At 56.1% G+C, this 69,267-nt stretch overlaps 3 protein-coding genes across 3 annotated transcripts; all 3 read left to right on the top strand.

Annotated features, from left to right (window-relative positions):
• Nucleotides 1–2,759: 2,759 nt before the first annotated feature.
• Nucleotides 2,760–11,947, top strand: GFI1B (growth factor independent 1B transcriptional repressor; the record flags this gene model as incomplete). Its single annotated transcript, XM_081281707.1, has 7 exons — nt 2,760–2,810; nt 8,600–8,714; nt 9,065–9,202; nt 9,639–9,904; nt 9,990–10,127; nt 11,073–11,337; nt 11,769–11,947. Exons 2-7 carry the CDS (start codon nt 8,618–8,620, stop codon nt 11,945–11,947), a joined length of 1,083 nt encoding a protein of 360 aa, XP_081137833.1. The 5' UTR covers nt 2,760–2,810; nt 8,600–8,617.
• Nucleotides 11,948–33,433: 21,486 nt separating this feature from the next.
• GTF3C5 (general transcription factor IIIC subunit 5) lies at nt 33,434–49,644 on the top strand. Its single transcript, XM_081279390.1, has 11 exons — nt 33,434–35,249; nt 37,342–37,558; nt 38,833–39,031; nt 42,762–42,957; nt 43,886–43,990; nt 45,049–45,163; nt 45,537–45,617; nt 45,801–45,898; nt 46,911–46,993; nt 47,694–47,836; nt 48,563–49,644. The coding sequence occupies exons 1-11, from the start codon at nt 35,097–35,099 to the stop codon at nt 48,727–48,729; spliced, it is 1,557 nt and encodes a 518-aa protein (XP_081135516.1). The 5' UTR covers nt 33,434–35,096; the 3' UTR covers nt 48,730–49,644.
• Nucleotides 49,645–58,154: 8,510 nt separating this feature from the next.
• CEL (carboxyl ester lipase) lies at nt 58,155–67,222 on the top strand (the record flags this gene model as incomplete). Its single annotated transcript, XM_081269544.1, is given in 13 exon segments — nt 58,155–58,220; nt 60,133–60,283; nt 60,367–60,489; nt 60,707–60,904; nt 61,417–61,547; nt 61,670–61,777; nt 61,924–62,041; nt 63,183–63,369; nt 63,534–63,737; nt 64,184–64,381; nt 64,662–64,905; nt 65,137–65,720; nt 65,722–67,222. Coding segments are annotated over 13 exon segments (3,813 nt in total).
• Between the last annotated feature and the right edge of the window lie 2,045 nt (nt 67,223–69,267).

The following is a 69,267-nucleotide window of genomic DNA, read 5'->3' as shown; positions in this document are numbered from 1 at the left end:
ACTGTCACCAGCACCGAGGTTTGGCTGTGAGCCAGGAAAATGCAGTCCCTGCCCTCCTAGTGCTTAAGTTCCTGGGGAAGTCGGACCAAATAAATAAATAGGCAGATAAGTAAGCAACATATATTCAGATAATCATGACCCTTAGGAAGAAAATGGGCAGGGTGATAGAACAGAAAGAGAAATCTGACTTCAGCTGATGGTCAAGGAGGTCTCTTTGCAGAGGCGACATTTCAGCTGAGACGTGAGTGACAGGAAAGAGCCTGCTACCGTGACACGGGAGAGTCCATCCAGACAGAGGGAACGACAGATGCAAGTGATCTGAAACAGAAATAAATGAGATTCCAGATAGTACCATCCGAGCTACAGGATCCAGCCATGCCTGAAGCTGAGAACTTTCAGTGACACTAAATAACTGCTTTGTAATTATTAAATAAATATAAATTGAATTTCTGTAAACCAGAAAAAGTGCTGTCATTTGAAAGTGAACTGACACTGTGGAAACATCGAGTGCTAATCTCCGAAACCTAATCTCTGAGGTTTTTGTCTGTAGGTAAAGGGAAGGTTTGAAAGCAGGGAGGAATCTTGCTCGCTCTCTCCTCTCCAGGCTCCGTGTCTCCAATGCCCCATCCCTCCCTCCCACTCCTTGGGTCTCCATGCTCCACCACAGTGAGCCTGGCTGCTGCCAGCTCCCTGGGGTCCTGGCCTCCAGCGCTAGCACAGGCTGTTCCTCTTTTCAGTTGCTCTTCCCTACTTCTCCAAACTAACCGAACCTCAGCATCACTTGGAATATCCCTTCCTCCACTGACCCTCCACTTCTGAATCTGTTCCCAAAGCCCCAGGATCCCTCTGCATGCTCTCTTTACCTCTCAGTGCTTGCCCCCACCCCAAATGGTCAAAGTCAGGTTTCTCTGTCCCACCTCTGGGCCAGGAAGGAGCTGATAGGGCTTCTCTTTGTTGTTATTTGAAACCTGCTATGATCTGAATTTGTCCTTCCCAAACCCTTGTTGGAACTGCAGGCCCATTGCAATGGGGACATGGGGTGGGGACTTAGGAGGCCCCTGGGCCCCAAGGCTCTACCCTCATGGATGAGTTGGTGCCTCATCGAAGGGATGGAGGCAGAGGGATCAAACATTTTGTCCTTCTGCCTTTTCTGCCACGTGCAGGGTCTTCTTAGGCCTCTGCCACACAGAGGGATGGCACGAGGCACCATTGTGAAGCAGAGAGCACAGATCTGCCAGCACTTTGATTTGTGGCTTCCCAGCCTCCAGAACGGTCAGAAATAAATTTCCTAGTCAGTGACTTTTTGTGACAGCAGCAGGGAAGTGGCAAACAGTTCCAGGTGACTGCCAGTAACGTGCATCATCCAAGGGTCCCCATGATGATTCCCTGAATCTCTTTCTGCTAGGAGGTGCAGGGGCTGCGCACACTGTCTCCTGTCTGGCCTGTAGTTGGGGCTGGGACCCCAGCATCACACCCTGGTGTGCGTAGGGCCCCCGGGCTGCCAGGCTGGGCTGGGCAGCAGCAAGGCCTCGCCCCTGTCATTCCACCCCGAACCTTGGACTCGCAGTTGAAGTCAGGCTTCCTGTCCACAAACTTGTTTTCTTTAGGAGTGAAATGTAATCCCTCTCCCGCCAGACTGCAAGGACATGCAAATGAGCTAACAGTGCTGTTTTGTGCGATCCTCCGCTTATGCAAAACCTCCTGAAATAAATCGGTTGCCTGAAAGCAGGAGGAGGTGGAGGACAAGAAGGAAGGAGGAGGGGGACCAGCGCATGGGGCTCTGCGCCAACGGAAAGAAATGTCCCAGAGGGCTGCCAAGCTTTCCCCTGTTGATGGCACCCCGGAGGCCCTCACTGGCTTCTCGGACTCCTCGACTGCCACTAGATGGCAGCACACGCCAGCTCTGGGTCCCAGGGCTCAATCTGTATGTGGCCCCCCAGACTCACTCCATACTGGGCTGCTCCTTCCCCCGTGCTGGGCCACCACTGGGGAAATGTGCATCTCCCTCTTCTCAAATACGCCTTGAGCAAGGAGGAGAGAGGCCTGGCCAGCTCGGCATGGTCCCCATGCTCCCAACCCTGGGTTCCACAGAGAGGGCCCACTTCCCCCATCAGCTCAAGGGCAGGATGCTGAATTTGGGAAGGGAAGGAAGAAAGGGAGGGACGGAGACAAGAAGGAGGCAGGGAGGTGGCAGGGAGGTGGCTGGAGGAGAAGGGAGGGAAGGAAGGTAGGAGGGAAAGAAGAGAGATGGAGAGAAAGAGGGGAGAGGAGAGGTAGAAAAAGAAATGAAGGAAGAGGGAACGGAGATAAGATGGAGGGAAGAAAGAGAAAAGGAAAGAAAGAAGAAAAAGTCAAGAAAGTTATGATTTCTGTGTACAAAGTTGGGTATTGCAAGTAAATGCTTCGATTTCACTTTGATTTTAAAACTCCAATACTTTAGCCATTCTTTCTTTTTCACCCAGATGTTATTCGAAGTCTCCGGAGAGAATTTCATCAGCGAGCGGAGGGTGAGAGATGAGAAAGCAGCGACTGGGTCCTGGAAGTTTTGATAAGCAAATACGGCCGGGCTCGCGCGCTCTCTCCATTGGCTGCTGCTTAGCCGCCAGATTTTGACACAAATAATCAGATTGAAAATCAGGGAGGGGAACAGAAGAGGAAAAAAAACACAGAGACACGCTGAGAGAAAAGGAGAAGTGTCTATTTGTGCAGAGAGTCGCGAGGCTGACTGAGTGGAGTCCGGTCCGCAGGGACGGACGGCTTGGAGGTTCCCGCGGACCCTGCGCAGCGCTCGGGAGGGGACCGCTCCCGCGGTGAGTGCTGAGGGACGGCTGGGCGCTCGGCCTTTAAATTTGCATTTCTCACTGAGAGAGCCTTTCAAAGCAGGGCACCTAGTTCCTCTGGCCCAGTCAGGAGGCACAGGCGGACTAGCAGCCTTCTAGGGATGTCTCCAGCGGGGTCCGGGGGACACCGCGGTAAGGACCGCCTGGGCTGAGATGCCCGAGCTCCTGCGTCTCGGTGAACTTCGCGTCCCCGACTTGCACCAAGCCACACCAAGCCACACCCACCCGAGTTCTCCCAGGGACATGGGCAGTGCGTGCACACACCACCCTCGGCACTGGGTTCCCGGGACACTCGAGAGCCAGGCGCCCTCCCCTCTGGAGTCCACGGCGGGGTGCGCACAAGCCGCTCCAGCCTCCCGGACAACAGGAGCGCAGGCGGGAGGTGCTGTCTCGGGTCCCTCTTCGCTGTAATTGTCCCTGGACTTTTCTACCTATTTTGGGGGGGCGAAGGCCGCGTCTGAGTCCTGTGGGCTCCTGGGGAGAGCCTCTCACTCGGAAGCAGGCTGGTTAAGGAGGCACTGGGGATGTGCCATTGGTACGTGGTGGAGTGCTTTTTTTTTTTTTTTTTTTTTTTTTTTTTTTCTGGAAAGAACATCTACAACGTTATATCTTTGGGGCAAATTAAATGACATTCCCACCCTGTGGGCCTGGTGGCTACTGGAAGCTGGCTGGGCTCCACCTGCCGGCTCTTGCCTAGTAGGCCACGGTAGAATTCTCCCAAGCAACGTCTTGGACACGGAGATAGGTGACTCTCCTAGCCCTTTCTTGCTCTCAGACTCAGGGTCCACGTGCTGGTGGCCCTGCAGAGAGATCTTGGAGGAAGTCAGAGAGCCATACCTGAGTTAGGTGTGACTGGCAAAAGCACCGAAATCAGTGTGGATGGTTTCTCAAGGCTCCGTGGAGAGCAGGGTGGGCTGGCCAGGGTCCGTGGGAAGGCTCTGGGACCAGGAAACCAGTCTGGACTCTCCACCTGGTCCAGCACCTACACCCTTGGCAGAAACAGCAGAAAACCTGCCCCCTGGTGTGGAGAGGGGCTTTGTGCTCCTTCATTCCAGAAATCCCACCCAGTGGGAGCTGCTCTGGTGCTAATACAGAGATGTGCCGGAAGGGCTTCTTTGGCTCGCCTTTTTAAATTGTGATAAAACATATTCACAAAATTTACCATTTTGTATTTTTTTTTCCTGGTGCTGAAAATGGAACCTAGGGTCTCACACAAGCTGGGTAAGCATTCTACCCCTGAGCTACACCCCCCCCCCCAACCTCTTGCCACCCCTTTTTTTGAGATGGATATTTCTGTGTTGCCCAGGATGGCCTGAAACTCCTGGGCTCAAGAGATTGTCCTGCCTCAGTCTCCTGAGGAGCTGGGATCACTGGTGGTCCTGCTGTGCCCAGCTCATTTTAGGCATTTTTAGGGGTACTGTTCTGTGGCATGAAATCTATTTACATTGTTGGGCAGCCATGCTGCACCTGTTACACCTTCTAAACCTGGAGCTCTGTACCTATGAGCAATGTCCATCTTTCCCAGCCCCTGGAAACCTCCCATCTGAATGAGTCTCTGAATTTGCCTGTCCCAGGTACTTACATAGGGGATCAAGGTCCACCCTGTCGTTGCAAGTGGCAGATTCTTTCCTTTCTAAGGCTTAATAATGTCTCCCCGTGGAGGGCCACTCATGGGGACCAACTGCACCGCTGGGCCACTGGGGACAATGCTGCTGTGACCGTGGGTGTGCAAAGATCTCTCTGAAATCCTGTTTTCAGGGCTTGTGGACACAGACCCAGAAGCTGGTTCCCTCACTTTAGACACTGAGTTCTCTGCAGGGCCCCCAGCACGGCCCGGCTCCTCTCCCCACCACTCCCAGCTGCAAGGGTTTCAGTCTGTTGGTCCCCTCATGTCTTTAAACATAAAGGAAGTCCCAAGGGTCCTCCATAGCTGACCCTGAGAATCGGCTCAATCTTACCCAACCTTCCCCAAAAGGGAACCAGAGTGTCTTAGCCAAGGTGGGCCAGTCCCTCGCAGAAGGTCAACGAATCCTACATGGGATTTTAGAGCAAAAGGGAAGTTTAGAAATCTTAGCCCAACCGTCTCTTTTGAGAGATAGGAAAACCAAACCCAGGTTGGTGGCCGCCGCGGTCACAAGCTCAAGGTCACAAAATCAGACTCATCCCCACAAGTGTTACCTCCATCCAGGAAGACCAAAGCCCGGTGATCCTGATTCCACCTAGAAGATGGGTGCAGGAGGCTGTCAGGGTGCAGGTAGGGCCCTGGCTGCTGGAATCTCACCAGGGTCAGGGACCCTCCATCAGGATGGGAGGTTAATGGGGCCTCCTTCCGGAGGCTGATACCATCAACACCTCTGTTTTATGAAGAAACCGGAGCTTCTTTCACAATCTCTGCTCCTAGCTCTTTCTCAGAATCAAAACCGAGTGGTTGTTAATTAACTGCACTATAGGTGATTGGTTCCTGTTTTTTTTTTTTTTTAACTCAGCTAACAGGGGCCAAAAGGAAGTGTGCTGGGTGCATTTGGTTCCCACTGAGGACTTCAGAGCTTGGCCGTGGAATTGGCTGATTTCCTGTCACTTTGCCAGGCTGAGGGGTGAGGAGGACATGGGGGATCAAGGAGATCCTTGGAGTAGGCTCGAGAATCACCTGCCTACCGTGGGGAACCCCAGAAACTGGATCCCCTCCCCCTCCACCACTGTGTAGGGCACAATCTCCGTGACCCCAGAGCCTGCCACTGCTGTCCAGGATGTTAGTCCGTTGACCCGGCTGCTTCTCTGGCTTCCCATAGGGAATCTGTCCCTCACTGCCCTACCTGTGACCCTGCAGGACTGATGTGGGGCTTGGGGGATTTACAAAAGACCTGAAGACCAGAGGAGTGTGATTCAATGCCTTCTCGCTCTTCGTGCTGTAGGCTGTGAGGATCTCAGATGGGACTGGGTAGCAGGACAGGAGCCCTCCGCCTGGCTCTGCCGTAACCTTAGACAAGCCACCGACATCTCAGCCTAAGTCCCCACCTGCAACCTAGGGCACGGCCCAGCAGCCCAGCGCTGGCACAGACAGTAGGAGCAAATGCCCCCACCTCTGGCCTGTCCCTCAGGAACATGGAGGCCCCAGGCCAGCAGACAGAGTCCTTGCTCTGCCCTGGGGTCCTGGGCAGCCTCTGAGCTAAGGCTCTTCCTCGGTGACATCAGTATGGGACATGGTTCCCTAAAGGTGCTCAGGTGGCTGAACAGACCCTGGCTGCCAATTTACCCTGGCATTGTCTCAGAGGCTTCAGCAGGCACCTTGGCTGTAGCTGATCTTCTTATAAAAGAGCCTGTGTCAAAAACAAGCAGGTCATCTTTTGACAGACTGTGGCTTTCGGCGGCCCCCATAGGACCAAGGTGGAGGGAACCCAGGCCTGGCCCAGCTCACGGGGGTCCCTCCCACTCTGCCCAGGGTCTGGCCTCCCCAGGATGTTTCCAGAGGTGAAGAGTTCAGAGGGGGAAGGAAGGGGGTGTGGGGAGCCCTGGCGGGGGAGGGAAGAGGCAGGAGGAGGAAGACATGTCCCTGGAAGATAAGGTGGCTGTGGGCTGCCTGGCCTGGGGCAGTCCCCGCAGAGCCTTTGTTCAAAGAGCTGAGAATCTGACAGGGAGGGGATCCCACCCCTCCTTGTAGAGCTCAGAGAGAGGAGGCCTGGAACATGTCCCCCGTTCCCTGGGGATTTCTGTGGCCACTGGTCCAGGACTGGGCTGTCCTGCAGGTGTTGCACCTGCTCTGCCCCAGGTGCTGGGGACGCAGCAGGATGCAGGCCTCCTTCCTGGCCTCCGAAGCTGCTCCTCACCTGGGCAGAGGTGCCACCACCCATAGCTCAGCTGAGGCACACACTGAGCACCTAGGGATTAAACCCAGGGGCACTTAGCCACTAAGCTCTTCCCCAGCCCTTTTTATTTTGAGACAGGGCCTCCATAAGTTGCTGAGGCTGGCTTTGAATTGGCCATCCTCCTGCCTCAGCCGCTTGAGCCTCTGGGATTATAGGCGTGTACCACTGTGCCCAGCTCATGAGCTTCTTTGTGACATGTGAAGTTCCCTCCTGCTCCCAGCAGTCCCCTGGCATTGGGGAATGATTTCTGTTTAGCAGATCTGGATACCAAGGCTCAGGGACAACATCCAGTAAGGAGGGACTGGGCCTGGACTATTCACTCCCTGCTGCTGCCAAGCCCAAACGCTCAATGTTGTCCTCGGACCCTGGGCCAGAGGACAAGCAGGCCGAGGCTCTCTTCTGCGGACTCTGGTCTTCCCTTCCGGGGGCCTTGCCTCAGTCAGAGCTCCCGCTGCCTTCTCTGACCCCCCCCCCCCTTGCAGGGCAAGGCCTTATCGCCCAGCCCCCACAGCTGCTTGGAGCGGCCCAAATCCTTTCCCGCCTTCACCTTGGCTGGGTGCTATCACCCTGCAACCCTGTGTGGAAGCTGCGGGGTGGGGGAGGGACTCCACCCAGGCCTTGCCTCTTCTGAGCTCTAAGCTCAGGCCTGTGTGCAGCCTCGGGAGGAGGAGGGCGGAGGACCTGGAAGATGCTCTCTGTTTCCCCAGGGCCCTCAGGAGAGCCTCATGAGCAGGCGGCCAGGGAGGCAAGCTGTTGGGGATGAGGCGGGGAAGGAGACCCTCGCTGTGCAGGGGAAGCCAGGGGGAGGGGGTGGTCAGGATGGTCCAGCTTCACACACCCTTGGACCTGGGAATAAGGGCAGTAACTTGACAGATCTGGTCCTCAATTTGTCCCCCAAACCCTGGTTAGGGGCGCAGCGATGATGCTGGGCTGGGCTGCCACTCAACCATGAGAGTTGGTGGACATTTGTGTCTTCCTGTATGGATGATATTGTGTGGTTTGGGGGTCCTCTTGGGCCCAAACCTTATCTACTCCCGGGAGAGAGAAGGGTCCTTCCTCTCTGGGAACCAGACATACTTGTCAGCTCCACAAATCTGGATGTCATATCTTAAAGAAAAGAAAATTGGCCCAGAGAGGTTCAGTTTCTGCCCTAATTTGCCCAGTAGTGAGCCGAGATACTCAAGAGCTTCTCTTCCCCAAACCAGAACACTTTTTGTCCTATGGCATCTAATGGTGGATTCCACTGGGAATCAATGCAGCTTTCTAGAAGTGGGTCCACAGTGTGCTACGGACAGAGGCCCCTGCCCCTGCCCTTCTCTCTCTGATCTTGTGTAACCTGGGGCTTGCTAGTGGCAGGCAGCAGGCTGACTCGGGATTTTGGGGGTATGAGTGTATTCCTTTGCTACTGAGGGATGGCAGCCTTTGTAGCTGCTGTGCAAGTATGTGCCACAAGCAGGGTGGCTTAAAGACAACGGAAATGAGTGCCCTCACAGTTCTGGGGTCTAGAAGTTCAGACTCCAGCGTCAGCAGGGTCACACCCTTCCAGCAGCTCTGAGGACTCTGCTGCACGCCTCAGTGGTCCTTGGCTTAGAGAGACATGATTGGGACCCCGCCACCACTGTCGCATCCTTCTCCCTGTGTGTCTGAGTCCAGGTTTCCCTCTGCAAGGATACTGGTCATAGTGGACTCGAGGTCCGCCCTAACTCTGGATGACCTCATCTTGATTTGATTCCATCTACAAAAAGGCTGTTCCCCACACGATCACCGGTCCAGTAGACGTGAGCTTTGTGAGAGATACAACTCAACCCAGCACGGGGGCTGTTTTCATCCCAGGAGGAGTTCAAAATCCAGAGGAGCGCTGTCCTCTCCTTCTTTTAACCGCCCCTCCCCTTGCAGGTGGGGGCACCTCTGAAAATGCCGCGCTCCTTCTTGGTAAAGAGCAAGAAGGCCCACACCTACCACCAGCCCCGTGCGCAGGAGGACCCTGCCTGGCTTCCTGCCATCGCCCCGGGTGAGTCCCAGTCCAGCTGGCTGGCTGCAGTCAGGCCCTCCCCCAGAAGCCCCTCTTCCAGTCCGGCAGCAGCAGCTCGGCAAGGTCTCCCCTGGGGTGACGGGGCATGGGCATTGGAACCCGGGCTGCTGCAGATGGGTGGGTCCCACTTGGAGGTGCAATGGAGGGCTGCTCTAGAGGCAAGGCTGACCTGGGGGTCCTCGGCACTCTGTCCACATCCTGCCCACCAGGAAGAGCCCTACACGTGAGCAGCCAGAAGCAATGGCAGATGGTCTGTCCAGGTCCCCTCCTCCTGGGAAGGGCTTCTTAGGAGCTGCAGCTGGTGACTCTGAAGTCTTGTCTCCCCACAGTGACCAGGGGCCAGGTCCTGAGCAACAGCCCTGAGGTCAGCACACTGCCCCCAGATCAGTACCTTGACTGGAACAGTGTCAAACGGGAGCCAAGGCTGGAGCCTGGGCAGAGCTTGACCAGGATGGCCTCAGTGCCAGGTACCCAGCCCGGGACCCCAGCCACTCCCCAGTGGAGCTGAGGGAGGGAGGCTGGATGGGCTCTAGGATCAGTGTCCCCTGGGATCATGGTCAGGAGGACCAACAGTGCCCACTGACACCTGGATGCCATAAGGGCTCTCTGGCTTCTACCTGGACGCTCCTTACAGGGAGCTCAGTCCAGATGAGGGCTTCTGGGAGGTGGGCCAGCAGCACCTAGCAGGTGCGGGTGGCGGGTGAGGGGCGTCCTGGGTTGAGGAGGGGTATTTCTTGCCTAGAAAGTCTGAGGAACCATAATAGGGACCCAGACAGCCCTGGCAGTGAACATGCAGCTCACACCGGGAATCCCTCTGCACTAGGTGTCACTAGGTGGTGGTGGGTGCTGGAGAGCGGGAGCCCCCGTTAGTGACTCACCAGACATGTGTCCTTGTCTCCTCAGAGGGCCCTGTAGTGATGGCCAGGCCCCGGGATGGGGACTCGCCCCTCTCCGACTCCCCCCCCTTCTACAAGCCCAGCTTCTCCTGGGACGCTCTGGCTTCGTCCTATGGCTGCCAGCAGGGCCCCTCCACCATGCAGTCGGCCTTCCTGGAGCGCTCCGTCAGGCTGTACGGCAGCCCCCTGGTGCCCAGCGTGGAGCCGCCGCTGGACTTCAGCCTGCGCTACTCCCCAGGCATGGACGCCTACCACTGCGTCAAGTGCAGCAAGGTGAGCGCGGCCGCGGCCGCTGGGCGGGGCTGGCCGCGGGCTGCAGGCCGCCGCCCTCCCGGGGTCTCACGCTCTGCCCCCCCAGGTGTTCTCCACCCCTCACGGGCTGGAGGTGCACGTCCGCCGCTCCCACAGCGGGACGCGGCCTTTCGCCTGTGACGTCTGCGGCAAGACCTTCGGCCACGCCGTGAGCCTGGAGCAGCACACGCACGTCCACTCCCAGGTGAGTCCGCCAAGACTGGACCCCCCACCCAAGACGCTTCCCTCGGGAGCCTGGGGACTGCGGCTAGGTCTCTCCTCTGGTCCCGGAGGTGATGCAGACTGGGGGCCCTGACTGAATGCCCCTCCGGTCTGCCCTCCCCCCACAACGCTCCTGGGTCTCCACTCCACCCAGCTGATGGGAGGGAGCTCTTGACCCTGGTGGGATCTGGGGACAGCAATGGCTGTGATGCTCAGAAACGTTTCTGTCTCTGGGTGGCCCGAGCAGGTGTCATTGGCTGTGAGGACTTTGCTAGGCTTTGCCAGGATGGACGAGTCCCCATCCTGGCAGTTCTCAGAGTCTGAGTTAGGGTCAAAAGCTCACTCCCCCCAACCCCCACTAAGAGAAATCCAGCTTAGGTTCTTCACTCCAGGAGGGCACCGGAAGCGACCCTGTGAACAGAGGTGGGGGGCAGGGAGGGACCAGGGAGCTCCCAATTGTGAGCCCCGCCGCCTGCTGGGTCTGGGTACCGGCCTGTTCTCAGCCTCCGCCTCCCAGCAGTGCTTGATCCGTAACTGTCAGAGGCCCAGTGTACAGACCAGGAAACAGGCTCGGGGGAGGGGGGGTGTTAAGTGACCCCTAGAATCACATGACTGCTCAGAGGCCAGAATCGCGCCTCAGTAACTCACTCTTGACTAACCCACTGCTCAGCCTCTCAGCCCTGCCTCAAGGGCCTCAATCAGGGTCAGGGTCATGGAATGTGCGCTCCCGAAAAGGCTGACCATTCAGCCGTCCATCAGTCGGCCAGCAAACACTTGCTTTAGTAGGACTCTGAGAGCAGGAGGGACCTCACACAGGCCTCTCAGGCCCACCCCTGGTCCTGCCTGGGCAGCAGGATGGGGCCTCCTGGGTTCTGCTCCTCCAGGCCCTGCCCTTGAGGCCACCCCAACGGAGTGTCCTCTTCCTTAGGGGATCCCAACTGGGTCCAGTCCTGCGCCCAGCCTGGCTGTCCTGGGCGGCGAGGCCCCACCTGCACCTGACCCCCCGGGGCCTCGTTTCCTCCGGCAGGAGCGCAGCTTTGAGTGCCGGATGTGTGGCAAGGCCTTCAAGCGCTCGTCCACCCTGTCCACCCACCTGCTCATCCACTCGGACACGCGGCCCTACCCCTGCCAGTTCTGTGGCAAGCGCTTCCACCAGAAGTCGGACATGAAGAAGCACACCTACATCCACACCGGTGAGTGGCAGGCCGCCTCCTGGGGAGCCGCGCCCGCCGGCTGTCAGCCAGGGCAGGTCGGGTGACCGGGAGGCGCAGGCTGGTGGAGGGCCAGATGCCCGTGGCACTCACGCGCACCGAGGAGGGGATACAACAGGGGCAGGGACAGCACGGTGCCAGCACTGGTGGCCTCTGGGCAGGTGACTTGCTGAGGCACTCACTGGTGAGCGCCTCTGTGCCTGGCCTGGGCCAGCTGTGGGGATGTAGCAAGGGAAACCTGGCCCCTGGCCTCTCCTGTGGACAGTGCAGGCCTTTCTGGCTCGTCACTCTGTAAGGTGGACATGGGTGGACAGAGAGCGGGCACAGCAAAGCTTGGGAGGGCAAATGTGGGAGGGGAGGAGACACAGGCCTGGCTGCCGCTGACCCTGGCCCACCTGATCCCGGCCTCCCAGGGGAGAAGCCTCACAAGTGCCAGGTGTGCGGGAAGGCCTTCAGCCAGAGCTCCAACCTCATCACGCACAGCCGCAAGCACACAGGCTTCAAGCCCTTCAGCTGTGAGCTCTGCGCCAAGGGCTTCCAGCGCAAGGTGGACCTGCGGCGGCACCGGGAGACCCAGCACAACCTCAAGTGAGGCCATGCCTGCTCTGGCTCGTGGGCAGCCTACCTGGACGTCCCATCACCTACAGGCCAGCTTCATGCCTCCAGGTTCCCAGGCTCCTGGAGGTGGCACTGACAGGAGGCTTCAAATTTGTTTGGAGACTCATGAAATTGCTGTGTGACCTTGGGCAAGTGACTTTCCCTTTCTGGACCAATGTTCCTCCTTCCACAAAGTGTGAGGGCTGGTCTGGGTCTTTTGGGGCTGAAGTTGTCCACAGATGTGCTCACCTTGAAAGAACACAGGAAGCTGGAACACCCCAGGGGACAGGAATGCCAAGAACACACCAGAGCTGGGACCCACAGTGAAAGCCTTCTCCTGCCTGCTGCCCACTTGGATGCGGCCATCTTGAATTTCCAGGGACCTCTTTCTCCTGCCCCCGTAGGCCAGGTGTGCTGGTTGCCCCGGCCACCACCAGCCCTCGACTGGCCACTAGGATTCAGCCGAGGGGCTGGAGAGGACAGCAGTCACTGCTCCTCTCAATTGCTGTAAATAAAAATCAAGAAGGTTTGTTTCCACGCGCTGCACGAGGTTCTGGGGAGGGACGGTGGGGAGTTGGGGGAGCAGAGAAGGCTGTGGAGGGACTCGGGGACAGGAGGGGCGGCGTGCACAGCCCAGCAGGTGAGGGCCGCAGGAGCATGGGGGCTGCTGCCCTGGCACAGGAGGGCCAGCCGCACAGTGATGCTGTGACAAAGTGTACCACCCTGTCCCCCAGCACCCAGCCCTTCTCACAGCCCCAGGGCCGGACACCAAGCCCCTGTCAGCTCCCCGGTCTTTCAAGATTCCTCCTCCTCAGCTGCCTCCTCCCTCTTTCTTCCCTCCTTCCTGCCTCCCTCCTGCCTCCCTCTCCCCCTCCCTCTCTCTCTGCTTCTTTCTTCCTGTTGAACCCAGGGCACTTAGCCACTGAGCCCCAGCCCCAGCCCTTTTTGTTTTTGAGACAGGGTCTCCCTAAGTTGCTTAGGGCCTCATTAAGTTGCTAGGCTGGCCTCAAATTTGGTGATCCTCCTGCTTCAGCCTCCTGAGCTGCTGGGATTGCAGGCATCCACCGCCACGCCTGGCTCCAGCTTCCAAGGGCAGCGCTCTCCTCTCCTCTGCCATGCTTCTCCTCCTCCTGCCTTTGCCCTTCTTGCCTCCTCTGAGGAGGACGTGGAATAACATCGGCCCCTGAATAACCCAGGACGATGGTCCCACCTCAAGACCCTTAATGCCATCGCAGTGGTGGGCTGGATGATGGCTCCCAAGTTGACATCTGTGTCCCAGTCCCTGCCCCAGCCAGGGTCACCTCAAGTGGCCAAAGGGGAGTGACAGGTGTGCCTCAGGTGAGCCTGGTGTGGCCCCTGGGCAGTGGTGTGAGTCCAGGTGGGGCCCTGAACCTCTCTGGGCTCAGCTTCCTCTGCAGAGTGGGACACGTGACAGTCCTTTTCTGGAAGGTGCTGTTGGAAGGATGCCCTGGGGCCCACATATAAAGACCAGGGCAGGCCTAGCCAGGTGTGAGCTACCAGGTCACGAATGTCCCTGCTTGAAGTCCTGGCCATGAAACAAGGCCCCTTGCTTACAGCTCAGGAGCCCCTGACCACAGAGAGCAGCTGTCTGTGGATAGTGTCCCCTCGTCTCCGGGCCGGGCCCAGCCTCAGGTTTGGCAGTGGACAAGTCGGTGAAACCCTGGCAGGTACTGAACGGGACTGAGCGTCTCCAGACACGGGCTCTAACCCACACGCCCTCTGCAAGTGCCTTGTGGTCCCACTTTACAGATGGGCAGCCGAGGCTCAGAGAGGCCAGCCATAGAAGAGTAGAAGCCACAGAGCTTGCCCCCTCAGGTTTCCTTTTTTTTTTTTTTAATATTTATTTTTTAGTTTTCGGAGGACACACATCTTTGTTGGTATGTGGTGCTGAGGATCGAACCCGGGCCGCACGCATGCCAGGCGAGCGCGCTACCGCTTGAGCCACATCCCCAGCCCCTCATGTTTGCTTTTTAATAAGCTTCTTTGGGGAGGGTGTGGCTGGGCTCGAACCCAGGTCCTTCCCCAGGCTGGGTGCACCTCTGCCACTGGAGGTGTTTCCTTTCAGAATGTGATTTAACCTGGGGCTCGTGACCAGCTGTTCAGCGGCTCTGACCCCAAGGCTCACCCTGTTAAGGAATAGCAATGGTGACCTGCCCGGAGCAAAGGCCAGTGCCCACTGGCCACGGTCACTCATCCTTGGAGGAAGCTGAGGCTGTTCCTGTTGCAGGTCTGGCCCTCCCATCTTGGGGCAGTGGGGGCCATCCCTCAGCTGATGTGCATCCCACAGAGAGGACCTCGGTGCTGGCGGGACGGCCAGCACCGCTGTGCCCCATGCCTGCCCACAGCCTCCAAAGCCAAAGGGAGGAGAGGGCCCAGTGGCCAGCAGACCCTTGACTGCGTGACTCCTCAGAGTCGTGGTGTGTGATGGGCGGTGCCCACCTCCACAGGAGGAGATGCACCCCAAGGACGAGGAAGGGGAGGGGGATGTCCACCTGCATGCCCACGGTCACAGGGCAGGCACAGCAGGTTGGGATCGGGAGCCCCATGGTGTTTCCTCTAGTCTGTCCTCTGTCTAGACCTCTGTGAGGCTGCTGTCTGGATCCCACTGAAAACTGGCAAATCTGGGCTTGGCCAGCAGGCCCTGGGGGGCACTCCCCTGCAGAGGTGCTTCCTGTTCATACAGATTCCCCCAAACACCCCATCAGGTGTGTGGGGCGGGGGGGAGGTGATTCACCTAAGAGGGTGGTCACCTACTCAGCAGGCTCCCCACCCATGTCCTGCAGGGCCTGGGTCTTGAAGGCAGGGAAAGATGGACTCTAGTGGCCAGGGCATAAGACCCACAAAGCCCTGGAGGACACCAGCCCCTGCCCTCCTCCTGCCCAGGGGACACTGAGGTCTAGAGAGGGAGAAGGACTTGTCCAAAGCTACACTTCAGGGCGAGACCCTGCACATCTCAGATCAGGAGAAAGAGTCAGGGTACTTGCTGGGGTGGGGGTGCTCCATGCCTTTTGCGGGCACACGCGCTCTCTCCCCCCCCCCCCCCCCGGGCTGCTTTGCATGCTTCTGTTTGCTAAACAAAACGAAGCCAATATCAGGATTCTAACCCTTCTCAGCAGCGGCTTGGAGGAGAAGCTGAGCAGGGGCGGCCAGGATTTCCTTCCTCATTGGCCATGGCTCCTTCGCTTCCTGAGGCTGGGATTTAACAAGGGCCCACGCAGTTGGGAGGGGACCACAGACAGCAGCCACCTAGCAGGGACCAAGCCCCCATTTGCATAACAGAGGGGGCAGGTGTGTGGCAAGTGGCAGGAAGCCCAAGATCAGCTTCCAGGGGAGGACAGCACAGGGTGGAAAGGGTGGCAAACGCCAGGCTGGGGCAGACGGCTCGGAGGAAGCCCCGCTCCCCTGCCAAGCTGGAGAGCCACTGCCGCCCCACCGCACAGCTGCTGGACCCGAGGGCTGCACAGGATGACCTCAGGTGCAGTGTCTGAGGAGAGGGCAGTCTCAGGCTGTCCCCTGTGCCCCTGAACACAGGAGAAGCCCCTCCCCAGAGCAGACCACGTCCCCACAGGGTGGCCAGGTCCTGCTCACCAGGGTTCCCTGGAGGACACACTGGGAGGTGGCCCGCCACCCTCCATGGAAATCACTGATAAGAATGGAAATGCTCTCCAGGGTCAGCCCTGGGATTGTGTGACCAAGGTGGCCCCAGCCTGTCTCCCTCTCCAGCGGCAAAATCTGTCTGGTGGCCTGGAAGACCAGCGGGTGGATCGAAGCAAAGAGGGAGGGGGCAGGTTCTGGGAAGTCAGGGAAGGGGAGAGAGAAAGGGTCCTGGGCCATTTCTCACATCAAGAGCCCTTCTGGAGTCAGGTGTGCCCCCAACCCGTCACCTGATGGTCAACTCACCCCAGCTGCCCACCATGACCCAGCCGTCACAGGTGACCCCAGTCCCTGACCTCAAGCCTTCACACTACTACTGCCCTCCAGGGCTCCCCTCTGCAGAGTGTGGGTGACATCCACCCAGGGGGCGGGGCCAGGAGAGACGAAGAATCTGGGTTGGCCAGTGTTGTACCCAGCAGATGAGGGGTACTGCGCCTTGGTCTGGGGAACAGGCAGGGGCAGAGGTGGCATGGAGCTGAGCCGAGAAGGGTCCCCTAAGGCTGCTGCACAGTGTGCCCTGCAGGAGCGGAGGGGGCACTGGGGCCCCAGTCCCTGCTGAGATTGCCCAGGAGTGGAGGACAGCTGGATGGAGGCGAAGGGGGGGCAGGGAGAAGACACTGGGAAACCCGGCCTCTACCCAGGAGCCCTGCCACCCGGCTCCAGACAGGAAGGACCTTTCCTGGTCTTCTGCAGAGGCCTCTGAGGAATCCTCAATGTCTTCTCACCCTTGCACCTCTGCCCACGGGGCTCCCTCTGCCTGAATGCCCTCTTCCCTCCCCTAAGCCCTCTCAGCCCTAAATCCCAGCCCCCAGCACCAGAAAAGCTTTCAAAACTCACCCGTCCCTGGACCCTCCATTCTACTCCTGGGAATGCAACCAAGAGAGCTGTGGGTGGGCACACAGTGGGCCCAGGAGCACCTCCTCATCCTGTTTGTAAGGGCAAAAAGAAGAAAAGGGAACCATCCCCAGTGCCCACAAGGGGAGTCTGGCCAAGCGCAGAGTGTCCCCGTGGCCTTGAAAGGAGCACCTGTGTTTCCTAAGACCGCCCTGGAAGCAGGCCACCAGGCTGGTCTGAAGCCCCTGGTGTGACTCGTGCCAGCTGTGTGCAAACAGTTTGCACCTCCCGGCCCTGTGGCCGCAGGTGGAGGGTGTCTTCCCAGAGGCTCCACGGTGGGCTGTTCCAGCTCCTCAGCAGCACTCAAGGTCAGCCTGGGAATGAACCTGGGGGCCATTTAAATGACACAGGAGGACGGGGGCTGGGGTGGGGGTTGATAAACACCGAGCCATTTCATAAAAGGGACTTGAGCATCTGTGGGTTTTGGTGTCCTGGAGCTGTTGGCAGCAGTGCTGCTAAAGGGTTGGACCTCGCTCTCGATGCTACCTGTGCATGAGACCTTGTGTGTTTTCTATACTGGAAAAAAATAAAAAAGGAAAAGAAAATCGATTTTTTTTTCAGAACAAAAGTATTGGCGGAGGAAGCTATTCCTATTTTAAGTGGAAAGTGGTTTGAAATCAGTAAACACCCTGATTCCATTTGGTCCTCACACACACAAGTGATGGAAGGAAGTGTGGAGGACAAGTGGTATCAACAGGGCTGCCCCAGAGGACGGGGCGGCACATGTTTTTTGGCTCTCATTATTGGGGGTATGTTTTATTTTTCTGCAGTGGGCACGCATGATAACATTATCACTGGTATTAAAAAAAAGACTCCCTCAGTGTTGGAGCACTTGCCGAGCAAGCATGAGGCACTGAGTGTGATCCTCAGCACCACATCAAAAAAATAAAAATAAAATAAAGATATTGTGTCCACCTATAATTAAAAAAATATAGACTTAAAAAAAGACTCCCTAAGCTCCAATATACTTTGAGCTTCATATTAATTTGACGTTGGCCTTTCCACCCCACCCCCAAAGCTCCCAGATCCTGCGGCCCCCGTTGCGGGTACGTAGGCAGCTTCTTGGGGGCAGGCTCCTTTCTGCCTTACCACTGTTGACTGGCTTGTCCCCCTACCCCAGGAGCCACCTCCTGGAAGATGCTGGATTTCATCTTTTGGGGTCAATGCCCTGTGTCCCCAATACATTCAGGAACCCCTTGGAGGCCCCAGCTCCTTGGCAGCTGGGGTAGGAACCCTAGAGTGGAGTGAGAGCCTGGCTTGGGGACAGAGGCTGCAGGGCAAATGGATGGCTCTTCCCTGCCGTGCTGCTCTTCTCCTTGCTTGGGTAGTGGCTTGCTCCACCGCCGTCTCCGCGAGTGTCCATCCAGGCTTGGGCCCATTCAGGAGCCAGGCAGGGCCGGAGGTTCTTAGGGGGGTTTCTGAAAGGCAGCAGGAGGGAAATCTGAGGCAGGGCACGTCTGGTCCGGCCATGCTCAGGTTTGTCCTGATAAGTTTATCACCCAGTGCCGGCTGCCAACCGTCGGCATGAAGCAGGCCAGCGAGCCAGGCAGAAGGACACTCCTGGGCCGATAGCGCCTTCCAAGTGTTATCAGGAGCCTTGCGGCCCAGAGCGCGGGAAAGAGGGAACAGGGGCAAGGAGGGAGAGAGAGAGAAACTTCCAACATTTCACCCAGAGACAAGAGCCAGGGAGGAAGAGGCCTCAGAGGCTCCCGGGCCCGGGCCACCACTGCTGCCCTGGCAGATGCCACTGCCAATCAGCCCCAGCCTGGCAAGCTGGAGGCCCATGAAACCGTCTTGGCCTTCTCCACCAGGGAATGCTGCTGATGCTTCTTAGCTCTTGTGCAAGCTCTAAAGCAAAGCCCCCTTTTCTGGAAGGTTCTGTTGCCCCAGAACACAAAGAAAAGCGTGTGGGAGGAGGGGGGCAGGTTCGTGGAGACCCTGTCATTTAACCACTTCTATACCATCCTTCAGCATCCCCTCTCTCCCTGCCCCGAGGTCTGGGGTGACAGTCCACTCAGCTTGCACAGTGAGCCCCCTGGAATGTCCAGCCTGGCCCTCCTGCCATCTGCAGAGCCACAGCTTTACCACATGGTCATCCCTGGCTATGAGGGGACACTGAGCAGAGAGGAGGGGGAAGGAGGGCGAGGTCAGGGAGATCAGGAGGAGGAGAAGAGGGAAGTCCAGGCCTGGGAGACCCCGCCCTCCCCAAGGTCCCTTGGGGGTGAGTTTTTTAATGCCCCTTTCTCCACTTATTCTGGGTTTTCCACAATTTCTACAATAACAGTGTTTTTATTATTTATTTTTATTCTAATATGTTATACATGACAGCAGAATGCATTGCAATTCATATTACACATATAGAGCACAAGTTTTTGTATCTCTGGTTATGTACAAAGTATATTCACACAATGACCATGTTTTGAGGAGGTATCAGGGAAGGAAGGGCTCAGGACTCTTGCAGAGGCACAAAGACAGACCGTCCGTCTACTCCTATCCGAGGGCCTGACCTTTGCCAGGCTGCACTCCAGGTGGGAGGACAGGGCAGTGGGCAATCAGACAGAAACTCTGAGCTCCTGGAGCTGAGGTGGGGGGTGCTGAGGGTAAACAGCTGGGAGAGAGGGAGAGCAGTAAGGGGCCAGCGTGGTGGTGGCCCTGAGGCCACCAAGTCAGGTGGCAGCCTGAGGAGGCCTCACCAGAGCACTGGTGTGGAGGGTGAGCTGTGACTGAGGGACACACTCTAGCCTCGTGTGGGTGAGTGTCAGACCCTCCCTGGGCCTGAGGATCTCTCGCCCATAAGATGCCCCGTGTGATCTTTAGACATCTCGAGACTCGACCTTCAGACCCAGGCCTCTCAGGGAGAGGAGGCTGGAGGTGGCCATTGAAGGGAGAGCAGACAGCCTGTGTAAGGGCTGGGACAATAGCAAAGTGGCCTCTGACACATTTCTGCCATGTGGACCTCTGCCTGGCATTGCTAAAATGTAGTGTTTCTTGGGAGTGGATGTGGTGCCAGGTGCTGTTGCAAATACTTCATATAAATTAACCCTCTGTTATTCCCATTTCCTGATGGGGAAACTGAGGCCAGAGAGGTCAATGACTTGGCAGGTCCACAGCCACCAACGCTGTATCTGGCCTCTGCTCCTTCGGTCTCTGTACCTGAGAGCCTCTCCCTCTCCCACACTCAGCCGGGCCAGCTCCAGATGCTTTCCTGGTGGCTCTGCTAGGCTCTGCCCTGATTTCAGTGCTTCCCTGAGGCAGGGATGTGAGCCGCCCCTGAGCCCATGATAAAGGTAGTTGTTATTTTCATGGCTAAGAGTCCTGAGCATGGGGCACAGGCCCGGCCCTGAGGGGCAAGTCTAGGGAGCAGGTGGGCCTTGCCACTGTGTGGTGAGCCGAGCTGTGTCTCACCCATCTCCCGTCCCTGCTGACAGCCCAGCCCCAGACTCCAGGCAGACGTGCAGAGCTATTTCTGCAAAGGGTGACTGGGAACTTCCTCCCGGATCTCTTAAAAATAGAGGAGTTATCGAGGCCCTCAGGCCCCTTCCTCTACATGGGGATTCTGACATGATTTCTGGGGAGGCCTGAGCCCCCTGGCCTCCCTCACCCCACAAGGACTTATCTCTGAGCTCAGTTGGACAGCAGGAAGGGAGCAAAGCTACCACGGTGGGCAGCTCTTCCTGCCCCCAAAGCCCCTTTTGGGAGCGGCAGGGGATGTGGGCACTGACTCAGGGTGTCAATCACCCCTGCTCCCTGGGGCTGTGGTTGCCACGACTCAGGGGAATCAGAAACCAAGGGTTGAGCATGTTCTGGGGATGCCCCCACCACCGTCCAGCCTGGCCTTCCTGCCCTGGCCCTGCCCTTGTGCCCAGCACCCTCATCTCTGAGTGGCCCACGGCCATGCAGTCACTGGTGGACATCTGTCTCACTGTATTCCCAGGAGCTGGAGAGGCTGAAGGACCAGGCACCTGGAGGTCAGGCCAGGCCACGTGGGGAGAGTGCAGGGCGGGACGGTGGAGGGGGTGGCAGGTTTGTGCAGGGCCCACCTCTCCCAGTCCCTGGGTCTGCTCTGTAGCAGGGGAGGCCCTGGGGGCCAGCCATCTCCTCTAGAGATCTCTTCCCACCCTGCAGGCCTCAGATTTTAGAAGACAACTCCTCTTGGGGCCAGAGGAGAGACCCTAAGTCTCCATTCAACAAATATTGGCTAGTCAGGCTCGGTGGTACACTCTTGTAAGCCCAGTAACTTGGGAGGCTGAGGCAGGAGAATTGCAAGTTCAAAGCCAGCCTCAGCAATTTAGTGAGCCCTAAGCAACTTAGCAAGACACTGTCTCCAAAAAAAGGGTGGGGGGCTGGGGATGTGGCTCAGTGGTTTAGCCCCCCTTGGTTCAATTCCTAGTACCAAACTAAACAAGACATATAAGTGTTAGCTGTGTCCACTGTGGCTGAGTCCTGAGGGGCTAGACCCAGGAGAGGGGATGCTCAGAGGTCCCCAAAGTCAGGGAGGTCTTCTTAGAAGAGTCAGGCCTGATGACAGGAAGAATGGGATTTGCCAAAAACGGAGAGGGCCATGCCAGGTCAAGAAAAGAATGGTATCCAGGCACGGAGTGGGGGGCCAGCAGCCCGCCTGTCTGCCCCAGCTCGCTCCCAGCCTGCTGAGGGGCGGAGGCCAGCAGTGCCCCCAGGGCCCCAGGAGGCCATCGTGTAATCTGATGGTGACCTAGAGCAGTTCCACTGTGGCCACTGTTCCTGTCCTGCTTTCCAGTCCCCGCTGGGTTGCAAGATGCCCATCAGGCTTGCCTGGCCACCGTGATCACCTGCAGCCCGGCCCTGCCCTTGACTCCTGTGGAGGGAAGGGTCCAGATCCTGGGGTTCAGCTCCCCAGACCCCTCTGCAGGGCCAGCAATCTTAGCTGGAAACAGCAAGGCTGGGGTTTCCTCGGTGGCTCCCCAACCCCCTCATCTCATCTCAGACTTATCGCTGCCCGCCAGCTGCCTGGCCCCCAGCCCCTCCAACCCCCTCCCCTGCATGATTCAGCAAATCTCCCTCCAAGAGGGGAAAACAAGGGTGAAAAAATCACAAAGTCAGATTACAAAGCCCCAACCGTAGGGCAGGCCCCCAGCGGGGAGATAGGCTCCGCTCCCGCCCTCAAGCCCCTCGGGCAGATAAGCCTGTAAGCAGCAGCGGTGGGTTGCAGCAGGTGTGGCTGGGGGGACTGGCTCCACGGAAGTCCAGCAGGGAACAGGGCCATTGGGTGGCCCTGTGGTGACTCAGGTCCCCGGGCTTAGCCACCATGCAGTGAGCTGGGCAAAGAGGAAGCACCCGCGGCCACCGCTGCTGTTGCCATCCCACCCCAGGCACAGAGGGAAACAGAGAAGGGCGGGGGCCTTCTCAGAAAGTTCGATGGCAGGGTGCCCCACAGATGCCCTCCACCCAGGGTGGGTGTCCCCCTTTGCAGCTCAGCCTGCAACCGTGCTCCTCACAGGGCCAAGCTGCGCAGGCTCGGGCAGCCCAGCAGCCTGTGTTGGGGAAGTGAGGTGCCTGGCCTGGGAAGGAGTGGGGAGCCAGGAATACCATTCCAAGGCCCAGCTTCCTCTGGGGACGCCTGGCTGGGGTCCTGGTCATGACACTCGTCAACCTTGGCCTGTGAGACCAGAAACACATAAGGGGTCAGCAATGTCAGCCCCAATTCCTTTCTGGGGCAATCCTGGCTCTTGGTGTTGGGGAAGGGTGCAGATTTGCAGACCTCCCCTGCAGGGTGCCTTGGATGCAGGAGACCCTCTGGTCATGGGTGGAGGCTCGGGGGAGCTGGGACCTAGGGCTTCTCCTTCTGCCAGTGGAGGAGGCTGAGTGACAGGCAGGAAGTGGAGCTGGAAGTCACCCTAAGCAGCCATTCCCTGATCACCCTGTCTGCTCGGCTGGCTGTGAAATCAGAGTGAGGAGGATGGTGGCAGCGGGGCTGCCCTGGGGGAGGACCTCGGCCAGCAGGTAACACCCCAGGCTCTGGTCTACATATCCTAGCTTGGGGCCAGTTTGGGTCGAGGCCTGAACAGTGCTTGGTATAAGGGTTTGATGGTCCAGTGATCTTTATTTATTTATTTATTTATTGATGCTGGGGATTTTTTGGGTGCTCTACCCTGAGCTACATCCCCAGCCCTTTTTATTTTTTATTTTGAGCCAGTCTCACTAAGTTGCTGAGGCTGGCCTTGAGCTTGAGATCCTCCTGCCTCAGCCTCTCGAGTTGCTGGGATTACAGGCATGCGCCATTACGCCCAGCTCCAGCCATTTAAAGACTTATTATCTGTGGAACCAGGTCCAGGTCATTTCCTCCAGAACACAGCAGGACCATGGGGGTGGAGCAGAAACCACTAAGGTGCTAGTGTTGGTTGGGGGCCTGATACATATGTAAGCCCTCCTGCCATGACAGGTCCCTTTCTCCCACTGGGCTTTGGTCCCTGAGGTGTAGAAAGAAGAGAGTGGTTAAGAAACTCTAGAATTTTGCAAAACACCAACTGCTCAGCTGGGGGTGTAGCTCAGTGCTAGGACACTGGCTCAGCACATGTGTGAGAGGCCCTGGGCTCGATCACTGACATCGCAAAAACAACATAAAACAAAAACCAAATTGCTCATTGCGTGTGTAGTGGGCCAAGGTATGAACCAGAGGTTGGGAAAGCTGATGGGCAGCAGGGTGGTATTGTTTACAGTGGCCAGGAGGTGGCAGCTACCCAAGTCCCCACAAGGGGCCCATCCATAGGATGGGATGTAATTCAGCCTTAGAAAGAAAGGGTATTCTGACATCTGCCAGGACATGGAAAAACCTTGACGAAATTGTGCTAAGTGAAATAAGCCAAACAGAAAAGACCACAGGACCCTGCCTCTATGCGGTCCCTTAGCAGTTAGGTTCAGGGGACAGAATTGTAGTTGCCAAGGGCTAGCTGGTGGGGCGAGGGTGGGTGTGCGGAGTTAGGGTTTAATGGGGACAGGGCTTCAGCCTCACTGGAGGAGAACGTTCTATAGGTCGAGGGTGTGATGGCTATAAAACCATGTGACTGTACTTAATGCCATAGATGATACTAGGAAAGGCCTGAGATGGCAAAGTTCGTCATTGTGTTTCAGCATGCACACAACAATGCCACACTACAAAAGGAAGAACAAAGCCAGTCGGCATGGTGTGCCCTTGGTCTGTGCTGAATCAAGGCTTGAGGACCAGATCCCAGCCCCCCACAGCTCACAGTCCAGGTGACAGGGCAAGCCATGGCCCCGGGACCCATAGCCAACATCCAGGGAGCCCTGCTGGGAGCAGGCTGTGGGAGTGCTGCAGGAGAGCCTCCTCACTCTAGGGGTGAGCCAGCGCCCGCCAGGCAGCAGTGCCAGAACACCAGGGTCCTCCCAGGCTGGCTTTGCCTCCCTCTGCCTGGAGGCAGTGTCCCCAGTTCTTCTCTTTCTGTACTCCAGTCCCAATACACCTGCACCCCACAGAAGCCTCCGTTCCCCTCTGCAGACTCTCACAGCCCACAGGCATCTTCCTCCGATGCTGGTCATAACTGTCATTAAGCAGCTGTGCGAACTCATTCTACAAAGGTCCCCACTGTCTCCCCAGTATCCAGTAAGAAATACTTTACAATGGGCGATGGACACATGGGTCTCCCTCCCAAAGGGACCCGAGGCTGGGTCAAAGTTGGAGTTGCCTGTGCAGGTGGGACTTCCTGGTGTCTTGCTTGGGATATGAGCTGGAGTTCAGAACCACTGCCAGTCCCTCCTGAGCTAGTGGACCTGGTTAGGAGCTGTCTCCTGGGCCATGGGGGGAGGATGCCAGGGACCCAGCCCAGAGCTGCCCTGGAGGAGGCCCCGTGTGTGGGAAGCGCTCTGCCTTGGCCTGAACTCAGCATCCTGGAAGCGGGCCCAGTGGCACCATGCCCCCCCACCCCAGGTCCTTGCTGTGGGGCCTACTGCTGGCTCAGCTCTTCCCTCAGCGAGTGGCAGGAGCCATTTATCCCTGATGGGGAAACTGAGGCACAGCCTTGGCCAAAGTTGGACTGAACTTCAAAGGACCACTGCCCAGCACTCCAGGAAACTAGAATTGGGGGCTGGCCCCTTGGCCTTTCTCCGCCTGGGACCCCGGGACTGCGCAGCAAGGTCTTGCAGTGTGGCTGGGCAGGCTGCACGCAAGGGGTGAGCAGAAGGGCAGTGGATTGGAAAGGGCTAGCCCTGCCCCAGTCCTTCCCTCTCTGCATCCCTCCCACCTCCTTTCCTTTTCTCCCTCCCCTGTCCCAGGCCGCGGGTGGGCGGCCTGCATCTGATGATGCGGTCATTCACCCTTCCTCGCGTGACCCGCAGGTTCCTGCAGCGCTCCAGCGTGGCCGGTCACTCCCGGGTGCCAGGACAGTCGGAGCCGAGGGAGACGGCGCCCCCTAGTGGCCGCGCCGGGGCTGCCCGCTAGTGCGGTCCTGGTGCGTGGGCTGCGCATCAACCCGTATAGCTGCGGGTCAAATCTGGGCCCGGCTCCAGGAGATGCCCGCCCAAGAGACCAGCCCGACAAACCATCCGTCCAGGGGTAGAGGGCGGCCGGTGTGTTGCAGGGAGAGACCTCTTCAAAATTCTGGCTATGAACACCTTTCCAGGTGAACCTTTCCAGCATTTTGAAGAGGTCCTGGGAGGGCCCAGGAGCTGCAGGGTTAGGAACTGGGGGTAGAGGGTGAAACTGATGAGGTTGGGAGGAGATGGAAAGAGAAGATCCCTAGAATCTGCTGAAGGTTTGGGTTCCACCCCAGAACCACAGGGAGTCACAGCTGGTCTCAGGCAGGTCAGTGAGGAATCAAGATTTGAGTTTTGGGAAGAGAATCCCTCTGATTTTGTGGGGAGGGCAATCCTGAAGGTGAATGAAGCACAAAAACCTATGGCTCTGGGGGTTGCTAGAGGGGAGTCCCACAGCCCTCAGGAAGGAACAGCTCAGGGTCCTAGGGACCCCCCCACACACACACACACCAGCACCTTCAGCTCTGGGTCACTGCTGGAGGATGGCTTCATGCCTCAGAGGCTCCTGTGACCCCGATGAGGAAATGTAGTCAGGTGTAACCAAATCACAGGTGCACACAGTCTTTGACCTGACACAGTCCCACAGATAGCCAGCTTGTGTGTGAGAGGACACACGGCAGCCATTCATCACAGCAGTGTTTGCCCTGGATAAAGCCTGGAAATAACCTAAGTGCCCATCGGAGAGGGCTGGCTGAGGAAATGGAGGTCCAGCAGACAGGGGCACAGTGTGGGTCTGTGGGAGAAATGAGGAAGTGCCGGGTGAATGGATATGGAGTAATTTCCATGCTGCCTTGCCAAGGAAAAGGGAAGGTGGGGAGGGCGTGCACGCTGAGCTTTCATTTGCGGTCAACTGATTGACTGTTGACTTTAATAGATCAGAGAGTCTGTTATAACCTCAAGGGAAGCCAGTAAGTGCAACTGTTAGGACAAAGAGAATAATAAAACCCACTCACTTTTTCAAAGGGGATGGGAATCCAGGTACAGTTTTGCTTATAGCTGTGTAGATGATCTCCAGAGAGAGAAGCAAGAAACTGCTCACGTCAGTCACTCCAGAGAAAAGAAGGTCTCAGAGTCTGGGGGGGGGGCAGGAGGGATACATTTGCTGAGTACCTTTTGGTGACTTTTGAATTTTGAATCACTTTTGTGTGGTTACCTGTCCCCAGGTGTAAGTGAATGTGGGAGGGTGGTAGGAGGCAGTCCACGGTGGTAGAGCTGAGAGGGAAGAAGGGATGGCAGGAGAAAGATCCCTGATGCCTTTGGCAGTGGAGGATGCTGGGGTGGGGACAGCTGACACCCAGGTTTCCGAAGCTGTTGTTCCAAGGGGATGGGTGAGGGGAGAATAAGGAATCCCTGGAGCAGGAGGTCAGGAGAAAGAGGTCTGGGAAGAAGGGAAGGTTCTGGAGAATGAAAATGACCAAATTACATGTAAAGATCCCACTATTGTGTTTAACTATAATGCTCAAATAAAAATGTAAAAAAAAAATAGAAGTTTGGGAGGATACAGGAGGAGTTCAGTTTGAGCATCTTTTACCTTTTCTCCCTTTGACTATCCAGGACCCCCTGTACCCACCGTTGGGGAAATTCCCCCTGTAGGTAACCGTGGGGGGAGAGCACCTCCCAGCATGGCCCCTGTGGATGAGTCCTGGGCTCACGTGCTTCCTCAGTCACCTCTGGCAGACGGTCCCATAACCCAGCCTCAGCTGTCAAGTTCTGGCCCATGCTAGGAGTTTTAGGGTTTGGTTAGTGATGCAGAGGACCCACTGATCCCCTAGAGCCCTGTTTCCCCTGCTTGGTTGATGGAGTGACTCACTACAAAGAAACAAGAGAATGTTTCGGGGTGATTGAAATATTCTGTATCATGATTGACATGGTAACTTCATTGATATATTTGTAAATTGACCAAACTATACACTTAAACTGTGCCTGTTGTGTTGCATGTAATTTATACCCCAATAAAGTTGATTCAAAAATATTTATACACTAATACATACATGACATGATAACAATAGCTCCAAAGGCAGGAGGCATCTAAATGTGTCTTTACAACGTCATGGAAGTGGCAAAGTACTAGTTTGTACAGTATTTGACTCTACAGTATTAGACTAAGGATTCATATTATAATTTCTAGGGTGACCAGTAAAAGTTGATGCAACTTTTTGTTAGAGGTAAAATAAAGCAATAAAATATAATTAGTATAAAAGGAGGTAAGAAACAGGAAGGAAAAGGACATAGGATAGATAGGAAAACAAATAGTAATATGAACGATTTAAATCCAAATCCATCAATATTACATTAGATGTAAAAAGACCAAATATTCCAACTAAAAGACAAAGAATATTAAACAGGAAGGAAAAACAATATTACATGCTGCTTATAAGAATATAAGGATAGGAAAGATTTAAAGTGGAAAGATGAAAAAATGTATATACTGTGAAAATATAAAAATATTCATATACTGTGAAAACACTAACCAAAACAAATCTTTTGCAACTATAATACTATTGCACAATTAAAACTTTTTTTTTTTCAGTACTGGGGGATTGAACCCAGTACTGAATGTATGCTAGGTCAGTGCTACCACTAAGCCACATATCCCCACTCTTTTTAATCTTTGAGACAGGGTCTCAAAGTTGCCCAGAAATAGTCCTCCTGCCTGAGCTTCTTGAGCAGCTGGAATTACAGGTGTGGGGCACTGTACCTGCCTGCTCAATATCTCTAGGGAGGAAAGAAATGCAAACTTAAGACACAGGAGACAGAATTGCCACTCAGTGGTAAGGTAATGAGAAGTGACTGAACACCAAGCGTAGCTGGACTCTCAAGTGCGGCTGGCGGAAGTGTGAGATGGCGCAGGCTCATGGAAAACAGGGCCTCAGTCTCCCCTCAGGTCAGCACTCACTCTCCAGGTGACCCAGCTTCTCCATGCCCGGCATCTGGCTCACGGCAGCAGGAATGACTTGCAGGGCAGCGTTCCAGTAGCTGGGTCCATAGTGGTGCAGAACCAGGAACCGCAAGCTCTGTTCACACAGGCTACAAAACAAATAGTCCCCAAAGGAGTTGCTTAAGATAGCAGCATGCCTCTGTTGTCTCTCCTCCTGTCTGAGGGTCAGTCAGCAGGGCATGGGGCCAGTGACAATTCTCTCCTCCCTGTTGTTGGACACCCCAGCTCCACCATTGGCAGCTGGAAGCACTGCAGACAGAGCCCTGGCACCCAGCAAGACACCCTGGCCAGAAGCAGCCCCTCCACACAGGACCTCCAGGTCTCCAGAACCCTAGCTGAGTAAACCTCTATTCTTTATAAATTACCCAATCTGGGGCCTTGCATTCTAGCAACAGAAAATGGACTAAGACAACATGCTTTTGGTTATATTTTAATTAAAAAGTCTCTGTGTGTGTATGAGTTTTGTAGTGCTGGGGATGGAACCCCCTTGCACATGCTAGACAAATGCTTTACCACTGTCCTCAGCCCCAAAGGTTTTTTCTTTTCCCTTTTCTCTAAAAATGAGATGCCACCAATATGCATCAGGGTGGGAGTGGGAGAAACATGGAGTCAGGGCAGGAGAGTTGGACGGTGTCAATGTGGAGAGGCTTCCAGGAGGGGCAGCCACCACCACTCACATGCAGTTCAGTGTTGTAGAGGACCTGGAAATGTTCTGAGAAACGGGTCGTTGGGCCATTTTGTCCCATGCAGACATCAGAGTGTATTTGCACAAACCCAGACTGCTGCAACCTCCCGCATGACAGGATCTCATGGAGCCACCATGGGAGGTTGGTCTGTTGACCCAGGTGTCATTGTGTGACTGTGGCTGTACTCACTTGACACACATATTTTTGTGCCTCTTCCAGGCAATTGCAGAACTTAAGCTTATATCATTTAGTGTCTTTTTCAAGCCAAAGCGTTCAGAATTAGGTCTACAAAACCAAGGCTGGCCCTGAGGCTTGGGAAGCTAAGACAGGAGGATCACAAGTTCAAAGCCAGCCTCAGCAACTTAACAAGGTCCTAAGCAACTTAGAGAGACCCTTCTCAAAATAAAATATAATAGAGGCTGGGGATGTGGCTCAGTGGTTAAGTGCTCCTAGGTTCAATCCCTGGTACCAAAAAACAAAACAAAACAGAGCTGGGGCACAGCTCAATGGCAGAGCACTTGCCCAGGAGCCATGAGGCCCCCAGGTTGGCCCCCAGCATTACCTCCAAAAAGAATCAAAATTAGGTGTGAATAAAAAAGATAATTGAAAATTAAAACAAATTTTCAATTCTATAAAGCAGCAAAACCCAGATAAAGTGTATCTATATTAATGAAGTGTTGGTTGTCCTTACTTTTCGGCTAGGTTTTTGGGCTGCATTCTCTGCTCGTCTCTGTGATTTCTCCAGAGAGGATGGAGTTCTTGGTGTGGCTGACCAAGTTTTGTCCTTTGTTACTGCTAGTAAAGAACTTATCAGCTTCCAAAACTGTTGCTAATGCTGGGCCAGGCGTGCTGGTCAGCCCCATCACGGACACAAGGCCCCCTCATGCAGGTGTACTTTGGCTCATAGTTTCGCAGGCTCCAACCTGTGGTCAAGAGGACATGTTGTTTTGGGGGGAGGGGTAGTGCCCCATGGCAGAAGTGCCAGGTGGAGCAAAATGCTCGGCTGATGGCTAGGGACTGAAAGAGGAGAGGAAGGGGCTGGGGTCCCACTACCCTTCAAATGTGTGTCCCCCACCCTGAAGAGCTCCCACTCCTTTACCACAGGGCCAAGCTGGGGACCCAGCCTTTAACACGTGGGGCTTTGGGAGGGACAAAATACCTGTAAAAACTACTTAAAAGACAATTTTACTTTGGCTCCTGGTTTCAAGGCCTCTTTAAGTGGCACTGTGCCCTTCTCGCCCCTTCATGGCTGCTCATTCACTCAGTGCACTGTCCTCAAGTTCCATCTGTGTGGCAGCCGGTGTCAGAATCTCCTTCCTTCTTCAGGCTGAGTAATACCCCACCTCGGGGCTGCACCACACTTGGTCTACTCCCCCATCCCGCACGGGGACATGGGCGGCTCCTTCTGGCTGCAGGGACTGCTGCCACTATGGGCGTGGGTGTGCAGGGGTCCAGCCGCAGTATCCGGGGGCAATCTTATTTTAACTGATTTGAGGAGCTGCCACAGTTTTCCACCCTTTCCAGTTGTGCACTTCTACCAGGGGGTGCAATTGCCCACCATCTGGATTATAGCTCTGAGCACTATCCTGCCTTGGCCTTTCATGTCACAGCATCAGTGAGTTGTCACAGAAGGTGAAGGAGTGTGCATCCCCCAAAGCCATTGCTACATGATGACCAGCAACAGCTTAACCCAGGGCCTCACACAACCTAAGGGAGCCTCTACCACTGAGCGACACCTCACCCCAGGACTGCAAACTACACCCCTGTATTCCACTCCACTTCAACTAAACGTGTTCCTAAGTGAGCTTCCCCTTAGCCAAGGCCCCCACACCTGAGTGCCTGTATCTCCCAACACAGGCGGAAGTGAGATGGAGGACCAGCCGGATGGACCACTGGCTGGATGGGACAGGTGCAGCTGGTTTACCACTGCAGCTAAGATGAGTTACTATTTCAGCCTGCATAGAAACATCTCCTTACAGGAACCTCCCAGGGCCTTTGAAAAAGGCACATACAATTGATGTGCCTTGGTCCTTCAATTTTATTACTTTCATTGTAAATTTGCCTCTACCAGGGGCATTTAAAAAGATATTTAACATAATCTCTATTTATGAACAAACTTTGAAATTCAGTCCTATGTGTATTTGGTTTAATTTTGCTTTGGAATACAAGTTGATGGGGGAGGAGAATGTCCTTTGGAATAATCTGTCCCATTTGGAAGTAAAAGAAAACTGAAACTTCTGTACAGACCCATCCCCAGGTCCCTGTCACCCAGTGATGGGACTGTGTGGGACAATTCCTGACCCTGGCTTGTGTGTAAGTGTGCAGGGTTTCACCTCCTCAAGAGAAGGATGCTGACTACGTCCAGGGCAAACCTTTCATGAGTTGCCAGGTACCTAGGCCTCTGGCCCCAGTATGCCGGGCCAGCCACTTGGCCTTTTCTCCCAGGGTGTCATGAGCACCTGTGACCACCAGATGGCTGTGTTACCCACAAGGACGCTCTGTGGCCCTCTGGTGGCCAACACCAAACCTAGGTCTTTGCTCCAGTCCAGGGTGCAGCAAGTCAAGTGGGGCTAGGGAATATAAAGCACCCACTGTGTGCTTCACAGACCCACCTAGAAGCTCAAGGAGGAAAATGCAGATTCTGAAGCCAAAAGGAGTTTTCTTGCATCACTGGGGATGAAACTCAGGACCTTATCATGCTAGAGCCTTGTCCCCTGAGTGACACCCCAACACTACAGAAGCACAGAAAAAAGTTCTCTTTCCTCTTGGTTAATATGGATCCAGAGGTGGGGGTGTCTCTTAATGGTAGAGTACTAGCTCAGCATGTGCAAGACCCTGGATTCCATTCCAAGAACCCCCCCTCAAAAGGATATATATTCCAGTACCACCACAGAAGGGGGTCCCCTGATGTCATTCAGCATTCAAGGCCTGGCTAGAAGACAGACAGGGGAGATTACAGTGGTCAGAAGTACCAGATGGCTTTCCCACCACTCTTGCCTGTGGGATTCGACTTTGCCAATCAGCCACCAATCAGCCAGCAGTCCCTTTCCACTGCCCTGGGTCACCGTGAGGGCAGAACAGCGATCTGTCCTCCCCCAGGTCAGTATATGGATCAGTACATCAGTTGGACACAGGACAGCCGAGGGCTGGGTCTGGCATGACCTTAGTGCTTGAGGCTGCGGTGGAGGGTGCAGAACAGGTCACCCCACCCGCTCCCACACCAGCGTGCCCCAGCTGCCAAGGAGGGGCTGAGCCTGAACAAGCAAAGGCTGCTGCTATTTAGTGTCCCTCCCTCACCTGGCTGACTGCTCCTCATTCTTTAGGTTTCAGCTTAGATTTCATTTTGACCTTGTGGGGTTAGTTTGGTGCTTGTCTTCTAAGCCCACAGCACAGAAGTCTGTTTAAGAGCTTACTGTATGAACTCCTGGGTTTGCAGGAGGGGGCTGGGGCCTGTTGGAAAAACATAGCAATGTACTGGGCCTGGGTTTTCCTTAATGCTGCATTACTTGGTATTATGACAGGTGGATTCTTTTTCCCTTTGGGGATGATGCTGGGAATCAAACCCAGGACTTCATACATGCTAAGGGAGTGTTCTACTACTGAGCTACCTTTTATTTGGTAGCTGCCTCTGCTAGTCAAATATGGATGGAGGCAGGGTCTGTGGTCTCTTGGCTGCATTGTCTGAGCCAAGCACAAGGTCCAGCACATAGTAGGGAGCATTTACTAAATGGTGCCTGTGTGCATGGTGCCTCCTTTAACCTGGTTCCTGATGTTTCTTGGCCTCTCTGACCTCCCTGCTTGGGTCCCAGGCAGGACCAATTCTCTGTCCTCCTGAAGCTTGGTCTGATGCTCTGAGGTTGGCCCTTGTTTTCCCCTCCACTCTTTATTCTGTCCTTGGTTCCTGTGGACTTTGGGGACATTATTCTACTGGATGAGCCCTGATTGAGTACCCCCGTGGCCATCCCCTAACCCAGGGGCTGGACTGCATTTTAGGTTGGAATGAGCCACAGGCCTCGTCCACTCATTCAGTAAACCTTTCCTGAGCAGCTGCTCTGTGCCACACCCTGTGAAGACACTGGGTAACCAGACAGTCTCTGCCCTCAGGAAGCTGCTGCTTAGTGGAACAGAACAGCCAGTAAAAAAACAAGACCAGGTTCCACGATGGGGTGCATTTGGGTGCCAGAAGCACAGAAAATAGCACCAACCTAACTTTCAGGGTCAAGGTGAAGTCTAAGCAGAAACTTAAAGACTGAGGAGAAGTTGACCAGGTGTGGGAGGGAGAAGTTGTGGGGGAGTCACTAGCGACAGGGACAGAGTGAGATTTTAACCTAGAAAAATCATTCTTGCTTCCCCAAGAGGAGATTAAACAGAAAAAAAACTTAGAGGACCATCAGATTGGAGAGCAGGCTCACTAAAGTTCCAGGTAGTTTGGAATCAGCTTTGCAAGATGAGAAACTCAATTGCTTCCACAGCCATAGGTAGGGGAGCTGTATTTTGCAACAAAAACAACAACAACAACAACAAACCCCAGCTAAGTCAGAATCTCAGATAAACAATGAATATTTAATATATGTTCCAAATATTGCATCAATGTGCATCCAATATTTTATGTCAGCTCTACTGATAGTGACAAAGGCTTTGAGACTGACTCATGTGTACCAGACTCACAGGGGTCTGGTGTAAATCCAATTTGTTAATTTACAACTGCAAGCAGTGGTAAAATATGCACGTTATTCAGATTCTCCTTTCTAGAAAAAAAAAAAAAAAAGTCATCCTATGACTGTTTGGAGAGCACCAAATGAGAAAAAAAGGACATGAGAAGCTTGAAAGAAAATTTTATCTCAAGGTCAGGAAAATTCTGGAGGAGAACCCTGGCTTCACTACACAGAACCCCTTTTGTTGTGGCTGAATGCACAAGTCTCCCCTGCAGAGGCAGGCCAGGTCCGCTGCACCCTAGTAGGCAGCTCTGTTGAAATGCATGGTTTTCTTCTGGCTCACCCATCACCCTTTGCTGGCTGATTCTCATTTTGCTCACAGGGGATCCTGCTTCCAAGATCTGGGGTTCCCGGCTGACATCTGCACATGGAGTCATGCTGTTTTCCATTTGGAATGTATTTGGTGGCCCAAACTTTGCCCTTTTTGTGCGTACTGGGGGATTGAACCCAGGGACACTCTACCCTGAGACACACCCCCAGCCCTTTCTATTTGGAGACAAGGTCTCACTAAGTCATCTAGGATTGCCTGAAACCTGCGATCCTCCCGCCTCAGTCTCCCAATGTTGCTGGGATTACAAGGCTGTACCACCTCGCCGGCCTTGTTCTGCCTTCTTAAATCCATCCACAACGACGAGTAATTGAGAAACCATTTCAAAACTCGGGGGTGCCTATACCCAAAGGGTTTCTTGATTTTTATCTCCTGACATCCTCAAATCTAGTCCCTTCTTTCCACTCCCCGGGCCACTTCCCTGGCCCCCGGCCTGAGCGTCTCCGCCAGGATCCCGCGGCTTCTCGGCTGGCTGGCCCGAACCCCTCTCGCCCTCGGACACACTCCCCACACCACACGAGAGCTCTTTTGAATACAAAACGGCCATAGTGCTCCCGCCGAAAGCCCTTCACGGGGTCCGGGCCTCACTCCGAAAAGGCCAAGTCGCCAGGCACGTCCTCTCCCTGCCGTCCGGCCTCCGACCCCTTCGGCCCGCTCCGCTGGGCTTCGGGGCCCCGCGCCAGCCGCGGAGTCTCGCCCACCTTCCCCGCCGGGTCGGAAGCGTGTCAGCACACAGCAGGGGCTTAGCAGTCTAGTAAGAGGACGCCAGCGCCCTGCCCAGAGCTCGGGATCTGCGTGCGGGAGGCGAGCGCCACTCCACGACGCCCGGCGGACTGGGGATCGGCTCGAACGCCGCCCGCGGCAACTCTTCTCCACGGCAGGAGGCGTGCCAGAAGCCCAAGGCCCGCCCCCAAGCCCTTACTGGGTGGGATCTGCGGAAGAGAGCAAGTCCTGGTTCCGTATTGGCTAATACCGAGGAGCGAGAAAGGGGCGGAAACTGACTTCTTCCGGACTCCTCATTGGCTAAGATCTCAGTTCAGCTCCCGGCTTCTCATTGGCTAAAGTCGAGGGTGGTGTCTTAAAATCCTCCGGGTCCCCGGCTAGCTGGTGGGAGAGACGACCCCCGGCCCCGCCCCTCGGACCCGCCCTCTTCGTTTTAAACAAAAAAAAGACCGAGGCGCTGCCTTGGTTCACTCCAAAGTCTCCGCGGTTAGCCCGGGGCGTTTGCTGCCCCAGGCCCTGGAGCCTTTCTGAACCTGAGGATTTAAGGATACGCGACAGGCGAGGGAGGCCGGAATGATTTCTTCGCGGAACCATTGAGGCGAGGCCTCTGGGAGCATTTTGAGGGAGGGACCGTGGCGGGTCCGCCTAGGCGTGCCAGGATGGCGGCGGAGAAGACTGATGCGGGGCCGAGGGCCGCGGTCCCTGTGGATCTGCGGCGGGAGCGGCGCTTGGTGTGCGTGGAGTACCCGGGCGTGGTGCGCGACGTGGCCAAGATGCTACCGACTCTGGGCGGCGAGGAAGGCGTCTCCCGAGTAAGAGCGGGGACTCTTCTGAACAGCGGGAGAGGGACCGAGTCCAGAGACTGTGGCTGAAGGGGCGGGGCCTCGATGGGAAATGTGGTTTCCCTGGCAACGGAGGTGGGGCCTGCGGCCAGTGGGCGGGTTTTCGTAGACGCGCGCCCAGGGCGCGCTCAGCCCCCCAGGGACCCTGTGGGGAGGATCTAGGAGAGGTCCTGGGCCCTCTTCCATCCCGTCTCCTGGCATGAACAGCAGCACCCTCGGCATCCGCGCCGCGAACGTGGCCAAGCCGCCGCCCCGCGGCCTGTGTTGAGCAAGCCCCACCTCCCCGCCCCCGATTGAGAATTACCTACCTGCCTGCCCGCCCCTGGGCTTAGAGGTGCACGAGCTGACCTCTTATTCTGTGCCAGGCACGTTCTACTATTTTAATTAAATTCCACCCACCGTAGAGCCTACGAGGGTGTAGGGTCGGACCTGCGCTTTATTTATTTACTTATTTGTGGTTTTGGTGGTACTGGGGGTTGAACCCAAGATCTCAGGCATGGTAGACAAGCAAGGACTCTTATCACTGAGTTACATCCCCAGCCCTTTAAAATTTTTGTTTTGAACAGAGTTTCTACTAAATTGCCCAGGCTGGCCTCACCTTTCCATCCTGCCTCAACCTTCCAGTAGCAAACATACCATATACCTGGTAGCTTCCAGGTGAAGACATCTGGCGCTGTGCCTGGCTAGTGGCTGCATTTTATAAGGGACTGATATAGTTTATTCAGGGTCACACAGCAAGTGGGGCAGTTGGGAATGAGGCTGTCTGTATTCTTTACATGAACCACATCTTGAAATGTCTGTTCTTTAGAGAGGTTTTCTCTGAACACTATAACTTTAATTCCAGTCTGAAATTTTGTTTTGACATTTATTGTCTGTCTCAGCTCCTTGGCACTGAGGCTGTAAACTCCCTAAGAGCAGGAACCTCTCTCCTTGACTTCTGTACTCCTAATATTTATGAGTGCCTGATTCTTCTTAATTTTTGTCAAATGTATGATTGAATTTCATAACACTCTAATGAGTTAGATACTATGTTTTAATTCCTATTTCTTAAAGACAGGTAAGAAAGGTTAGGTTCAGTATCTCTTGAATGATACAACACGGACTTAACTCCTGTGTGTCTGACTCAAAACTACGTTATGAGCCCCTTGGGAAGTGCACCCCTTCATCAGACATCAGTTCCACTCATATTTCTTGAGCACCACCTCTGTTCAGGCCCACATCTGCATTCATTTCCACTCCATCAGGACGTAGAGAAATGTGTTTTATGAGAACGGGATTCCCAAGGATTGAGGCTCTTGTAACCATTGTTCTTAGATAGTTCCTGAGCATTTCCTGAGGGCCACACCCTGTCTGGGGTGCTGGGCAGCCATCAGGCCAGCTTGCAGATGGTCTCATCTCTTGCTTCCAAAGGCACACTGAGTTCCTCTTTCCAAGTATGGGGAAACTCTCATTCATACTTAAATTACAGTGTTTACCCTGAGGTAGGCATCAGGAGGAGTGCTTTACATCTAATTAATTTAATTATTGTAATACTCCTGGAAGGTGGGTACTATTCTTAAGGTTTGCTTTGAAAGTTGTAGGTGACTGCTCCTCAGAGACAAGTACTAATTTAATCTCCTTTGGACCTAGACATATTTGCATATGAGACTGAAAACCATAATCAGTTCTGGCAGGGTGCATGGTTCCTGGAGTAGGTAGTGTTGACAAATCGCCCAGCCCCATAAGCCTTAGTTACCTCAAAGGCAAAACAAGGGTGATAGTGTTGCCAGAAGAGTCACGTCATGCCCCCACTGAAGAGGCACTTGATAGATGGTGGCTTTTATTAATTGGAAGTTGTTATCTTTATAAGCCCTTAGAAGGAGGGAGACTATTCACCCTTCTTTTCTCTACTAAATAAGAGATTGAGCCGATTGGGTTTAGAAAATGAGCCTTTTGGAACTAAGCGTACATCATGGAACATGAGCCTCCTAACTTTCCTCAGTCACCAACAGGTTTGGGAGGGGCAGCTTCCCACTGGCTGCTCAGCTGCCCTCTGCTTCCTGTCTCCCTCCCCTCACTGCAGATCTATACAGACCCCACCAAGAGGCTGGAGCTGTACTTCCGACCCAAGGACCCATACTGCCACCCAGTGTGTGCCAACAGGTTCAGTACCAGCAGCCTGCTGCTCCGGATCAGGAAGAGGACCAGGCGGCAGAGAGGAGTGCCAGCGGAGGCCTACTCCAAGGTCGAGTTTGACATGGAGATCCTGGGCGTCGTCTCTACCATTTACAAATTTCAGGGTAATTGACATCTCTGAGGCATTGGGTTATCAGGCCTGCTCTGGAGGCATGTGGGTCAACTGCCCAGTGAAATGCACATTGCAAATTACCAGCAAGCCTTAGAAATATTCATAGTTACAGCTGCCAGCATGTGCCCTGGCCTGGGGGCTGGCCTATGTGGAGCAGCAGAGCACAGGCACTGTCCTGAAGGCTGCCTTCCTTCCTCCAGCCAGCACTCCCCTGGGGGCTGGGGGCTGGGGGCTCGGGGCTGGGGGCTCGTCACTGTCCAGTCTTCTGTATTCTTAAGAGAAGCCAGGACTCTGGCTTTCTCTGAGTGTTAGTGAAGCCACCTTGTGGGCCAGATCAGCCTGGAGGGCAGGCCTAATCTGTGCCCAGTGTTCTGGATCAGCATCTTGGTCTTGATGGTGTTGCTCTTGCCTCCCCTCTGGAGTCAGGCTGGTAATTACAGAGAGCCCCTGGAGGGTCCATAAGCGGGGCCTGGGGAGGTGGGGTAAGAAAGAGCACAGGCTTTGGAGTTGGGCCTCTTTGGGCTCTTCCAGGTTCTTTGGGCAGACGACTTGCTTCCCTCAGTCTCCGCCTCCTTGCCTGTTCAAGGGGACTGCAGAGCCCTGAGTTCCTTAGGCCTTGAGAAGATTCTGGAGATGGTGCTTGTTAAAGGGCTAGGCCCGACACACAGGAGGCTCATGGCAGATTTCCAATAAGCCTTAGAAATGCCAGAAGTTACAGATTCCAGTATTAAAGATTGAGGAGGGAAAAGGGAAGTTGAAGGGGAAAATGGGAAGTGGAGAGGAGACCAAAGCAGAGCAGAGCTGAGGTCACTTGGCTGCACTGGGATGCCAGTCACACTGTGGAAGCCATGTTTCTCAGAGAGGGGGCATCCTCTCTGGGACAGGTGCTCCTCGTGGTCCCTGAGATACCACACTTGACATTTCTCTCTCTAATTGAGCCAACCTGTGTTGCTTAGTGGCCCTGGACTGGCAGCATTAGCCTCCGAGCTTGGTAGAAGGTGGGTCCCAGGTGTTTCTTCCACAAGTTAAGAAGCACCACCCTGCCCCCCCACCCCTGTCGCTTTTACTGGAAGTGATTCAGAGTGCGAAGTGATTCAGAGTATGGGGAGTGTGGGGAGTGTGGGAGGATGGGGAATGTGGGAGGATGATGCTTTATCTCCCACCTCCATCCTCCCTGGGGGGATATGGGTGTTGTGTGGCAGCTGCCAGGTCCTAGGTTAGTGTCCCTGGCCATGGTGTCTGCCATCTGTCTTCTTCTCTTTCTAGGAATGTCTGACTTCCAGTACTTGGCCGTACACACGGAAGCCAGCGGTAGGCACATGTCGATGTATGACAAAGTGCTCCTGCTCAGGCCCCAGAAGGAAGTGTTCTTCCACCAAGAGCTGCCGCTCTACATCCCCCCACCCATCTTCTCCCGCCTGGACACCCCAGTGGACTACTTCTATCGACCCGAGACGCAGCACCGGTAAGAACCCTGCCCCACTGCAGGGCTGGGGTCAGAGAGCCCTGCGGCCAGAGGGCCTGGGTCCAAGGATTCATGACAGGAGGCCTCAGGCATGCCTCTCAGCCTCAGATTCCCACTGACAATAGTAGCTCTTCGGTTAAATTCCTTTCTTCCTTTGTTTCTTTCTTCTTTTTTTTTTCTCAGTAGTGGGGATGGCACCCAGGGCCTCATGCATGTTAGGCAAGTGCTCTGCCACTGAGCTACATCCATAGTCTTTATTTTATGTTGGGACAGGGTCTCACTAACTTGCCCAGGCTGACCTTGAATTTGTGATCCTCCTTCCTCAGCCTCCCCAGTTGCTGGGATTTTGGGTGTGGCCACCATTCCAGGAGTTGGATTAAATTTTAAAAGCACATTTTATTAGCACAGTGTCGAATATAGCATGAGCCTGGTGGTTCCCAGGCTGGCTCATTCCCAAGGACCACTATAGTACAGAGAACTTGTCTGTGGGACTTGAGGGTTCCCGCTGAGAAATGTTCTCTGGGGTTCTGGCCCCTGATCATAGCTGACTAGCCACTCTCTGGACCTTGGGGTCAACAGCAGCAACACTACCTGTGAACCCCAACTCTGACCCCTGTCCTTTCCCCCTCCTCTGCCTTCCCTGTGGCCTTGGCCCTTTCCATCCCAGGCAGACTTCACAGCCATCCTTGTGATCAATCCTACCTCTGTCTTCTCCCTTTGCCAGGCTCATCTGCAGGACTTTGGCCCCATTCACCCTTGCTATTGGCCACCTTAGGTCTGCCCCTGCAGCTGGAGGTGGCTTCTGAGACTGCCCAGCCCAACCGTCTCCTGTGCCATCCCAAGCTGGCCGTGCCTCTGCTGGACATGGCTCACTATGCACTTGGCTGTGGTCTGTGTCCTATCTGTGTGAGCTCCTGAGCACAGGCTCTGGGTGGGCTTCTGCACCGAGGGGAGCCCAGGTGGGATGTCTCCCAGCCCTCCCCCATATGCACATCCCTACGTGATGAAGCACAGCAACTCAAACGCAGTGAACTCTTTACTTGAGATGGTCTTGACATAATTAGAGACCGGGGCGTTGTTGGAAAGGCAGGCCTGGGCATTATCAAAGGCTGGTTTTTCCCTAGAGGCCAGCCACACATTGAAATGAAGAAGTAGGATTTGCTTTGTAGAAAAGCCAGAGCTGAATAGAGTAGGGAAAAACAAAGAACATGAGTCTGAGACCACCTGCTTGAGGTTGGTGGCACTCGCCTACTGTGCTGCTTTCCCTGGCACCCCAGGGTGCTGGGCTGTGTGACTCACCAGGGCTCTGTCACACTCCGTTTTGCCAATGAGGAAGCTGAGACCCAGGGTCCCCAGGCTGTGTGGGAAGCACCTAGTCCTGGTCTTGCCCATCCCTCAGGTCTTGCTTGGGGCTCAGTGCCATTACTGACCTTATTTTTGTGTACTTTTTTTTTTTTTTTTTTTTTTTGGTACTGGGGATTGCTCAGGGGCATTCAGCCACTTTTGCTGAGACTGGCTTTGAACTCATGATCTTTTGTCTCCTGGCAAAAAAATTTCTCCTCTTAGTGTGAGTTCCCCAAAGGAACGGTTTGGCCTGCTTCATTCTTTGCTGTGACATTGGTGGCTACACAGAGCTGGTCCTGAGTGAGGTGCTCTGAGAGTATCTGGGCCTCACTAGGAAGCATTGGGGGCAAGATTGGCACCAGCAGAAATGCAAAGGAGAAGCGCATGTGCAATGTGGCCCACAGGCGGCAACATCTGCCATCTATGCAGCTTCCGGAGAGCCAACTGCCAGTACCGAGTGGCACATGTCCGGGCACCTCCCTGGGAACAGGGCAGGCACTAGAACACATTTTGAGGCATCAAAATAAATTGTGGTGTATAATAGAAGCCTAGAAAATAGGAAAGTCTGCAAGGTGGGCCCAGAATGGTCATCTCCAGAGGGCAGAGGACGGGAGCATCCCCTTTCCTAATTAAACATTTCCTTCAACAAGTCCTGAGCAGGTGCTTACTGTGGACCCCCTGCGACCCCGTGGGGTGAGGCTCTGTTTTGAGTGGGGACTGCGGAGCATGAGCAAATGGATGGGGACTTCAAGGAGATAACTGGTGGCTGGGAGGGTGGGAGGGCTGAGGGCTCAAGAGGAGCTGGTGTTAGAAACCAAAGTCTGAGTGATAGAGCCAGGCAGGTGAAGATCTGGGAGAACGTTCCAGACCAGGGATTTGGCACATGCAAAGGAAGGACCGAGAGCTGGTATCCGAGGGCCAAGGGCTTGTGGGGTGTGGCCTAGACTGTGGCAGTGGCTTTGATCATAACCTCAGAGGGGCATTATTCTCTGCCAGGCTCAGTGGCACATGCTGGTGGTCCCAGAGGCAGGAGGATCACTCGAGTCCAGGAGTTCGTGGCAGCCTGGGCAACATACCAAGACCCCATCTTGAAAGCGAGAGAGGGCAGGAGGATGGGAGGGAGGGAGGGAGGGAGGGAGACAGAGTTTAAAAAATATGGTCGGAAGTTAGAATAGAAATGTCTAGGTCATTGGGAGCGATTCCTACTGCCCTCACTCCCTCGCTACCTGTGCCCATCCTCGCCTGGTGGCCCAGCTACCTGAAGAAACCACTTTGTGCCCCTCTACACACCTGTACCAGAGTCCTGCACCATGCATATTTCAGGGTTCTCCTGCCGTGGCGCCCATGTAGGGCCTCCTTCAGCTTCCTCAGTTGTCTCTAAAGCTACTCAGGAGCCAGAGGAGGGCTGTACACATTGCTTTTGATTGATATCTCCCAAGTCTATTTACTCTGTCAATCCCCTGTCCCCTTCCAACTATTTTTCTGATTGTGACAGGGAAAAAAAATTGCAGAAACATACAACCAGAAAGAATCAGGTGGCACCAGCTCCCTGCTAAAACCTTGTGCAGAATAATGCATCAGGAGCCCCGCAGCCGCACCCCCCGCAGGATTTCAGTGGGGAGCTGGTGACACAATTTAAAGTAACATTTCTGAAATGTTGTGGTTCCCCTCCCCTACAAGCAATTTACTCTTTTTTTTAATTAATTTTTTTTAGTTGGGTTGGACACAGTCCTTTATTTTATTTATTTATTTTTATGTGGTGCTGAAGATCAAACCCAGGGCCTCGCCCGTGCTAGGTGAGCGTTCTACCGCTGAGCCCAGCCCCATAAAGTCAGAAACAAACAAATATATAAAAGAAGGAAGTGGATCACTTCTGTGCCATGTCTGCAGGCACTGGGAGCAGCCCAAGTCCCTGTCCTGCCCCAGAAGGCAGCTGTTTCCAAGCCTCAGGGGTGGACTGAGGTGGGGGGTAGTACCCCTGGGCCGCGTTCCCTCACTTGGGATTTATTGGTTTTCCCCAGATGGAAAGAACCTGTTTTTTTCCCAGGCTGCTATCGATTGTTCTGTGCTGTTGCCTTCCTGGGTGCACTGGGCTGGCCGCTGCCTCACGGTCCCTCCCTGAGTGTGGGGAGGCTGGAGGGCCAGCCTGAGGGACCCTCCATCTCAAAGGTGTTGAGCCCCTCTCGCTCCTCTCTGGAGCCTTCCAGGCTAGTCCTGCTGATTTTGCAGTCAACAACCCGTGACCTGTAACTCAGTTAGAATCATGGTGACATATGGCCCCAGCTGGAAGCCACCATAGGAGGCAGGAGGTGGGCAGCAGAGGGAGCAATGGGCCCTCTCTGTCTGGCCAGGCCTAAGTGCTTCTCCTTCAACCTCTGTGCCCCAGGGAAGGCTACAACAACCCACCACTCTCAGGTGAGAACCTGATCGGCCTGAGCAGAGCCCGGCGCCCCCACAATGCCATCTTTGTCAACTTCGAGGACACAGAGGTGCCTGCGCAGCCACTGGAGGCTGCCGCGCAGACATGGAAGAAGACCTGCACCAACCCCGCAGACCGGGAGGTGGAGGAGGCGCTGAGGAAGGTGGGCTGTGCCCTGCCAGCCCACGGGCCCCTTGCCCTGACCCCGTTTACCCAGCTGCTCCCGTCCCCTAGCACTGTGGCTTGGCTGTGCTACCCAATAGTACACGGGAGCTTTTCACCACCAGACGTAGCATTTGAAAGCCTGCCCCACAAGTTCTGCAGTCCTGAGGCAGGAAGTTCTGAGGGTGCTCGAGTGACCCCTGGGGTAGCCGGGAGGGTGTGGTGCTAGAATGAGACCCACGTGGAGCTGGCGTCATGGCCTTCCTGCAGCCCTGGACCCGTTGCAGCCACATGCCCATGATGCCTCTGCCCCGGGTGGAGCCACTGCACCTGTCCTCTGGCTGTGGGGCTGTGGGGACAGGGTCCTCCCGACCAGCCTGCTTCCCTGGTTAAGCTGAAGTCACCCTGTCCCTGGGCACTGCTGAGAGACGGTCAGCCCCGCTGCATTTCCAGCTGTCCTCTTCCAACTATTTTTCTGATTGTGACAGTAAACTGTGCTTGTTAGGAAAAAAAAATTGCAGAAACATAAAACCAGAAAGAATCAGGTGGCACCAGCTCCTTGTCTTTGTGGTGTCACAGCCCAGGCACCCACCCTCCGGGTTGGGGCTGTGTGGGGTCCTAGGGCTCCAGCACACCGCCTCACAGGCCTGCATCTGCTGCAGTGTGAGCTGTAGGAGGACAGGGACCATGTCCTGTGGCCGTTCCAGGATCCCAGGCCCCATGGTTGGACCTAGCATGTGCAAGGCTCCAATCTGTGCCTCAGAGAGGGAGGGGTGGAGGAGGGAAGGGGTGACTGAGCAGCAGGTGGGTGAGTGCCTGTGTGCTATGGCCTGCTCCCATGGCTGCCCACTGGAAGGGCCTGCTGGGGCTGGGCAGGAGGGTGGGGGCCACTGGTACTTACCATAGGCTCTGCCCTTGACCCTCCCCAGCTATTTGACATCCGTCCCATCTGGTCACGAAATGCTGTCAAGGCCAACATCAGTGTCCACCCTGACAAGCTCAAGGTCTTGCTTCCCTTCGTGGCTTACTACATGGTAAGTGTCAGCTAGCCCAACACCCCCCTCGGTTCCCACCAGTGTGATCCTGGATCCCTGACACGATGTCTTAGAGCCACAGCAGAGCAGGAGACCCTGTCTCCTGGCACCCTTCCCCCTGTCCTGCACCCCAGATGGCTTGTCAAAGCCACTAGAGAGGTTTCCAGCTGCCCACGTCCACGACGCACTTATAATCCCTAGAAACGTTTGGCCTATCTGGAGGATTCTGGGTGAAGTAACTCCCTGGCTCGTGGTTGAAGGTTGTGTGCTGTAGAACCAGAGAGTGAGAGCTCTCAGGGACCAGGCGCTGTGTGAGACTGGGGGCCCATCATGTTCTTTATCATCCCCAGGGAAAAGCCCAGGCTCAGAGAGGTGATGTGACACATCAAGGTTCTGCAAGGCCACCTGGGGCCTTAGCCATCTAGCCACAGGTCCTGGACCCCAACTACAGTGCCACCCGCTTCAGCTCCTTGCACCGGAGTGGGGCAGATTCGTCCCAGGAGGGGGATGGAGACGGGGTGGCATTACTGAGGTTTCCAAAGGTGCCAGAGGAAAGGGATCTTACCTGCCAAGGGTCCCATGTATGGGGGAGCTGCATACGATGCATACAATGTGACCAGGACTTTGGTGAGAGCAGAAGGAAAGCCAGTTCTCTTGTTCTGTTGGACTCCAGACCCTGGAGAGTCACCATGTGTCACTTAGCATTGGTGTCTTAGCATTAAGTCCTTCAGGGGTACCACCCAGATAGAAGATGGCCTGTGCACCAGGACAGTGCTAGCACTTGGCCCTGTGCCAGCCCATGTTAGGGGCTCCTGGTCTTAGGTGACTCCCAGAACCTGGAGGAAGATGCTCTGTGACCTCCATTGGTGGGCAGCCTGAGGCTTTGGAGGCAGGGTGCCTGTCAAGGTGGCTGAGCCCACGTATGCAGAGCAGGGTGGGCGTTCAGAGTCCTGTCCCCAGCTCTCAGGGTCTGCTGCCTCAGCACAGGGTTTGGTTCCTGCCCTGACACAAGGGACCTGGGTTTTGGCCCACCTAATACTTGCCTTTTCTGTCTCCAGATAACGGGCCCCTGGAGGAGCCTGTGGATTAGATTTGGATATGACCCCCGAAAACACCCAGAGGCCAAGATTTACCAAGTCCTCGACTTCCGACTCCGCTGTGGGATGAAGTATGGTGAGCTGTGAAGAGCTCTGCTCCCCGTCCCCTCTGCCGCCTTCTGTCCTGAGCCTTCTCTTTTGGTAGAGAGTCTGTGGATCACAGTAGCAGAAACAAAGGTCCTAGCCTGTCCTTGTGCACTGCTGACCCTCATCTCTGAGCCACAGTCCCTAGTTTGCAGTTCCACAGTGACCTGTGGTCATGTGACATGAGGCCTGCCCTGCTAAGTGTCTAACTCAGGACCACAGCAGGACCACACGGGTGTCAGTGCCCATTCCCCTATGGTGTGGTGGCCTGGGTCTGCTTTCACAGGAGCTGGCCTGTGAACCGTAAGGCCCTAGCTGCCATCCGGGGGGCCTGGCACCTCCCACATGCCCACCCTCATCTGCAGGATATGCCTCCGGTGACATGCCTGTCAAAGCAAAGCGCAGCACCTACAACTACAGCCTTCCCATCACTGTCAAGAAGACACGTAAGTGCCCAGGCCTATGCGTGCAGCCAGCAGGAGGGACACTGGGGTGGTGGGCACCGGGGTGGCAGGATGGGGCTCACTCCGGGTTACTACTGGCCCTTCTCCTGGTGGCACAGGAGGGTGTGCTGGATAGTCTTCGCAGTCTCCGCCCATTTGCCTCAGCCCTGTCCTTGCCCTGTGCAGCCACCCAGCTTGTCACCATGCATGACCTGAAGCAAGGCCTGGGCCCGTCGGGGATAGCCGGCCCCCGGAAATTGGCCTCCAACAGGTACAAACTCAAGGTGGGTGTCCCGGAGCCCAAGGAAGGCAGCCCACCGGCTGGGGTAGAGGCTGTGGGCAGGGCTGGCATTGTGGGTGGCACTGGGAATGGCTTGGTTGAGGTGGTCCTCTGCCTGCCTGCCTTGGGACCTTCCAGAAACTGAGAGTGAGAACTCAGGGTATGAACCCCCCAGGGCCATGGGGATTGAGGGCCCCTTGGCAGAGAGGTGTTGATCCAGCAGCTATGTGTGGCTGCCCCTCGTGAGCCTGGGCCCCACAGAGGCCTGTAGCTGCCACCTGGGTGGTGGGCATCGGGCACACGTGCTGCAGAGCCAAACCAGAGCTCTGGGGCCCAGTGGAGGCTGGCTGGGAGCTGGGAGGGGCCAGCCCACAGGTGCACACCGTCACTGGTGTCATCCGGCAGCCCTCGGCACTTCCTAAGCCTTCCACACCCAGGCTGTGGTGCTCGCGGTGGTCCTAGGGAGGCCAGCAGGTGCCCCACCCTGAAGGCCTGCCTGGGGGAGGGTAAGTGTGAGGCCAGCAGGGGCAGCACGCAGGCCCCTGCGCCCCGCCTGCTGGGTGTTCCAGACCTTAGCACTCTGCTGGGTGAGGGTGGCTGTGCCAGCCTGAGGGAGCCTCCGTCCTCTCAAGAACTCAGGCAGTTGTCCCTGTCTCTAGAACCCATGAAGCCCTGCCTTCCTCCTGAGACATCAGGGCAGCATGCAGGGGACATAGAGTGACCAGCAAGCAGCAGTCGATGAGGAATGGATGGCCAGGTCCTGAAGGAAGGCACAGAGGGCAGAGGCCAGCACGGGCTGCTGCCAGCCCTGTGCTGTAAGCTGGCGGCTTCTCCTCACCGCTCTCCCAGAACCCGCAGGGAGTCAGCTGGCTCTGTCACATCTGCTCCCCAGCTCTGCCTGTTTGTCCCCTGGTCCTGGTGACCAGCCTCTTGGAGAGACCCAGGTCCTGCAGCCTGGGCCTTTCCCACTGCCTGCCCCGGGCTCTGGCTAGCTGCCGTTCTCTCCCTCTCCCCAGGACTCAGTCTACATTTTCCGGGAGGGGGCCCTGCCGCCCTATCGACAGATGTTCTACCAGCTGTGTGATCTGAACGTGGAAGAGTATGTACACAGGGGCCTGTGGGGCTCTGGGCAGTGTGGGGACGTCCCTGGGGACCAGCGTCTCTGCAGCCCTTCCACTGGGTGCTGGCATGGAACTCTCAGCAAGAAGACCCGCACTCGAGTGGGTGTTGCTGAGGGCCCTGCCTCAGGCCCCAGCTGTGCCAGCCTTGACCGTGCCTGGTACCAGGGCTGGGCCTCTGTGGTCAGGGGTACCCTTGCCCTGCAGCCCCACCATTGCCCACCTGAGGTCCGTGACACAGTTCCTAACTCCACAGCCAGTCAGAATTCCAGGAACCTTTGGTCCACTGGTGCTTAGTGATGTCCAAAGAGTCTGAGGAGTGGGGCACTGGGATAAAGGTGACGGGGCAGCAGGGGAAACGGCTTCTAATCTGAGAAAACAGACTCCTGTCAGAAAAGTGTGTGTGGCACACACCCAGCTCACTTGCAGCTGGGGCCAGGGTCTCGCAGGTTAGGACCTGACTGGGAGCATGTGGCCCCTCACCTCACTGCCTGGCCGCTCTGCAGACCACACCGAGGGCTGTTTCTCAGCACAGTGCCACCTCTGCCAAGATCATCCCCAGCACCCTGAGAGAAACCCTGCCAAGACTGCCCCTTGCATCCTGAGAGAGACCCTGCCAAGACTGTCCCCAGCATCCTGAAAGAGACCCTGCCAGTTTCCCACACCTCTTCCTGCCCACAGGTTGCAGAAGATCATTCACCGCAATGACGGGGCAGAGGACTTGTGCACAGAGCGGGATGGGTGGTGCCTCCCCAAGACTAGCGATGACCTGAGGGACACCATGTCCATCATGATTCGGCAGACCATCCGCTCCAAGAGGCCTGGTAAGAGCATGGGGTGAAGGGAGGCCAGCTGGGAGGGAGGCCTGGAGAACCAGGACCTAGTCCAGGTGCCAGTGTCCCAACTGAGGTTGCCTGGGTGGAAGTCATGGCCCTGGGCCCTGGGTCCGAGGCAGAAGCAGGCAGGGATGGAGCTCCAATCCAAGGCCTCTGCCTGATGCCCTGACCTCTTCTCCATCCTCTAGCTGTGGATGGACTGACTCTGTCCTGGCTTCTTCCACTGTGGGGAGCAGGGACAGGAGGAGCCTGTGGCCCATTGCTGCTCTGCCTTCCCAGGCTCCTTCCCCAATTGGGGTCAGGGCTGGCCACTGGGGAAGCAGAGCCAGCACTTGCTGGGCTGTGCTTTGAGGAGGTTGGGAGAGTGATGGGGCCTCTGGGGCTCTTCCCAGGACAGGGCCAGAGCAGAGGCTCGTGGTCTTGCTTAAGTCACAGACACAGCCTGTTTGGGAATCCAGTCAAGGCCGCACACCTCTCCCAGAGATGAAGGTGGGCCTGGAGGCCACCTGTGGCTCTGCTGGGACAGAGGTTTCAAACCTGCCTGCTTCCGTGTGCTCTGGGATGCTTGTTAGACTGCAGCTTCCTGGGCCCCCAGTGCTTCCCACAGCCGCCAGTACCTAGCACGGGAAGCAGGCTCTCAGCAGCCCTGCATCCCATTGAGGGCCACCTGTGAAGCCCACATGGGACACACTGTCTGATTTCCTCCTGGCCCAGCACTCTTCTCCAGCCCAGCCAAAGCTGACCGTGCAAAAGGGCAGCTGATGTTTGAGTCTGGGGAAGATGAAGAGGAGGAAGAGGAAGAGGAAGAAGAAGAGGAGGACTTCAAGCCCTCGGATGGGAGTGAGAACGAGATGGAGACGGAGATTCTGGACTATGTGTGACAAGACCCTCATCCCCAGGCTGACCAGGGGACTGGTGTCCATCCTGGTGTGGGAGCCATAGCAAGCTGTGGTCCCCACTGTCATCCACAGTAGCAAGGCTGGCCCCAGAGGCCCCTCTGAGGAAAGCGGGAGTCCCAAAAGGACAGGCCCTGGCCCTGGCTATGGCCTGCTGCTCCATGCTACCCTTTTCTCTGGATGTTTGGAGACATTCCTGGCTTCACACACTCATAACACAGGCCCGAGTTTGGCAGGCTGAACTGGTGCTCATGACCTCTGGCTGAGGGAGAGCCAGCGGTGGAGATGTGCACTGGCACAGCCCGTCCCAGCAGGGGCCTCGTGACTGGTAGCAGAGATAGGTACCGCAGTCCACGTCACAGATGGCCAAAGACTGCCCTCGGGGCTCCCATAGTGCATCAGTAGCTCCTTCACTCACCCGGTGAAGTGCTGGTAGTGCTGGGACAGTTAGCACCGACAACACCAGTGCCAACTGTCCCAGCACTACAGTTGTCTCACCACCGTTTGGGTGAGACAAGGACATTGGGAGTAGCCCAAGGCTAGGCTTGTTCCTGACTTCCAAATGGATATGATCTTCAGAAGTTCCCAGAAAGAGTTCTTGTTGTGTCACAGCTTCCCCGTGTGGACTCGACTGTCCCTGTAGAGCCCGCCTCCTGTGCCCCGGGGCAGCAACACCAAGGCCCTGAGCCGGATGGGCCTTGGCCTGCTTTTCTGTGTGGCTATGAGTCCCTTCAGCAGCATGGCAGGCAAAATAGAGACACATTAGTCTCAAAACCAAAGGCCTCAGACCAGCCCCATCCTGCTGACCAAGTTCCTGGGAAGCCCCCTCCCATGACAACATCAGGAACCCAGTGGCTCAGCCCAAGTGGCTAGGCCTGGGAGCCAGCTGCGCAGGGGAAGCAGGCCAGGTGGCCCACTCTCTGCAGCTGGGAGAAGCTCAGCCCAGAGGCGGAGATGGCCCCTGCCTAAGGATAGGCCGCCCAGGCCTGGCCCGGCCCCTCGCCACAGTTTCCCTCAGGAGCAGCTGGCCTCTGCCAGGTCTCCGCTGGGGCCACTCCCGCTTCCTCTGCATCACTAACCCCAGTTCTCAGGGAGGGCCTCTGGGTTCTGGTCCCATCTTCCCAGGAGCACCTTGGTCCCTGTGCAAATCTGGGGAGGTGCTAGGACAACTAGGTGCCAGCACAACTAGGCCTTACCCTCCTCCCCCAGAGCCTAGGACAGGGCTGGTCCTGCCTCAGGTCTGCCCGACTAGAAGGGCTTCCCAAGGTCTATCAGATTGTGAGAGGTATGGTGGCTTCTTCCTCCCTTTTAATAAACCTTGCACTATGAGAAATGTCAGGTGAGTGCCGAGCAACTTGCACGCCGTGGTGCAGTCTCGCTGCGGTCCTTGGGAGCCCCGTGCTTCCCGGCTCCAGCTCAGAGCTGCTGCTGCATTTGAGCAGCAGTTACGTGTGTGCTGCTCGGGCTTCTCCAGGAGAGCAGACCTGTCCAGCCCCGTGTGGGCAGAGATTTACATCTAGGAGCTGGCTCCCGTGGCAGTGGAGGAGCAGGTCCCACGACTGCAGGCGGCAGTGGCCGGCAGTGTGCTGGCAGGGTCCTTGCTCAGGCCAGGTCTGCAGGTGAACTCTGATTGGGTGAGGCTCACCCATCACTCACATGGAGGGTGATCTGCTAAAGTCCCCAATTTAAACATTAATTTCGTTCAAAAAACACCTTCACAGAAGCTTCTAGAATAGTATTTGACCAGTTGTCTGGACACAGCCAGGTGTCCAGACACATAAATTTAACCATCACAGTACCTAACAAATCTCCAGTGATTTCTTAGTATCTAATCCTGTTCCATATTCCCATTCCCCTGATTGCCTTAAAAATGTCTTTTTGCTTTTGGGTCATGGTTCAGACGAGTTTGCCTCTCTGCCGTCTGCCTTCACCACAAAGTGACGGCTCACAGCCCACACCACGAGCTGAGGTGTGCTGGCACCATGCTCTGGGAGCTCGCGAGGTACAGGCCTCCTGTTACTCCAGTGGGAAGCCAAGGGCTGTTTGTCCTGTGGAGTGTCCCTGCTCTGGCTTTGCCTGGTTGCTTCCTCATGGTGGTATTGGTCATGCTCTGCTGTCCCCCTTATTTCCCGAGAACCGGAGGAAGTCACCCAGGGAGACATGGGATGTATGTTCATCCAGGTGTCAGTCCAACTGTTGGTCTTTCACCTGGTGGTTTTTATCAGCTACTGATCAAATAGTCACCTGAATTGGATACTACTTTTTTTTTTTCTTTTTGGTACCAGAGATTGAACCCAGGGGCTCTCAACCACTGAGCCACATCCCTAGCCCTTTTAAAATTCTTTTATTTTGAGATAGGGTCTCACGAAGCTGCTTAAGGCCTCTCTAAGTTGCTAAGGCTGGCTTTGAGCTTGCAATCCCCCTGCCTCAGCCTCCCGAGTCTCTGGGATAACTAGTGTGTACCACCGTGCCTGGCTTGAATACTTCTTCAGTGATGGCAAAGTAGTTACTTTAAGAATTCTGGGGCTGGGGTTGTGGCTCAGTGACAGAGTGCTTGCCTTGCACATGTAAGGCACTGGGTTCAGCACCACATAAAAATAAATAAAGATATTGTGCTCATGTATAACTATATATTAAAAAAAAAAGAATTCGGTTCTCTCTGCATTTACTGGTTGGAAGATTAAAGGATTCTTCCTTATCCATTTGATTACCTTGAAATACCATTTGGACAGGAAAGAGGTAAATATCTGTTTTCCCCTTCATCAGTTTCCAGAATGCAGTGGCCCTTGACCAACGGTGTGGTTACAGCGCCATGACCGAGTCGGGGTAGAAAGTATCCTAAGTGGGAAAATGCAGCTCCTCCCCCAGCCTGCGTCGCACACACACACAGCCCACCAGTTGGCCTGCAGTGGGGCCAAGCCTGCTTCACACTCAGGTCTGACCCTCGTGTAGCTGAACACCCTATTGAAAGTGAAGGGCAGTGGTTGTCTTGGGTAAAGCTGAACCTGGAAGCCCGCTTGTCTAACACGGTGCTCTGGCAGTGGCCAGGGATGAGGTGGGCAGTCTCTCCTTCCAAGCTTGGTAACTTGTTTCAGCCAATTGCAGAAGACTTTTCTTTTTCTTTTTAAATTTTTTTTTTTTGTGTGTGTAACTAGAGATGGACAGATTGCCTTCATTGGCTTATTTTTATGTGGTGCTGAGGATGGAACCCAGGGCCTCACACATGCTAGGCAGGCGCTCTGCTGCTGAGCTATGGCCCCAGCCCTGCAGGATGCTTCTTGACACCCACCTTGTCTGCCTTTGGCTGAGGGGCCTCAGAACTGCCCCTGCAGGCCTGGGGTCCCATCAGGTCCTTGACTTTCCGGCCCGTGAGGTCCAGGCTCCGCCGTGTGCTTCCTCCTAAGGCATGGTTTGGGCAGGAAGTGCACGTGGTTTCAGAGGCTTCAGTCTGGTCCCTGGGCCCACTTACTTTGGGCCTGTGGCAGCAAAGTACATCCTGATGGTGGCAATGTGACTAAGGAGGGAAGCAAAGTGAAACCCAGGGGCTGAGGTCCCAGTAACCCCTCTGGGGCACACCCCCCAATGCCCCAGCTTCCCCCCAGTGGAAGCTTCCCCCCTCCTCCTACAGGTTCCACCACCTCCCAGTAGCACCACAGCTGGGGACCAAGCCTTCAACACAAGGGCCTCTGGGGGACATTCAACACAGATCACAACACTAGGTGTGAAGATGGTGTTTAGAGACCACAGTCTGGTGGTGCTCCTGGATTTCTTCCCTGCCAGGGCTTTGAATAGGGAGAGCAGGAAATGTGTATTTCTCTGTAAAAAGAGTTCAGATATTCCCAAATGAAATGTAAGATGTAGGGTTTTACCTCTCATTTTACAGCTACACTGAAGAATCTTGAGTCTTGACAACACCAGCATTGCTTATTGTCTAACATACATGCACCAATTTCAAAATATAAAACATGACTAACCATATAATGATGAACTTAGATACCCTAAATGTTTATAAATGATCAAGTATATAAAGTTGTGGGGAGCCACATAAGTCACCACGCCTTCCAGTCCTGATGCACCACGGGGATCTGAAAGATCACTGCAATCTGGCGCTGTAGTGCCATGACTCGTGACTCCGTCTCTCCCCCACTCAGAGAGCAAGGCCAGTCTTCTGAGTAGGCACAACACCCTGGGGTTGAGCTACACTCACCTGTTCTTTTGTAATCCTACCCCTTTACCCTGTTTGAGATAGAATGTTCCATGGAAACGCCCTTTGTGTGTCCCCTTCTCTTGTTCTGCCTTTGTGTGAGGCCTTCCTAGGTGTCAGTCAACCTGCTGACAGCGGACATCATGAAGCTAGACTCAGCCCCCTGAAACCTGACCCCTTGCCTCATTTGGGTGGCTTCTCCTCAATAAAAGGGTCAGCACGTGCCCCTCGCTCTCTTTTTCACAGACCCCTAAGGTTAGAGGAGCCATCATAGGACCCAAAGAAAAAGGCATTTCTCTCTGTGTGATTATTTCATGCTGCCCAGTTCACCTGGAGTGACCCTGAGTGTTCAGTTGGGAAACTCGACATAAAGCAATATGTGATTAAAGTAAGACGACTGCTAAGGATTATGTAAGATTGCTTTGCTTTTTTCCCTCCAAGTGAGTTCTGCTACAGATACACAATTTTGTTTCCAGGTTGTTTGAAGTCAGAGGAATCCTCCTTAGGCCACCTGCTGATATACCTGTGTCTCCTGCAACTTTGAACTGATCTTTCTCTGTCTGTAAAACAAGGTTTAAGTTTCCTACCTGATAACCAAGAACTGTCAGCCCTAATATTTGCTAGGCCCAGAACTTCTCATCGTGGTCTCCCTCAGGGAAAGTACTGGTAGGGACATGTGTGGTCCAGAAAGGCCAAACCTCAGCCAGGCCACACAGCAGTAGTGGTCCAGTTGGTGACTCTGCTTTGTATGACACCAGCACATATACATTTGCCCTCGCAGAAGAAAGTTCTCCCAGTCCCTCCCAAAACTTGTTAAAAATTACTTCCCTAAGTTCTATATGCTCTTAAATCAATTGAGTTAGTTTCCTACTGTGTCAACCATACCAGTTTAACACTTTTTTAAAACATTTTTTTTTAGTTGTAGTTGGACACAATGCTTTTATTTTATTTATTTGTATGTGATGCTGAGGATCGAACCCAGGTCTTCACTTGTGCTAGACGAGCACTCTACCGCTGAGCCACAACCCCAGACCCACAGTTTAACACTTTGATACTTTCAGCCTGGCTTTCTTGGAGGTCACAGAACTTCCAAGCATCTGAGGGTGGCTGTGAAATCTGTCCACAGAAAAATATGCACGCCACAAATACATTAGATCCAATGTCAACAGCTCTCCACGGCCTGCCCTTGAGCTTCCTAACAGGGCCACCAACAAGGATTTGGAATTCCAAGTCCAGTGTCTGATTAGATTTTGTCATCCAAATTACTATAGTGCAGCTGGTGGGGAGCAACCCCACTGCCTCTGGTTTTGCCTGATTTTCCCATTCTGGCCTTTTGTGAGAGCTGGGGCGATGTCCCAAGAGAGGGCAAGTAGCAGCTGAGGCTGAGGTCGCCATCCCCCACAATCCCCCAGGGGCAGAGGGGCTGAGGCTGAGGGCAGCCCAAGGAGCAGACCCCGGGGCTCTCACACAGGTATCAATTCTCCAAGGCAGACGCAGCTCATAGACACGTCTGACTGGCGTAGCCAGGAACCCTGGGGTGAGTTTATTTTTGGATGGACAATGTTAGTCTCTTCTGGGTGTTTCTGGAAAGGCTCATTCATTCTTTGTTAGGTTTTGTGGATCACCTACTCTGTGCAGGACCATGTGGGTCCTTGGTAAATAAATAAATGACCACCCTTTTTGTTAACTGGACATCCACATACAGCAAAGTGAATCTAGACACAGAAAAATTCATTCACGATGATCCCAGACCCAAGTGTAAACCGACCTACAAGATCACAGGAAAGAGCTCTGGGTCCTGGGTTGGCATGGCTTTTTAATTCAACACCCAAGCCAGGATGCATGAATTAAAATTAAACATCCTGTTCTTTGAAAGAAAGACTGAATTGAAAAATAAGCCATAGGGGCTGGGGATGTGGCTCAAGCGGTAGCGCGCTCACCTGGCATGCGTGCGGTCCAGGTTCGATCCTCAGCACCACATACAAACAGAGATGTTGTGTCCGCCGAAAGCTAAAAAATAAATATTAAAATTCTCTCTCTGTCTCTCTCTTTAAAAAAAAAAGAATAAACACGCAAGAGTGCCGGCAGCTCAGCAGTAAGAAAACAACTCAGTTACAACATGGGACAGAACTCAGCAGATACCACCACAGAAGATGAGGATGAGCAATCATCTGAGGGATGCTCCCAGTCATGTCACCAAGGAAGTGTCAATCAACCACAGTGACATGCCATTTCATGCTGTAAGAATGGCCTGAATCCACACAACTTGATAGCATCAAGTGCCGGCGGGGATGTGGAACAGTGAGCACGCTTAGTCATCACAGCTGGGAATAAAAATGTCCAGCTCTTCCAGAGGCCGTGTGGCAGATTCTGTAAAAATGCAGCAATCTCACTTGGTTTTTACGTGAAGCTGAAAACTTAGGTTCACACAAAAACTTGCACGTGAGCATTTGTAGCAGCTTTATTCATAACTTCCTGAACTTGAAGGCAACCCATATATCCATGAGCAGGGGAGTGGGTAGACAAACGGTGGCAATCCAGATGACGGCTACCATCCAGGGCCACAAGGAAAAGCACGATCACCCAAGGGAGGACATGGAGGGACCCAACTGCGCCATACCTAGTGAGCAAAGCCACTCTGAAAAGGCTCTCACTGCCCAGTTCCAACTGCTTGACATTCTGGAAGGCAAAACCAAGAAGATCGCAGATCAGTGCTCCCAGGGGGCGGTTGCGAGGGTGATGGGGGCACATGGGGTTTTTAAGGCAGTGCTGCTATTCTGAATGATCCCATAATAATGGAGACATGGCCTCATACATTTGTCCAATCCCATAAAATGTCCAATGCCAAGAGTAACCATCCCGCACGCTTGGACTTGGTGTGATGATGTGTCTGTGTGGGCTCCTTCATTGTAACAGATGTCCCCCTCCAGTGAGTGTGGATCCTGCAGAGGGCTACAGATGCGTAGGGGCAGGCAGACATGGGAACTCCATCCTTTCTGCTCAAATTTGCTGTGAACCTATAATTGCTATAAAAATTTGATATGAGCCAGGCGAGGGGGTGCCTACCTGCAATCCCAGCTACTCGAGACGTAGTGGCACCCCTGCCTTCACAGAATATCTTAACTAAGCTCCTCCAGAAACCTTCACCATAATTGATTTCAGTACTATCAGCAAAAGAGTCTCCACAAAACAAAGGAGTTCAGTGGAGGTGAACTTCCTACTTTGGCCGGTTGCTCTATTTTACTTGGCCACTGGCCTGGGAGAAATCAGCACTCCAGGTGCTGGACACCCCTTTCCTAGTTTTCCATAAACATTTATCCAGTATCGTAATTTGTAAAAGTGTGTTTGCAAATGCAAAATTTGATTTAAAAAAAAAAAAAGGCAAATCCTTTAACAAGGCCTCTGGCCTTGAGCTGGGCTTCACAGAGATGTCTACCTTTCTAAGATATGAGAAGTTACCAGTTGGGCTCCATGGTAACAGCTGGCAGGGGAGGAGAGAAGGGGGAGAAGAAGCTCCCCCTTCTCAGGTGTGGTCCTTGAAGGGTTAACTTGCCCAGAACAGTGAGAGAAAAAGCTGCTTTTGTGAGAACTTTTTTCCTGCAGACTGGGAACCTCTGAGCCCCTCCCCTTACATGCTGGGTGTAGAGTTCTGAAATTACCTGAACTAGGGGTTCAGGAGATTGATTGATTACAGTGAAAGCTGTGCTCTCTGAACCTGGCTGCAGCCAAATAAAACTGTTTCCTGCTCTCTTGTTGGCTCGTGCGTCCCTGAACTAAGGAGGCTGAGGCAGGAGGACCACAGGGTTGAGGCCAACCTGGGCAATTTCACAAGACCCTGTTTCAAAATAAAGTGTAGGGGCTGGGGACATAGCTCAGTGTAGAGTGCTTGCAAGTGCAAGAACTAGCTGGGTTCAACCCCCAAACCCACAAATAAATAAATGAACAAAGAGGCCTCCTTCCCTCCTGCCTGCCTACCCTCTGCACTCCTCCTTCCACCTCAGCTTCTAGAAAGAACACCTCAGAAATATCCTGGAGCGAAGTCCCCCCTTCAGGAGCACTTCCTGTTTCCCAGAATTGGAGCAGCGGGCAGACAACCAGGCCCAGGGGCATTTCCCTCTCCACTCCTGCCCGCCGCCCTTCTTCCCAGTGCCCTGCTCCTGCCTGCTGCCCTCCCCACCTTTCTCTGGCCTCTGCCCCCTGGCATCACAAAGACCAGACGCACAGGTGTGGATCTGCAGATCCCTGCCAGGCCTGGCCTCTGGCCACGGAGGGGCAGCGGGGTCTGTGGTCAGAGCCAGAGGCACAGCTCCTGGGCAGGTCTGGCTGCACCTGGCCAGCCAAGGTCCCCATGACCGATGGAAGAGGACTGTGCAGTGTGGGGGCGCCCCAAGGTCTTCAGTGTGAGGTGACCTCAGGTGCAGGCAACTCCTCAAAAGCACCCTCTTGGGACTTGGCTCATGGCTATCTGTCACTTTGATAACCTTTTCTGGTGTCAGAGTGACATGTATTCCCAGAAAAGCTAGTGGCCTCTTTGGAGATAACCACTGCCCACCCCTTCCTCTGTTGTCAGCTCCCCCAACGCCTGCCTTTCCCTCTCCCTGGCTCTGCCTCTCTCCGCTCGTGTGCCCCAGGACCCTTGCATGGGCCATTTCCATGGCCAGTCCTTCCTCAGAGATGCCTCCTGTGCTGCCCCCATCCACACAGAGACCCTTGTCACCCCCCAGTGCTCTTTGTCTGGCATTCTGGTCCCTGCCCCTAGCCAGACTGTGCACCCAGGGGCCTCCAGTAAGAGCTTCTTGAGCCAGCCAGGGTCCGCCAGCTGGTGCCCAGTAGCACCCAGCCACCTCTGCCTAGAAGTCCCACACTAGTCCCCATCTACTGCGGCTGAGCTAGGGAGCAGGCCGGCACTTCTCTGAAGGGAACACCACCTTCTGGCAAATGAACAGGAGTTCAGGGCGCCCAGCACCCAGCCAGGCCCGGCCGGGCAGCCCCACGGTGCCACCTGCCTTTGCTCCCAGGAGGCAGTAACCTACACAGGTGCACTGTGGGCACCAGCCAGGCACGTGGAGCAGCCCGCCCTGAGAGATGGCCCCTACTGCCTGAGAGTGTGTGCGCACGCACTGACCTTGGCTCCAGTTCCATAAATACCCGGGGCGCGGAGGCAGGGCCACCTGGAGGCAGGGCCACCTGGAGACAGACACTCACCATGGGGCGCCTGGGGCTGGTTGTCCTGAGCCTCGCCTGCTGCTTGGCCAGGGCAAGCGCTGCAAAGGTAAGCGAGAGCCCCGCAGAAGAGGGGCCGGGCGCCCAGGGGCCCTCTCCTCGCTGACCCAGATCAGGAAACTGTGGGGACAGGGCCTGTAGAAGGGAGGACAGACAGAGCAGTCCCAGCAGAAACAGCCGGAACAAGAGACCCAGCGAGCCCACCAGCCCTGGGGCTGCGGCCGCCCAGGCCCTCCCTGCCAACCCGCTCACGTGAGGTGGAGCCCCTGTGAGGCTGGACTTCAGAAAAACCACGAGCAACTGTTGGTGGGGGCATCGGTACGACTGTCCACTGCCCGTCTGCAGTTCAGTTGCCTGGGCCCTTGAAGGTTGCTGGCCAAGTCGGACCATCCTACCTGCAGCCCCTCTGATACCCACCTCCCTGTCTCATGGAAGGGAAGGCAGGGCCCTGGGCAGACAGGCCAAGTGCGCAGCATCACATAGCCACCACTTCTGTTCTCAGCAGGAATCCGAATCTGGGCAGTTCAAGCCAGGCTCTGGCTCCCAGGGCCACCTCCATGTCTTGCTCCCCCCCCTCTGCAGGGGCACTGAGCCCAGCTTGCCACGTGCAGTGCTCCCCTCGAGGTAGGGCTGCACCGGCCTTCTGGGGCATCTGCAAAACCTGCCCTTTAACTGGCTTCCCAAGGCGTGAGGAGCAAGTAACGAGTCCCCAACAGATACACAAAGTCAGAGAGGGCGTAGTCCCCGTCCCCAGCAGGACTCACACAGGGCCTCCAGGCCCTCACCGCACTGCCACCCCCCGTTCTCTGTCCATCCCTCATCCTGCCCCCCAGCCCCCAGGACTCCTTCTTCCAGGTGGCCCTTCTCTACCTACTTCTGCCCCCAGGTCCTGCCCCGGAACCTGGAAGTCAGGGACCTGGCACTGGGTCCCTTCTGTCACAGAGGGGAAGTCATTATTTTTCTTGGGAGGGTTTTTGGGGTTCCCCCCACTGCTCCGGTCCCCCACCGACAGTCATCGCTCCCTATACTGCCACTTCTCTTACTCCAGGTCCCCACACCCCAAAGCCCCCACCCTGAAGCCCTCAGACCCGTCTCAACCACTCACAGACCCCTCTGAGAGGGACTGTCTCCTCCCTGGAGCGCTGGCTTGGCCCTCTGCCTCCTCCCAGTGGCTTGGGGGGATGGAACGAGGAAGTCGGGGGGTCTGCCAGGGTGGCAGGGTGCCCAGCAATGTCAAGAGGCTCCCTCTGGTCCACAGTCCCTGCCAGCCCCACTCTCCCACCTGGTGTGACAGGGGTCCGGCAGCTTAGGCTTCAGACTGGGGTGCAGGCCTGCTTCCTGCCACCTAGGACCTGGCTCAGGAGAGCCAGAGAGCTGGGGCTGCCACCGCTCTCCTCACAAGGGGAGCTGCTCTGCAGGACCTGGGCCGACAGGAGGCAGCGCCCAGAGGGCGCAGGCTGGGCAGCCACTTCCCAGCAGGGTGACTTTAAGCAGGAAGGCCACTGAGCCTCAGCTCCTCCAGGGCAGCAGGCAGCTGAGCCCCTACCTCCAGGACCCTTGTGAGGATGGACACCCGGAGCAGTCCTGCTGGCTGGGGTGGGATGGGGAGCTCCCTGGTGGGTCTTCCCACCATCTGGTGGTCTGCTGGCCCTGGGGGAGGCTCTGTGGTGTCCCGTCTTACAGATCAGGAAACTGAGGCTCCGGGTCTCAGATAGGCAGCTTCGGCCAGAACCCACACGTCCACGCTGGCTGAGGGGCAACTCTGGATCTCTGGGGCTAGGGTGAAGGGACAGGAAGCCAGGCCCTCCAGCACGCTGGGCGGGGAGCAGCGGCCTGCCTTCTTGGGGCCTCCTTCGATGCTGTCTCTGGGGAGCCTCTGGCCCCCTGGTGCCTCTTGGTTGGCCACTCCGGATTCAGGCCAGCCGGGCCCCAGTCTGCTGACCGTGCTGCCTCTCACTCAGCTGGGTGCCGTGTACACGGAAGGAGGCTTCGTGGAAGGTGTCAACAAGAAGCTGAGCCTCCTGGGTGGCGACTCTGTCGACATCTTCAAGGGCATCCCCTTTGCCACTGCCAAGACCCTGGAGAACCCCCAGCGTCACCCCGGCTGGCAAGGTGGGCGCCGTGAGTGCTGGGCCAGCCTGGGTGGGTGGTCAGGGCGCTGCCCTCCTCACGCCAGCCCCTCCCACTGCCCGCAGGGACCCTGAAGGCCAAGGACTTCAAGAAGCGATGCCTGCAGGCCACCATCACCCAGGACAACACCTACGGGGATGAAGACTGCCTCTACCTCAACGTCTGGGTGCCCCAGGGCAAGAAGCAAGGTCTGCCTCTCAACCCCCAAGGAAACCCCACAGGAGAGCCCTGCCCCCGGCCGTGTCTGGGGCTGAGCTTCCTGGACACCAACACAGAGGTGGGGAGGGAAGCGCCCACCTCTGGTCCCCAGCCTGGGAGGAGGTGCCTGCTGCACGAGGGCAGGGGACTGGCTGAGGAGAGGGCTGCAGTGGCATCTGAGTCACCTGGCCTCTTCCTGCGTCTCAGTCTCCCGGGACCTGCCGGTGATGATCTGGATCTACGGAGGCGCATTCCTCATGGGGGCTGGCCACGGGGCCAACTTCCTCAATAACTACCTGTATGACGGGCAGGAGATAGCCACGCGCGGGAACGTCATCGTTGTCACCTTCAACTACCGCGTCGGCCCCCTGGGCTTCCTCAGCACGGGGGACGCCAACCTGCCAGGTCTGTGGGAGGCTCTGGGGTGGGTCCTGCGAGCTCTGAGTCCAGGAGGAAGATGCCCTCAGCACCCCTTAGCCCCAGAAAGATCCTGAGAACCCCACAGAAAGGCCCGGATCCCATTCCCAGAGCCAGGAAGTAAGCTGAGTGACGGAGGGAGACAGGAGGCTGCGAGAGGCCGAGTGGAGTGGGGCAGGGAAGCCCGGGGAGACCAGAGACACACTGGGGCAGAGTCAGGGGTGGACACTGAAGCCACAGGACAGACAGACAACAGGAGGGACTGTGGCAGGGACGGGGGAGATGAGCAGGCCTGGCCAGACTACTGCCCTTCCCTGTCCCAAGCTCCACTTCCCTTCATCAAGTGTCTTGGGGCCCCGTCTGCCCCAGGATCTCAATGCCACTGAGGACAATTCCCTCCTTCCATGTTGTTTCACCTGTTGAGCCAGCCCTGGGTGCCCGCAGCCCCCTGCCAGCCCCAGCTCAGGTCTGGACAGACTCCGCCCCTCACCCTGTCTCAGGTAACTATGGCCTTCGGGATCAGCACATGGCCATCGCCTGGGTGAAGAGGAACATTGCGGCCTTTGGGGGGGACCCCAACAACATCACCATCTTTGGAGAATCAGCGGGAGGTGCCAGCGTCTCTCTGCAGGTTGGCGGGTCCCTAAGAGGAGGGCTTTCTGCAGGGTTTGGAGGGGCAAGGGGGAGCCTGGAGTACCCTAGCTGGTGTCCTCAGCCAGGGCGAGCCTGGGTGACAGGACTTCCGTATTGCAGACCCTCTCCCCCTACAACAAGGGCCTTATCCGGCGAGCCATCAGCCAGAGCGGTGTGGCCCTGAGCCCCTGGGCCATCCAGAAAGACCCACTCTTCTGGGCCAAGAAGGTAAGTGGAGGAGGGCAGGGAATGGCAGGCTCGGGCTCTGCTAGAGCCCCCGGGCGCCCTCCTGCTTTCTACCCTCTGCCTGGATTGTATCCTTGCCCCCAGACTGCTCCCTGCCTGGTCACCTGCCTACCTTATTCTGTCCCCAGGTTGCCAAAAAAGTGGGCTGTCCCTTGGATGACACCGCCAGGCTGGCCAGGTGTCTGAAGATCACTGACCCCCACGCCCTGACCATGGCCTACAAGGTGCCCCTGGCAGACCTGGAGTGTGAGTGGGTGCTGCTGGGGGAGAGCGGGGACCTATGGGGTGGGAGGCCACTGCCGGGCAAGGCCAAGCTCCTGGAGAAGAGAGGAAGGCACCGGGCCTGGGGCCAGGCCAGTCACTCACTGGATTGTGACCCTAGACATCTATCTCAGTGTCCCACTGCACCCGCTGCAGGCCTCAGGGGCTCCTGGAGGGAGGGGTCTCCTACTGTCTGTGAGTCATGATGCCCCCTTTGAGAAGCTGATAACATGGGCCCCATGCCCCCAACAACACGTACGCACAAGGACTCACGCACATTTTAGAGAGGTCCCCAGGCCCATCGTCCCGTGCTCCACACCCTCTCCCTCTTCCTCCCGCAGCTCATTCAGCAAACACTGGCTGAGCATCTACAGTGCTGGGTCCTGCAGGCCCCGGCAGGGACTCCCCTGCTTGCCGGCTCACAGCTGGAGTCCCGCTCTCTCTCCCAAAGCAAATCTAAGGAAGCCTTACGTTTGCCTCTTTACTGCGAATGCAAAACCAAAGCCAAAGAAAATCAGAGGGCTCAAATGCAAACCGATCCTTTTTTCCCCCCGTTTTGGGTGTGGGGATAAACCCAGGGCCTTGTGCTTGCTAAGCATGCTCTCTACCAACAACACAGCTATCTGAAGGAGTGGAACTAAAGCCACGGCCTCGCCCTGCCCTGAACCAGCTATTGGGTCCTCTGGGTGCTGGTCGGGGTTCTGGAAGGCTGCAGACTTGCCCGTGGCGGAACCCAGCCCGGTAGTGGGCACCTCCTCCTCCCTCACTCTCAGCTCTTGCTTGTTCCTGATTCAGGCTGAGTGAGAAGAGAGGGAGGAGAGGGGTGCCTGCCCCTGGGGTGAGAGGGCGAGGCCCTGTGGCAAGGTTTGCAGACATGTTGATTGCCGCAGCTGGAGGGGTGTCACGGCATCCAGCGGTGGAGGCCAGGGATGCTGCGCCACCTCCCACCCTGCACAGGACAGCACGTCCCACAGCGACGCGTTATCCAGTCCCAAAGTGTCCAGGTCCAGGGTTGAGAATCTCTGATAGACCAGAGAAGGAAGGAGATGGACTCAGGCTGTACAAGGCCGATGGGAGGGCCAGGTGGACACGGCGAGGTCCAAGAGCCCCTTGTCTCTCCACCCAGACCCCGTGCTTCACTATCTGGCCTTCATCCCGGTCATCGATGGAGACTTCATCCCTGATGACCCCGTCAACCTGTTCGCCAATGCTGCTGACACAGACTTCTTAGCAGGCACCAACAACATGGATGGCCACCTCTTTGCAGGCGTGGACTTGCCGGCCATCAACAAGAACAACCAGGACATCACAGAGTGAGCAGGGGCACAGGACCCTGGGGTCACATGCTGGAGGACAGCTGGGGAGGCTAGCAAAGGCTCAGCAGGCGGTTGAGTGCAGGAAGTCGGTGCCAGGTTGGGGTGGTACTAGGGGAGGGTGGTTCTAGGTGGAGGGTCCAGTGCCTGCTTGTTCCCTTCAGAGAGGACTTCTACAGGCTGGTCAGCGGGCTCACTGTCACCAAGGGGCTCAGGGGTGCCCAGGCCACCTTCGACATCTACACTGAGTCCTGGGCCCAGGACCCCTCCCAGGTGACCAGGAAAAAGACTGTGGTGGACCTGGAGACTGACATTCTTTTCCTGATGCCCACAGAGATCGCCCTGGCACAGCACAGAGCCAAAGCCAAGTGAGATTCTGGGAAGTGGGTGCCTTCCTGGGGGGAGGGGCCATCTAAGATGTTTCACCTTACTTCTGAGGCCTCTTGGCCGACTAAACAAATACAGTGAGCTTCCCATCAGTCAAGGCAAAAAGGGAAACAAATGTGTACACATACCTTACCTTGTCCAATCAAAAGAGAAGTGCAAATTCACGTGGAGAGGAAAAAGCCCTTTCTTGATACTAAATTACAGGAGCAAGGTGCCTCAAACATCTTATAGAGATGAGGCATAAACATGATCGAACTGTGGAATTCATGAATTTGGGCTGCAGCTCTTCCTTCTCCAGGTGTGAATACCCCACTCTTTTCATGGGTTCGGGTGGGAATTCCCCAGCTCCTTTTCTGCTCCCCACTGGCCTCCCCCAGGGCCCACTTCCAAGTGTCCCTTCCAACCCAGCTGTCTGTCCACCCCTCAGGAGTGCCCACACCTACTTCTACCTGTTTTCCCATCCCTCTCGGATGCCTGTCTACCCCAAATGGATGGGGGCCGACCACGCTGATGACCTCCAGTATGTCTTTGGAAAGCCCTTTGCCACCCCGCTAGGCTACCGGCCCCAGGACAGGACTGTCTCCAAGGCCATGATTGCCTACTGGACCAACTTTGCCAGAAGCGGGTAAGGTGTGGGTTGAGCCAACAAGGCCTCCTGCCACTGCCCCCCTGCCTGCCTGCCAGTGCGGAGACTTGGGCCAGTCATTTAGCCCGAGCCTCCGTGTCCCCTTCTGTACCTGAGGATAAAAGCTGCCCACAGAGCCCAGGACCTCAGCCAACGCTGGGCCACAGATGGGTCTTCAGAGGGCCAGGGCTGTGCAGGGTGTGGACATGGAGCTGCTGGGGCTCAGAGCTGCAGCCTCCTGGGAGCCCTCGGACCTGCCCAGCCTCTTCTCACTCTGCAGGGACCCCAACATGGGCCACTCGGCCGTGCCCACACATTGGTACCCCTACACCCTGGAGGACGGCAGTTACCTGGAGATCACCAAGAAGATGGACAGCAGTTCCATGAAGCAGCACCTGAGGGCCAACTACCTGCAGTACTGGACGCAGACCTACCGGGCACTGCCCACAGTGGTGGGTGAGGGGGCCACCCCAGGGGCCCCCGCCAATGACTCCCTGGCCCCCCCACTCCCCCCCACCAACGACTCCCTGGCCCCCCCACTCCCCCCCACCAACGACTCCCGTCCCCCCCACTCCCCCCCACCAACGACTCCCATCCCCCCCTATTCCCACCCGCCAACGACTCCCGTCCCCCCTCACTCCCACCCACCAACGACTCTCTGGCCCCCCCACTCCCCCTCCGCCAACAACTCCCATCCCCCCCCAGTCCCCCCCACCAACGACTCCCGTCCCCCCCTATTCCCCCCCACCAACGACTCCCGTCCCCCACTATTCCCACCCGCCAACGACTCCCTGGCCCCCCCACTCCCCCCCGCCAACGACTCCCGTCCCCCCCTATTCCCCCCCACCAACGACTCCCGTCCCCCCCCACTCCCCCCCACCAACGACTCCCTGGCCCCCCCACTCCCCCCCGCCAACGACTCCCTGGCCCCCCCACTCCCCCCCGCCAACGACTCCCGTCCCCCACTATTCCCCCCCACCAACGACTCCCTGGCCCCCCCACTCCCCCCCGCCAACGACTCCTGTCCCCCCCTATTCCCCCCCACCAACGACTCCCGTCCCCCCCCACTCCCCCCCACCAACGACTCCCGTCCCCCCCTATTCCCCCCCACCAACGACTCCCGTCCCCCCCTATTCCCACCCGCCAACGACTCCCTGGCCCCCCCACTCCCCCCCGCCAACGACTCCCATCCCCCACTATTCCCCCCCACCAACGACTCCCGTCCCCCCCTATTCCCACCCGCCAACGACTCCCGTCCCCCCCTATTCCCCCCCACCAACGACTCCCGTCCCCCCCTATTCCCACCCGCCAACGACTCCCTGGCCCCCCCACTCCCCCCGCCAACGACTCCTGTCCCCCCCTATTCCCCCCCACCAACGACTCCCGTCCCCCCCCACTCCCCCCCACCAACGACTCCCGTCCCCCCCTATTCCCACCCGCCAACGACTCCCGTCCCCCCTATTCCCCCCCACCAACGACTCCCGTCCCCCCCTATTCCCACCCGCCAACGACTCCCTGGCCCCCCCACTCCCCCCCGCCAACGACTCCCGTCCCCCCCTATTCCCCCCCGCCAACGACTCCCGTCCCCCCCTATTCCCACCCGCCAACGACTCCCTGGCCCCCCCACTCCCCCCCGCCAACGACTCCCGTCCCCCCTATTCCCCCCCGCCAACGACTCCCGTCCCCCCCTATTCCCACCCGCCAACGACTCCCTGGCCCCCCACTCCCCCCCGCCAACGACTCCCGTCCCCCACTATTCCCCCCCGCCAACGACTCCCGTCCCCCCCTATTCCCACCCGCCAACGACTCCCGTCCCCCCCCACTCCCCCCCACCAACGACTCCCGTCCCCCCCTATTCCCACCCGCCAACGACTCCCGTCCCCCCCTATTCCCACCCGCCAACGACTCCCTGGCCCCCCCACTCCCCCCGCCAACGACTCCCGTCCCCCCCTATTCCCACCCGCCAACGACTCCCGTCCCCCCCTATTCCCCCCCGCCAACGACTCCCGTCCCCCCCTATTCCCACCCGCCAACGACTCCCTGGCCCCCCCACTCCCCCCCGCCAACGACTCCCGTCCCCCCCTATTCCCCCCCACCAACGACTCCCGTCCCCCCCTATTCCCCCCCACCAACGACTCCCTGGCCCCCCCACTCCCCCCCGCCAACGACTCCCGTCCCCCCTATTCCCCCCACCAACGACTCCCGTCCCCCCTATTCCCACCCGCCAACGACTCCCTGGCCCCCCCACTCCCCCCCGCCAACGACTCCCGTCCCCCACTATTCCCCCCCACCAACGACTCCCGTCCCCACTATTCCCCCCCACCAACGACTCCCGTCCCCCCCTATTCCCCCCCACCAACGACTCCCGTCCCCCACTATTCCCCCCCACCAACGACTCCCGTCCCCCCCTATTCCCACCCGCCAACGACTCCCGTCCCCCCCATTCCCACCCGCCAACGACTCCCGTCCCCCCCTATTCCCACCCGCCAACGACTCCCGTCCCCCCCTATTCCCACCCGCCAACGACTCCCGTCCCCCCCTATTCCCACCCGCCAACGACTCCCGTCCCCCCCATTCCCACCCGCCAACGACTCCCGTCCCCCCCTATTCCCACCCGCCAACGACTCCCGTCCCCCCCTATTCCCACCCGCCAACGACTCCCTGGCCCCCCCACTCCCCCCCGCCAACGACTCCCGTCCCCCCCTATTCCCACCCGCCAACGACTCCCTGGCCCTCCCAGTACCCCTGTGGACCAGTCCCGGGCCCCCCAGCACCCCGTGGATGCCCCCAGACTGTAGCAGCACCTCCCACGCACAATCCCGGGGGCTCAGATCCCTGTAGTCACTGACTCCTTTCTTCTGTGTTTCAGGAGCCTCAGCCCCATGAGGCCACAAGGGTGGGACCCCAGGGTCCACCTCCTCTCTTGAGCTCTTTTGAATAAAACAGCATCGCTTTTGTCTGGTGTCTGTCTTTGCTTCAAGATTAAAGGGAGGAGGGGCTGTCAGTCGTCCTTAATAGCAACAGGCATTTGGTCTAATGCTACAGGTCATCTGGGTCAGGTGCCAGGCTGCAGAATGTTTAAAGTCTGATCTTCATTTTAGAGAAGGGACAGGGGCAGGGGTGGAGTATGGGGGTCTTTTGCTGGCAGGTAAACCAGCTCTCAGCATCCCTGGAGCCCCAGCCAGGGTAAGCCCTGGAGGCACCTGGCAGAGGGCCCAACTGTCTGGGGCCCTTTGGGTCCAATCAGTGGTGCACGGGGTGGCAGGTGCTGGGACTGACTTGTGGGTGGCAGGGTGCGTGGAAGGCCACTGTGGCCTTAAGCGGCATGTTGCCATTCTCCCCAAACACAAAACAGCAGGGACCGGAGTTTGGGGGTCTGGAGCAAGGATTCCAGAGGATTGTCATGTAAGGGACCGAGGAGGCAAGTCCCTCGCCACGGGCTGGTCCTCTTCCTGGGGGACTTCCTCGCCACCTTGTAAGCCTGACTGTGCCACTTCCCCTACCTGGTGCTGAATTCCACAAGTTCCTATTTGGTGATCAGAGAAAGCCAGCAAGACAAGTGTCAAATGTCCTGCTTCGTCCTCCGCTGTAGGAGGGCAGCCGCATGGGTCAGGAACGGTGGTCCTTGCAAGTGCTGTTGTTGTTATTATTATTATTACTTTTTGAGCTGGCATCTCACTGCATTGCTCAGCCTGGTCTCAAACACAAGGGCTCCATCAATCCTCCTACCTCACTCCAGAGGACTGAAGTGCGCACCACACACCAAGCCACAAAAGTTCTATTCAGGAGAAGGGTTATGTGGCTTTAATCCACCCACACGGTTAGCAACCATCACACTACTGGTTCCAAAATTCTTCATCAGCCCCAAGAGAAGCTCCATGGCCACTGACCATGAGCTCACCCGTTCCCCACTCCCACGGCCTGGAACTTCCACTCTGCTTTCTGTCCCCATGAATCCGCCTATTCCAGATGTTTCTTCAAGGCCATCACAATGTTCTGGGGTTCGTCCTCGCTGTGGCGCTGTGGCCTGGGGGGCCCTCCGTTCCTGGGTGTGGCTGGACCACCTGCCCTTGGAGGCTGCTGGGGCATAACGGTGCCCGTGGGCCTCCTCATTTCTGCCCAGTGGGCACTGGTGTCCCGTGTGTGTTCCCGACCCGCTGAGTGATCCGAGTCCTCCGCTTTTCTTCTTTGTTAACCTAGCTAAAGGTCTGTCGATGCCATTGTTCCTTTTGAAGAACCAACTTTTGGTTTCACTGAGATTCTCTGTGGCTCTTCTCTTTTCTGTCTCTGGTTAATCTTCATTATTTCCCTCCTTTTGTAGCTTTGGATTTAGGGGTCTTTGTTTTTGTTCTAAGCCATACTGTTTTGCAGTTGATTTTATGATTTTAGATTTTTTTTTTTTTTTTTTTTGTAGCAGGGATTGAACCCAAGGCCACCTAGCCACTGAGCCACATCCCCAGCCCTTTTTATTTTTTAACACAGAATCTCACTAAGTTGCTTAGAACCTCATTAAGTTGCTGAGACTGACCTCAAATTTGTGATCCTCCTGCCTCAGCCTCCTGAGCTGCTGGGTTTCACCTAGCTTGAGATCTTTTTATTTTATTATTATTATTTTTTGTCATTTTGGTACCAAGGGTTGAACCCAAGGGCACATACTTAAGCACTAAGCCACATCCCTAGCCTATTTTTTTTTTTTTTAATTTTAGAGACAGGGTCTCACTACACTGCTGAGGCGGCCTTAAATTTGTAATCCTCTTGCCTCAGCCTCCTGGGTCACTGGGATCACAGGTGTGGCCATTGCAGCTGGTTTAGATCTTTCCTTTTATACCGTGGGTGTTCACAGCTCTCCATTCCCTCTGAGAAGTGCTTTCATGTGTTTTGTTTTC

The sequence above is a fragment of the Spermophilus citellus genome (genome assembly GCF_964194105.1).
Source record: "Spermophilus citellus genome assembly, chromosome: 2".
Lineage (NCBI taxonomy): Eukaryota > Metazoa > Chordata > Mammalia > Rodentia > Sciuridae > Spermophilus > Spermophilus citellus.
This window is presented reverse-complemented; position numbering and strand designations above follow the sequence as displayed.

Bases quoted from the DNA above. Each gene is read 5' to 3' on its own strand.
- GTF3C5 (XM_081279390.1), top strand. From the start codon at position 35,097: ATGGCGGCGGAGAAGACTGATGCGGGGCCGAGGGCCGCGGTCCCTGTG. The intron at 39,032-42,761 runs GTAAGAACCCTG...TCTGTGCCCCAG, and splicing joins CGACCCGAGACGCAGCACCG to GGAAGGCTACAACAACCCAC. The intron at 45,164-45,536 runs GTGAGCTGTGAA...CCTCATCTGCAG, and splicing joins CCGCTGTGGGATGAAGTATG to GATATGCCTCCGGTGACATG.